This window comes from Rhododendron vialii, chromosome 1a, assembly GCF_030253575.1.
Source record: "Rhododendron vialii isolate Sample 1 chromosome 1a, ASM3025357v1".
In the NCBI taxonomy this organism is placed as follows: Eukaryota; Viridiplantae; Streptophyta; class Magnoliopsida; order Ericales; family Ericaceae; genus Rhododendron; species Rhododendron vialii.
This window is the reverse complement of record NC_080557.1, coordinates 1,299,286-1,370,752: the sequence shown is the minus strand read 5'-3', so window position 1 is coordinate 1,370,752 and position 71,467 is coordinate 1,299,286. Positions and strand designations below refer to the sequence as shown.

The following is a 71,467-nucleotide window of genomic DNA, read 5'->3' as shown; positions in this document are numbered from 1 at the left end:
GCGTTGTCCCGGTTACCATTCGTGACCAGCGACTTCAGGCTCAGGTTGAGAAAATGGCTCAGAGATTAGAGGAGCTAGAGGTGAGGCAAGTTCGTCCAGTTCATAAGGTATCAATTGAGGAAGTATGCGTGTGGTGTGAATGTAAAGGGCACACCGCGACGGTTTGTCCTGGGTTTATTGCCGCCAAGGGGGCGAGTCAGTTTAATCAGGAAGAAGTCAATGCAGTTAGGACTTGGGATCCTTATTCTACCACGTATAATGCGGGATGGAGGGATCACCCCAATTTAGGGTGGTCGGACTCCAGACCCGTAGGTGGAGGCCAAGTTCAACCCCTTGCGCTACCTCCGTTGCAGCAGTTTCAACAGGCCCAATCGTCCAGGCCTCCTCAGGGCCAGGTCATCCCATTTCACTTCCAGCCACAGCCTGGTAGGGGGGCAGGTCCATCAACTCGTGGTCCTCCCCCAGGTTATTCGCAAATAACCGCGCGTGATCATAAGTTAGAGGATACTGTCAATTCCCTGATGCAGTCACAAATGACATTTCAGACGGAAACGAGACAGCAAATTGGGGCCCTTACAACCCAAATGTCACAACTCACTGCAGTTGTCAGTCAACTACAGCAGGAGAAGGGTAAGTTTCCAGCCCAGGGTAGTGTAGCGGGTGCCAATTATTTGGAAAATTCTTCAGGTCCTAATGTTCAAAACCAGAATCAGGAGGAGGCTAAGTCAGTCACCATTCTCAGGAGCGGGAAGGAGATCGATAAGTCCATCCCGCTAAAGCAAAAACCAGCTCCACCCCCGGAGCCGGTTGATGCACCAAGAGCAACTCCTGATATTGTTGATGTCCCTAGGAAGGAGGTAAAGGATGATGAGGAGTCACCTGAGGTGGTAGTGCCTGCAACTGCGGCCCCCATGACTCCAACGCCACCCGTTGCTCCATACCCAAATCGCTTGGTGGCGAAACCTAAGGTCAATGTGAACTTTCAAATGCTTGAATTATTCAAGAAAGTTCAATTTCCTATCTCTTTGATGGAAGCCATTGACGCAATTCCCCAGTTTGCTAAGGTCTTGAAGGATCTGTGCACGTCAAAGCGGAGAACCAAGAGTCAGGATAAAGTGCTTCTGACGGAGCAAGTGAGCTCCATTCTCCAGGCTGAGATCCCTACTAAGTGCAAGGACCCTGGTTGTCCCACCATCCCTATAGCTATCGCGGGCCAAAAATTCGATAAGGCTTTGTTGGATTTAGGAGCAAGTGTCAACTTGCTCCCTTATTCGGTATACTTAAAGCTTGGCCTAGGCGATTTGAGAGCCACACCGGTCACGCTACAATTGGCCGACCGGAGTGTGAGAGTTCCAAAGGGGGTGGTGGAAGATGTTTTAATTCAAGTGGGCGAGTTTCTTTTTCCTGTCGACTTTATTGTCCTAGATACTTGCCCAATACCGGAGGTCTTTGAGAAGACTCCTATCATCCTTGGCCGTCCTTTTCTAGCCACTTCCAGTGCTGTCATGAATTGTAAAACTGGACAAGTCCAATTGTCGTTTGGGGACTTGAAAATGGAGGTGAAAGTGTTTAATGCAGAGAGCCGAGTCAAGATTGATGAGGTGAGTTTGATCGACACGCTGGTGCAGGAGCATGTCGATAATATTTTATATAAGGATCTTCTAGAGATAGCCAAGGAGGCATCATTCTTAAATTCTCCAGAATTAGGGAGTTTGATGGAGGTGTTGGTCGATCCTGGGTGAAGTAGGTGAACTGGTTGAGGCGTTGGTCAATCCTGTTTATTCGGATGACCCTATTGTGTAGCCGTTGTGGCTACGTTCCGACGGGTAGCTTTTGCGTACCACTCTCTTCATTGAGAAGTGGACCCGGCCCCTAGTAATAGGGGTACCCATCATTGACTTGGGTCTTATAGCTTTCGCACGCCGCTATTAAAATAAGGATCGTGTGCCCAGCTCCGGTTAGTAAGGGCAATTTTGTGTTGGTAACATTGGATTCTACTAATTAAGTTATGTTGTTTTTGGGCAATCTATTTATATTTGTTTTTTATTTCTTAGTTCTTTATTTCTTGTCTTTTGTTTAGTTATTTTTCTTCTCTCATTTCAAAAAAAAAAATTTTTGAAAAGCGAAAAAAAATTGCATCATGGTCTTGTATAGCCACCCGTTTCTTGCCCACCGGCGAGGGATGGGGAGAAAAGTATGACACGTTGATCGCGTGAAGATTTGGTGGAGTATTTCTCTTTTTATTTTTGTTTTGGGAGCTCGGATACCACGAACCGGGCGGAACTAATGTTTTTTTTGCAGAGTACGGTGATTGGCCCGGAGGCTGGGTGACAAGAAATTCCTCGAACATCGGCCGAGGTCATGGTGGTTGGCTGCCACCCGTAGGTCTATTTCTTCTCCCTTGTGCTTTCTTTTGATGTGTCTCCATGCTCTGGGGACATAGCATGTTTCTAGTTGGGGGGAGGGTGTACCTTGTACATGTTTTGTTGCGTTGCTAGGGTAATTTTAGGGTAAATTTTTATTTTATTATTATTTTTTTTTTTCCAGGGGATACATTTGTTATGCTTGATTGTATTGTTAGGCGAGCATGTTAGAATTAGCCGAATTATTGTGCCTGTTTTAATTCAAGTTCATGCATACATTTGGCGCCTTTGTGAACATGTTAGTGCTGTCGTTACGTTGAGTAAGTGTCCCCACGTAGTTAATAGTGCATCCTGATAAACATTCCCATATTCTTTGTTTTCTTTTTCTCGCATTTGCGGAAAATAGTAGGCTTTTGTTTCACAATTGAGTATCTAGATGTTTTGCATGCATTTGTGAGAGTTGGTAACGTGCATAGGGGATGAGACAAGGCATTTTTGCATGATTAGACCACATATGTGTCCCTTTGTCCAATCTTAAACCAGTCCGAGTCAGTTCTTGAGTCTAACCTAGGAAACCGGTGTGTGGGTTGGACTATAGTTTGGGGGGTCTAGCATTGTGCATCATGGGTGTCTTATTGCATTGGATTTGGAGCATCGTTGTCGTCGGAAGTGAAAGTGAAGAAATCTTGATGGGTGTCATGTTTTGTAACCAAACCCAACCTTCAGGCCATAAAGCTAAGTCGAAATTCATAAAAAAAAAGAAAAGAAAAAGAAAAGAAAAGAAAATGTGGAGTTGAGGCAAGTTGGGAGAAATCAGCACCTACTGGCACATCAGAATAAGTGATTGTTTGATCATGTTATAGGGCAGTCCTCGACTCTGTATCAATCGCCTCAGTTTCCAGATTTAGAGGTCAGCGACAACTTTGCCGAGAGCAGTTTGGATTGATTTTGGATTTCCATGATGCATGAAGCTAGGGTGGTGGTGTCATTTTATGTGTTTATTTCATGTTTTTCAATGTCGGTGGATTATATTTGTTTTTCTAGTATTTGGGTCCGTAAAAATTTAGTTACGGATGTTTAAATCTCTTGTTGGACTTTGTTTGGTTGGCACCAATGGAAGCATGTTGGTAGCTAAGGGTAAGGTGGCGGCTAGTCTGGGTAGATGACCTTGCGCTACTATAGGCCGCCGCCTAATTTGTAGTTTCCCTTTCGTTCGGAACCATGGTCATTATAAGCCTAATTAAGTCCTTAGTGGACCTTGTGCACATTGTTAAACTCTCGTTCATGCATGTTTTATGTTAATGTTGCTAATTTTTTGGAATCGTGACTGTATATATATTGTGCTTTTATTCTTTGTCAGCGTTGTCTTTGATTGGCGCGTGGTGGCCTTTGTTTCGGTCCCACGTAGTTCGCCAAGCGCTTTTTGCATGGAATGTTTGAGTGTTCTGGTGAGCGAGTGTAGCATCGTTGCCTTCGTGGGGGCATTTATCTCTGCATGTGTTTCGGCACTAATTTTGTTCATCTTTTTGCCAAGGCATGCATGCTTTTGAGTTGCAGGTGAGTGAGGAGGCGAAAATTTTTCGACCCGCCTATTTCTTGTACAGCATACATAACCTTTGTATTCCCATTCGTGTATTGTTAGTCTTTGTTTTGTTATTTTTCTTTTCGTTCGTTACTAGGGACTAGCAACGTTCAAGTTGGGGGATGTGATAGGCGCGCGGAATTCATGAATTTAAGCGCCTAAGTAAGAGAAATTAGCGCGTTAGACGTGCTATTAATTCTCATTTTCCATTTAATACGTGCACATGGTTGGATTTTGTGTTTGAGCTTGATTTGCAGGAAATTGAGATGTTTTGGCGCTAATGAGAAGTATTCGGAAAGACCATGATGGAGTTAGAGCGCTAGGAAGGCTTTGGAGACTAAGTGTTGAAGTAGAACTCGAGAGGAAGTGATCAGAATCTCTGTGAGCTCTACAGGGGAATGAGTTTAGCGCTCAGAAGTGGATAGCGTGTTGCACAAAGTGATCAGAGAGTTGGCTAGCGCTACACCCTTTTTGGTGTAGCGCTACCTAAAGGTTAAGAGAGAACAACAGCCAAAGCTAGGTCAACGGAGTCAACGCCTCAAACAAGTTCGCGAGCGCTATACCATTTGTTGTATAGCGCTACCGAGGGGCTTAAAAAGGGCCTAAAACGTTGACGTTTTGGGTTAAGCCGGTTCCAATTCCGATTAATTTTAGGATTTTTATTGTTTTTAACGGGGATTAATATAAATACCTCGTTTTAAGTTAGTTTTAGGGTAGATTTTTCATTCCAGACTTTTACGTAGCAGCCTTTTCACTAACGTTGTTTTGTTTTCTCTCAGTTCTTAAGTTTTCTGCACTATTTCTTTCAATCGCTTGGATTCTGGTAACGTTTGTCGAATTTCTTCGTTAATTAAAGTTGTTCGTTATTATCTATTCTACGTAGATCTTTCTTTTATTTTTTTTTCCGTCTCTTCTGCAATAGATGATCATGTTTCGATCTAGGGTTTTATTTTCTGTTATTTCAAGCATGCGTGAGTAGTTCCCCAGGGTGCAGCCACGGGACGAAGGCGTCCTGTGACTAGTTTAATCAATGTTTTACCTCGGGTACGAATTAATTCGTTTTTCCAACAGTTTTGGGATATGAAAGAAAATCCCTTTCTAATAAACAAAACCCAGGCATCATCAGATTTTAAATGCGCATGAGAGCTGGTGACAAGTGGTGGGCATTTATTAGGAACCCCTTTTTTTCTTATTCTGAGATCAGTGAATTGAATAATTGTGTCCCGAGTAAATATTGGTTAGGCTAGTTGCAGACGCTGGGTTCCCACGGCTGTACTCTCCTTTAAATTTATAGTTAATTAAATCAATTCAGTGATTTAGGTAGTAAATCAATCAATCAAACAAAGGGTGGCTACCTAAGAGCCAGATTAAACTAAAGTTCATCACAATTGAGTCAACACCGTCCGTCCGTCTCTGTGGTTCGACTCCGGTACTTCCGGAATTACTGTGCTACATTGGTCGAGAGTCCTACGCTTGGGACGCGTTTTTAGTCTTTATTTATTAATACACCCGACAGGTCAAGCACCGCTCGCGAGCGGCTCGAAGCTCGGCTCGACAACGGCTCGGCTCGGTTCGAGACACAAACGAACGAGCTCGAGCTAAAATGTTGGGCTTGTTTCATAAACGAGCCGAGCTCGAGCTCGTCGAAACTCGGCTCGAATTGGCTCGCGAGCCCAACTATAATATATATATATATATATATATATATATATATATATATATATATATTTGTTTCATAAACGAGCCGAGCGAGCCGAGCTCGAGCTCCGTAAATACATTTCTAGCCGAGCTCGAGCCAACTAAATTTTTGGCGAGCCGAGCTCGAACACTCTAAAACTCGGCTCGGCTCGGCTCGTTTGCAGCCTTAGGCAAAACAAAGCAGAATATATACAAAGAGGAGAAGCATAATGCAACCGGGGAACAAATGAAGACGAAGAGACTTGAACCCAAGAAGACCTCTTGCAACCTAACCTCTTCCAAGTTGAAAAGCCCAGCCTACACTACTCCTTAAAACCCAAGTGTTAAGAAGAGAAAAACTAGGACCTTATAACTAGTAAAAATGGAGCATGTTTAGGCGATGCGAGACACATTCTTACACACCCTCTTGGACGAGGACACATGGCAACCGGACAACGGTCCACCAAACAAAGGCCCAACCTGGCTTTGATACCAAGTTCAATTTCTTGTAGGGTTCCAACCTAAAACCAATTGGCAATAGGTAGATTAACCTCAAGAATATATTAATGAAGCTTAGGTGGCTTAGATGAGCGATGTGAGATTAAATCTAACAAGGGTCAAAGTCCTACATTTATATAGTCTTCGCATTCTTGATTTATTTTTTATGTTCCTAATTTCATGGGCTAATGATCGAGTTACGAAATTCTCTTCCACTACGTCTCCATATGATCTCTTTTTGCATTCATTTCAGGGCATTTGGGCAACTAATTCCAGGTACTTTGTTTGAAGACCAGTCACCATAAACAAAACCTTTAAAATCAAGTGGGATCGATAATGTGACTCCAGCATGATCACATCTTCTATATAACAAGAAAATGTGAAAACAAAAGTTTTGATCAAAAAAATTTGGACGAGTTTGATCAAAAGGGTTGCATACGAGATATTTCAATTGAGGGACTCAAAGAAGTGACAAGAGGGGCAGACATAGGCAACGCGAACAATATGTGAATATATTTTTTCAAGATAAACGTGCTTCCAAGCGTATGGATCAATATCAATCAATAAGTAAGATTTTTGGCTCAGTTAATCTTCTTGACATCTTCTAAATCAGTTTGGTCAACGAAATATATAGTCCTTCCACTGGCAAACAAATGTATCCAACAATACAGTCCAACCCCTTTTGGATCAGAAAGGGGATTGAAGAGTATCTAATTTGTGCAAATATATATATATCCTAAATTTCATGAGAAGCCATATAGAGTTGCAGAGGAGGGAAAAAATAGAGTTGCAGACCATTGAACATAAAACGAAAGCCTTGAATTTATTCGACTAAAAAGTCATACAAACATCACATATAGGTGGTACAACATTCGCTCAAGGAAATATACAAATACCAATTTCATATCCTTTTCATTTCGGACGTCGGAGGCTGCAACCCTTTCTGAAACTTTATTTACTCGTTTCTAAATAAGTAATTCCTTACGAAAAGACGTGCAATTTTTGAACAAAATAATAAAGTACTTTTGTGCATGGTTTTTTCAATTTATTCGCATTGAATTAAAGATCGACTTGGGTGCGAAGAAATTGAATTTTTATTTTTTATTTGCATAGAAGCCCTTTATTTTTTGTTTGAAAATTGCTCTTCTTTTCGTAAGGAATACTTATTTAGAGATAGAGAGAGTAATTTAGTAGGTGGACACCCTGCAAATAGAACAAAAAACCAATCTGTTATCATATAGTACATGTGCACACGCTGTCCTTGGCGTTCAATAAATAAAAATACAAGTGCAAACTACTTCCTCCGTCCGGATTTAATAGTTTTTTTTTTAGTTTGTGCCATGCATTTTTTAATTGATTATATCTTCCAATTTATAATGTTTTACGTGATTTTGAAAACATTATATTATAGAACTAATCAAGATCTATCAAACAAGATCCATATTTGATATGAAATTCATTATGGATTCAAAGATATAACCCGTTTTTTATCCGGTTAGAATAGAACTAGAGACAATTAAATTCAGACGGAGGGAGTACTATATAATACTTAAAAAAAATACTCCATTGTGTAAACACAAAATCGATATCTTCAAACGCTATTTTGTATGTTCATTTTTATCGACCCACAAGTTTTTACTGGCATCTTTTCCTTCCATCACGTACTCATTTTCAACTTACATTCTCTGTTCCATTTTAAGATTTGATAGTACGCGCATCAATTTTGTTCACCCACCTTTAAAAATGAGTGAACATTACTCACCATGTTCCTTGTTATTTTTTTCAGTTCAAAAAACAAAATGTTCCTTCTTTTCTATTTTGATAATCAAAACAGTTCATCTCTTACAACATGATATATTTTACTAACCCTAACGCAATCAGATATTGGTAACGGCTTGCTTAAATATCAATTTTATTTCAAAATCCTACAAAATTCTAAATTGAAAATTTGGTGATCTTATCAAGCACTTACTGCTATCCAATGGAGATGATTTTTTTCAAAGAGACCTACTATAAAATATCAATTCTTCTAAGAGATGAGCCATTCTAATCATCGAAATATATAGGACCAACAACATGGTGGGTAATATTCACCCATTCTTCAAGGTGGGTGGGGTGAACAAATAAAAGTTGTATTTTTATTTGTTCACTCACTTTTCAAGAAAAAGTTATTTTGCGTTCGTGTGAAGTACGGAATATTGATGATAGATAGTAGTAGGTTATACATACACAAATACTGAAATGCACATATAATGCTAATGTATGTCGATGATCATCACATCACCTGCACCAAATATGCACCAAATATACATAGATTCGAGCGTTTACGTACCTCTTATATTCAATTGTGATATTTGGATTGGGGTAAGTTGTAATTTGGGAGAAAGCTTCATCAGTAAGTAGGAAGGTACTGCCGGTGACGCTGCAGGTGGAGATGGCTGGTGCAAGGCAACGTGCCACAATCGTAACAACGACGCTTTGATTAGCCTTGCAGGGGCATGGCAGACCCGCGATCGCAGAACCAGTGCAAACGATAGAGTAATTTGTGCCGCATGTTTGGGGCCCTTCCCATACCGCGTCGCCTGCTATGGCGCCACTGGTAGCGGTGATGTCGCTGAGCGTGTACTGAGGGCATGATATAGAGGTGGCTGCACATGGAGGGTTTCATGGTCAGTTGAACATCTGAACAAATTTTTTTTTTTGCTTAAAATACATATAAAATTTATGAGTTATCATTTCTTTGAACACTCAACGTAAATATCAATGAACACCCAATTCTAAAAGTCTTAAACACCAACCCTAAAAGAATTTAACACCTAACCCAAAACTAATTGAACACTCAATCACAATCCAGTTATAGCCCATCAATTCAGGTAATTTATATTTGAACACCGAACACATTATTTCAAATATATAAAGCTTATAATCATAATAAAAATATTGTGAAAAGAAGAATCTATCGGTGTAAGTATTATACTATGCATTTTCTCTCCATCTTTATTATCGATAATCTAAATGTGTTAATTTTGCATTCATGACAATAACTTCTTCTTTTTTTGTCTAGTTAGCTTATAACATTACGGACAAAGCTTTAAAAAAATTCATGAATTACATTGCAAATTCCGTTAACTTGAATAATATTCCTTCGAATTTAAGACTACGATAGAAAATCTCATCATATCATCCTAAAGAACAACATATTTTCGAGAAGGTCAACCCCAACGTACTTGCTACAATTTCTTTCAATAGATTAATACGCTAGTTAAACGTTGACACAAAATATGAAAACTCATTTAAGACAACTGTAAAATTTTATCCCCTCCATTCTCAACACTTCCATTCTCGAAACACTGTCTACTACAAAATACAACTTTTAAAAAAAAAAAAATTCAAAAAAAATAGTACATTTTTTAAGTTTTCATTTTGCCTTGTAGTTAATTTTTTTCTTGAATAGAGGTAATATTTTTTGATCGTACTATACAACTATATGAGATTTTGCACATATATTATTGGTTAATATATCAGCTAGTAGAGTTAAGGTAAATTTTAAACACCCTATCATAAATTCCTGAAGCCGCCAGTGGCATGACAAAACATCTGAGGAAAAAAAAAAAAAAGTTCTAAGTACAAGTTAGTGGTTAGGTTTTGGGATGTGGCATATGCGCGTGGATGTATTGTGTCTTTAATTTTATAACTTCATGGGAATCATGTGTTCAAGACAAGTAATCTTTACGGCTAATATTCTGGATTGGATATAAGTCTACATATACACGACATGAAACTGAAAATGTGGATGCGTGGGTTACCCTTTCTTTTCGCCCACACATTTTGTAAAAAATAAATTGCGCATAAATACAAGACCATCGTTCATTTAAACTATTCATAATTTTTCAATTTTTGGAGCTCAACTTCACTATTCATAAATTTCAAATCTAAACATATACATGCATAATTAGACATTATTGAATCTAGCTAGCACTTACCAATAATAGTGGTAGGCCTGAATGAAGCAGTTCCTGACGAATATGCATATGTTATAGGGATAAGACTGATTGAGATGGCCACCATTATTAAAACTAGCATTTTGGAACCCATTTCCGTTTTTTTCTCTTTCCTTCCTACCAAACACCTCAAGAAAGGAATACAAATTTTTTTTCAATGCCCAAAGTATAGAGAAGGGATACCTCTTTTATAGCTAAAGAACTAACTTTACAAAATTCACATGGAAGGCAATAATAATTTTGTTATTCAAAATCCAATGACAATGCATGTAAGCACGTGGGATTTGTAAATTCTCTCTCTCTCTCTCTCTCTCTCTCTCTCTCTCTCTCTCTCTCTCTCTCTCTCTCTCTCTCTCTCTCTCTCTCTCAAAATTAGCCAAATGCTGGGGTTGACAAGAATCTATCTATATTACTATATAATACCAAAAAATGACTTTTTTTTTCACTGAAAGCAGTGACAGAGCCAAACTTTTGACTTGAGGGATAGGGATGACAACGAATCGGTTTGGTTTAGATGTTGGTAAAATCGAAACCAAAATCAAAACCGTAACCTAAATCGACAATTTTATTATTATTATTTAAATCATATATAATCAAAACCGTCGTTTATCGGATTGGTTTGGCTTTCCGCCGAAATAGGTGGTTGACATTTTTAATGATCCAACTTTAATCAACCAAACGACAGTGGCAAAAACAAATTAAGAACAATGCAAATATTTAGTAAAATTCCCACAAACACAAAGTGAATCCATCTCCCAAAGACAAATTCAAAATCAACCCTTAACCTTAACTAAAAGCTACACACACACATGTATTAGGGTATTTTCATAATCATATTGCGGTTCGGTTTTGGTTTCAGTTACGTTTTGATTTTGGTGCGGTTATCGTTTTGATTTTGGTGCGGTTATCGTATAAAACCAAACCGGACGGGTCTTTCTTAATTATTAGAAACCCAAACCACATGATCGCGTTCTGTTATTAAATATTTACAAAACCATACTGATCGGTTTGATTTTGTTCGGTTAAGTCTCGATTCGAGTGAGATTGCCGTCTGGGACTGACTCTGGAGAAGTATATATCCATGAAATATTTACAAACTCGTGTTCATGCTCGTTATAAATTTGTTAACAATTAGGAATTGTTTTGATTCGAGTTAAAAGTTGAGCTTAAACTTTTCTATCAAGCTTGAAAAACCCATGCATTACTTGGTTTGGCTCATTTAACATCTTACAATTACCCTTTAGATTATATTCTTCGTATTCTTTTTAATTTTAATAACTTAATTAGGATGGTAGGGTCAGCTTATACGAACCTCGATTAATTCTTGAAAACTTATTCTACTGTTCACTAGCTTGCATGCAGGTACCTGATCAAAGCCGGGTCACAATCCTATGTACGCATAGTCTTCGCATTCTTGATTTTATTTATTTTTCTAATTTCATGGGCTAATTAATGATCGAGTTACCAAATTCTCTTCCACTACTTCTCCATGATCTCTTTTTTTTTTTTTTTTTTGAAAATCTCCATGATCTCTTTGCGTGTTAATTCCAGGAGATTTGGGCAACTAATTCCAGGTATTTTGTTTGAACACCGGTCACCATAAACAAAACCTTTAAAATCAACTGGGATCGGAAATGTGACTCCCGCATGTTACATCTTCAATAGAAAATTGAATGATAGGTGCTATTAATTAAAATACCGCCATTGTGCAATTACTAATTTTCTTCCACTAATTCTCCATGATCTGTTTGTGTGTTCATGTGGGCAACAAAACTTTTGACCCGAGGGATAGGAATGCATAATAAAGACTCGCTTCAGTTTGGTTATGGGTAAACCGAAATCAAAATCAAAATCATAACCTAAATCAGCGGGGTTTTTTTTTTTTTTTTTTTTTATAATTTAAACCATAATCAAAATCATTGTTTATCAGATTGGTTTGTCAACATTTTTAATAATCCAACTTTAATCAACCAGACGACAGTGGCAAAAACAAATTAACAACAATGCAAATAATAAGTAAAATTAGCACAAACACAAAGTGAATCCATCTCCCAAACACAAAAGACAAAATCACTATAGAGTTCACAACAAAATCACCAAAATCGTACAGATCGGTTTGGTTTGAGGTATTTTCATAATAAACATCCCAAGTTATACACACACATGTATTAAGGTATTTTCATAATAATATTGCGGTTCAGTTTTGGTTTCAATTACGTTTTGATTTTGGTGCAACCAAACCGGACGGCTCTTTCTCTTAATTAATAAAAACCCAACCACATAACCGGGCGCAGTTATAAAATATTTACAAAACCGTACATATCGGTTTGGTTTTGTTCGGTGAAGTCTCGATTCGAATGAAATTGTCATCCGTGGCTGATTCTAGAGAAGTACATATCCATGACACATTTACAAACTTGTGTTCATACTCGTTATAAATTTGTTAACAAATTACGAACTTTTTTTGTTCGAGTTAAAATTTGTTAGAATTTTTGGATTGTTCCAACCTAAAATTAATTGGCAATTGATGGAGTAATCTCTAGGTTTTACTAACCAATTAAGCTTGGATGATTTAAATGAGCGATGTGGAACAAGTCAAACACTTCTTCTCACGTCCAGTCCAGAAGCACGTGGAAGTGACAAACTAGGAGACCAACTCGAGCAATAGAGATAGTAGAGACTTTCTCACGAGAAAATTAATTCTACTGTTCACTAGCAAGGTACGTACCCGAAATCAAAGCCGGGTCACAGTCCTATTTATATAGTCTTCACATTCTTGATTTTATTGATGTTTCTAATTTCATGGGCTAATTAATGATTGAGTAACGAAATTTCTCTTCCACTACTTCTCCATGATCTCTTTGTGTGTTCATTTCAGGAGATTGGGGCAACTAATTCCAGCTGGTACGTACTTTGTTTAAAGACCAGTCACCATAAACAAAACCTTTAAAATCAATTGGGTTCGAGCATGCCACATCTTCAATAGAAAATTGAATGATAGGTGCCATTAATTAAAATACTGCCATTGTGCAATTACTAATTTAATTTCTTCCACGAATTCTCCATGATCTGTTTGTGTGTTCATTTAAGGAGATTTGGGAAACTAATTCCAGGTGCTTTGTTTGAACTTTGAAGACCAGTCACCATAAACAAAACCTTTAAAATCAAGTGGGATCGAGAATGTCACTACCGAATGTTAATTAAAATATAATTAGCCATTGTGGAAAAAGTTATCATTGAATACGTACGATCGAGGTCAAGCATCTAATCTAAAATGTTTTTTTTTTTGCTTGTCTTCGAGTACTTGTTTACGCAATTCAATAAATGGCATGGAATGTATTATCTATGCATGGTTTAATTGGATGCTTACCAAACCAAACCAAACCAAGCTTTATGTTTCAATCACTTAGAGTCGGCTATATGAATTTTTTTTTTCCATTGAGCTCTATCAAGGGTTATTTGTTCACAAAAACCTACTATACTCATATCTTTGCGCATCACAACATCTAACGTCAATTTAGGTCTACCCCTCCTCGTAGCATTGCTACCCAAAACTATCATATCCACTCTCTTAATTACTGCATCTCCTAGTCTACGGTAGACATACCCAAACCATCTTAGCCTATTTTTCCTCAACCTTTTCCCTATATGTGCTACACCTACCATCTCATGAATCGCTTCATTTCTAATCCTGTCTCGTCTAGTCTTATCACACATCTACGTCAACATTCTCATTTCTGCTACACTCATCTTGTTCGCCTGTTGTTTTTTAATAGGCCAACATTCTATCCCGTAAAGCATCGCTGGTCTGATGGCTATTCCATAGAATTTTTCCTTCAATTATGTGGGTACCATCGTGTCACACAGTACACCAGTAACACTCCTCCACTTGAGCCACTCCATTTGGATCCTATGGGTCACATCATCAGCAATCTCTCCATCACTACTAATAATTGAGCCTAAGTACCTAAAATGATTACTCTTAGGTATCTCCTGATCTTGAATTATGATTTAATTGGATGCTTAGTTGCTATTAATAATTCAAATTAATAAAGCCCTTTGACAATGTAAGCACATGGGGCAAACATTTGTTAAATGGCAGGTGAATTGGATTTGTTGGGATTTGTATCGCTAACTACATGTTCTATATATCTCAATCAATTAACCAAATGCTGACATTTGACAAGAATATATAACAAGAAAGAGGCTAGGCATCACATTTTCTTCTTTTTTGGTTGGTTTCTCGCCAACTCTCCTTCCCTTGGTAGCAAGTGGCAAATGAATATTTTTAGCCTAGGTGCCAACATAGTTGGGATGTAGGTCGTTGGTTGTGATACTTCTTTCTCCCGTTTCATTTTAATCTTTATAACTTTGGTTCGTTGAATAATAAAATTTTATTTAATGTTGATTAAAAAAAGTATATATATGACAAGAAAATGTGAATAAAAATTTTGATCAAAGAAATGTGAGAAGAAATGTAAAAATTTGAACGAATTTGATCAAAAGGGTAGTGTATGAGAGTTTTCAAGAGTACATTTCAATGCTTATCGAGGGGGGCACAGAGGCAAGGCGAACAAGAGTATGTGACCTTCTCAAATTTCGATGTCCTACGAAGTATTCTACACAAATTTTGGTGAATATTTAGAAAAATATAATACATACTTTGACTCTTACAAGTTCTAACGATCGAAGTATATCATTGTTTCCCTAGTCGGTAAAATAATTTTATCTTAGCTATTCAAACCATCAATAATTGGTTTGAAAATTTAATTTTTTAGTCTGAATTTTGCTTTTGCCAGTGCTATACCTCTCCCACAATTTTTCATAGACAATTGGTATACACGTTTTTTGGTAGGGATGCATTAAAAAGTGATATATTGCAATCAGCTAATTGCTTAATCCACTATTCAGTGTAGCTTTCTTGAACGAACACTGGTATCCTCTATGTTCTCATATATATCTTACAGAAGAGTTGAATTCTCTGGAGCCAATTATACTCCTTTATAATGATGTATTTCTCACCACAAGTTCAAACCCAACTGATACTCACAGACCAGTTAAAACAAATTTAACCGAACGCTTGGTATTTACCAAATCTCATAGAAGAACAAAATTCTAACTGAAAACATATATAGTGGATTGGGTTCTCTCCCTTAAGGGAGATTTGTATGTGAAGTGTTATTTTCTGGTGAAAAGGGTGAAATACAATTGTGGCTAAAAAAACAGAGTTTTTAGCAAAATTCACCAACGAACAACTTTTCTCCATAGGATTTGGAAATAACACCACCGGGAAGTACCCGAAAGATCAGTACTGGCCTGTGTTGCGATAATCTACAACGTAAATCTCAACTAATGGTTTACAATTGAATGCCGTGGATCCCGCCCGGGCAGGATTTACAGAGAACACACATCGAGCCGAAAATCCCACAGTCAGAACAGTAATGGTGATGCAAGATGGTGTTTTTCCATGGGGTCTTTTGCATAGAAGTCATTATTACAAGTACGTACTAGAATCTCATTGAAGAATCAAATTTAAACAAGCAAGAATGCTTCTCTGCCACTAACACCTGGTCATGGGCCAGCTATGTTTGAATGTGGTTTTGATTCAAGAAGAAGAGAGAGTTCACTTCTTTTGAACTATTCCGAGGTGTTGATAATTGATATTCCTGGAATCTTTGTTCATTCCAAAAAGAAAAAACCCAAGACATAGCCCATTTTAAGGGTTAACATTTCTTTGTGTATTTTTACCAACAAGATGCAACAAATACCGAGGAACGCCCATCAAACAATGCCAACATCTTAACTAAATCCTGACTCCGCCACCGTATCAAAGTCTAAACCACTAATCCAAACCTGTGATCTACTAATTTAATTACTTCGTCAAAGACAAGTATTATTGACGTCCCTGCATTTTTAATTATTAAATTATCCCCCATGGAAACGCCAAACGGCAAGGCCACCATTGCCTAGACCTTGGCCAACTTTTTCATTTCAAAATTTCACATCTTAAGTTCATGAAGCAACAATTAAAAAACAGTGTCATTTTGAAACACTTTTGATGCATCCAATCACATTCTTTTATGAAGGTTTGAGGTTCGCCCAACGAACCATGAAACAATAGGAGTTGTTCAGATAGAGCGCGAACAATAGGGAAATGAGCACATAAAAACGGTGTTGTTTAGTTCATAATATAGTTTTGTCACTAAAGAAGTTTTATAAACAGAGGTCTAAACTGTTTGACTCTCCAACTTGAATTCATTATAGGATTGAATGTGCGAGTTATATACACATTGAAATTGACATATGAAAGCTATACAAGGAAATATGCTTGATACTTGAGCTGTAAAACAGCCTTGAGATCTTCTCAAATATTCCCATAATTGTTGTCCAATAAATCCTCCAATGATTCTGTTGTATCCCTTTGATCTTGGGATCTGATTGCTTCAATAGTCACAACGTCAATCCGACCCATTTGAATAATCAATCTAGATTTTAAATTTATTTACGGAGTATTTCCGGTGAAAAGATTATGAATATTTTTTATTTTTAATTTCAGCAAGTACTCCTATAAGAACAAGAAGTGATAGTGGGCCCCGATTTTGGTCTTAATTTGGGAAAACCAAAGGCGTTGTGGGCCTATATTCCAAGACCAACTGTTGGGTATTGAAATAATCCAAAGTGAATGGCTGAAAAATGGTGGTTTTAGACATTGACTGCAGTCTAGCCCAGATCAGGAGCCATTGGACATATGAAACTTTTCAATACTAAAGCTCCGTTCCAGAAACCTTCTTAAAAAATAAAAAAATAAGCAGTTTATTTCACATTTTCAAACTCAAAAATAATATAAATAAAAAATAAATTTTCAAATTTTTTTTCATTGTATTAAAGATCTCACCGAGATCTTTCAAATAAGATCCATATTGCATATTTTTAGAATTCAATAAACCCATAATTTTTGAGCTTGAAATTGCCTTCTTAAAAAATAAGGACTTTTTTTCACTTCTGGAACGGGCTCTAAAACTATGGGTATTTGTATGCCAAATACGCACCTCGTTCCGTTGAACGCACTTCAGGTGCCACATAAATGATCGGAACTACTCTATTTGTTTGAAACACTTTCTTAGGATTGGTGTAAAAAACAGATCAATCGAATATTGGTAAAAATTTGATCAATTCTATACTTAATTTGCTGACAGGAAATTGAGCAAAGAATTGTTGCTCAATGTATTTCTTTTCCTATAGTATTATGCTGATTCATTTCGTATCTTTCAGGATGAAGGAATTAATTTTTCCTATCAAAGTAAACTTGTTTTTTGAGCAAAAAATTGATCAAGTTTTTTATCGATATCTGGCAGAAATGCGAAACCCTTAAAAATATTTTAAAATAATTGAGTGGCCTTGATCATTTTTGCGGAATCTCAAAGTGCGTTCCACAAGACGTGGTGTACATTTAGTGTGCACCACATGGTGTACCCATGGCCGGGCTTGAAACATTTTTCGCATTACTAGCTAGCAGCTCCTCGGTTAATTTCGAAATTGAAATGAGAGTAAAAACAAGATCAAGTGACCAGCAATTCCTCCTTGGTTTGTGTAAGTGGTGGTCGACGTCTCCAAGGATTAGGTATTTCCTTCTCCCTTTGAGATTAAAATATTAAATTCTTTCCGGATGAGGTGGAAACCTCATGGCTTTCATCATCCACTGTAGGCCCAACCGAGCATTCATTGCAGTCATCTGAACCGTTCATCTTGAAGGGCCCGAAAAGTTATATATGTCCACGGAAAAAATTAGCTTCATCGAACATCAAGGACTATATCAAAATTAAAATTTTGGTTTATAAAATCGACGGTTATGGACAGTTTAACTTAAAATACTAGTGACAGAATCAGGCTGTCCATTTTATAAACCAAAATTCAAATTTTGACATAGCTATTGATGTCCGATCAAACTGACTTTTTGCGGTCCCTACGAGATGAATGGTTCGGATTATTACAGGAAATGTTTGGTAGGGCCCCTAATAAACAGTAGCGGATCCGGACATAACACATTCACTTTCCCTTTTATCATCAGGCAAACTTTTGACGGAAAGGTCACCCTCCTGCTCCTCCCAACAGCATTAATTAGAATTGGTAGTAATGCGCGCATTTCGTGTCATTGCACTTCGCCCTGCTTTTTGAATCAAAGAAGTGAACTCTCTTCTTCTTGAATCAAAACCACATTCAGACATATATAAAGCTGGCTGCTGGCCAATGGTTCAAAAGAAGTGAACTCTCTTCTTTAATCTTACAACAAGACAACAAGACCTGTTTTATAAGTTTCTTTCTTATTTATGCCAGTTGAATCGGAAAAAGAAGACAGCAAGACAAACAACATTCGTGCTAGTACAACAACGCTCATGGAATTATACAAATATTAATTTCAACATATCCTTCTCATTTTGGATGTTGGAGGCTGCAACCCTTTCCGAAACTTTCTTAATTTAGTAGTATACTCTGCATAAATATACAACAAAAGCTATTAGTTAGTCATATACTAGTACATGTACAAACGCTATTCTTGGTGTTCAATATGTAGAAATACATGTGCAAACTAGGTACTTATCGAAAAGAAAAAAAAGTGCAAATTATGTAATAAAAAAACTCTCCATTTGCGTAAACACAAAAATGAGATGTCGTCGCATGTTATTCTATATTTTCGTTTTTATGGACCCATAAGTTTTTACTGGTATCTTCTCCTTCTATTAAGTACTCATTTTCAACTAACATTCTGTACATGTTTCCATTTTAGGAGTTGATAGCACCGGCCTGCATCAATTCTGTTCACCCACTTTTAAAAATAGGCAAACATTACACGCCACGTTCCATGTTCTATTTTGATAATCAGAACAGTTCATCTCTTTTACAATATGATATTTTAACTGACCCTCCTAAAAAATCAGCACAATAATAAATCGGTAACTGCTTGTTTAAATCACACAATTTTCAGTTTAAATTCCTACAAAATTCTAAATTGAAAATTGGGTGATTTCATCAAGCATTTATTGATATCCGAATGAAATGGTTTTTTAATTTGCAGAGAGATAAAATATCATCTTCCAAAGATGAACCGTTGAAATCACCGAAATAGGACTGAGAACATGGTGGGTGTTCATCCACTTTTCAAGATGGGTGAACAAATAAAAGTTATTTTATTTGTTCACTCTTTCAAGAAAAGTTATTTTACGTTTCTGCATGGTATCGATGGATAGATAGATAGGTTATGCATACACAAATAATGAATGTTCAGTGATCCTCGATCATGTGCACCAAATACGTACTAATATAGTTTCGAGCGTTTACCTCTTGTATTCAATTGCGATATTTGGATAAGTAGGGTCTGCAATTTCGAGGAAAGCTTCTTGAGAAAGTTGGAAGGTATTGAAGTTGCCGTTGACGCTGCAGGTAACTGATGTGAGGCAATGTTCCACAATCGTGACAACAACACTTTTACCTGTGCACGGGCAAGGCAGACCCTGGATCGTAGAACCAGTGCAATTTATAAAGTATTTTGTGCCGCATGTTTGGGGCCCTTCCCATACAGCGTCGCCTGCTATGGCGACACAGGTATTATTGAGGTCGCTGATCGTCTCGTCAGGGCATGACCTATCTGAGAAAAAAAAGAAGGTTTTACGAGTTAGACCTTGTTTTACTTTTTTAAATAAGTATTTAAAAAATAATACTAACATATTTTCAAGTTTAAACGTAATGAGCTTGCTTACAAAAATAATTTTTTGTTTGATAACAAGATCTGTATTGCATATTTTTTTTATTTCAGTAAATCTATTATTTTTTAAGTAAAAAAGTACTTATTTTTAAGGGGCGAAAGCGGAACACCACCTTAGTATTTCTTTAAATTGATTTTGGTGCTCCACTTTTGTACGCAGGCGCTCCAGTTTGTACAGAAAGTTACTAATAACTTCACATTAAAAGTGGAGCGCCTGCGTACAAAAGTGGAGCACCAAAGGTTTCGGGATGTGGCACACACACACACACACACACACACACATATATATATATATATATGCGTAGATGCATTATTAGGAAGTGGAGAGGGAATCCTGCTATGAAAGTTGAAACCCTTTTCCCTGTCTCAATCCCATATTCCCATGTATCCATGAGCCAAAATTATTATTCCCTCCGTCCCAATTTGCTTGCCTCTTTTGGGGAAGTAAATTTTTATGAGTAAAATGATGAGAAACATTGAAAGGATCGAACACTCGACGGAACGAAGAACTAGTAGACCAATTACTAAACAGAGTAAAAATAGGTGCAAGTTTTGAGAACATCGTTCATTCCAACTATTCATCGTTTTATCATTTTTGGAGCTCAACTTTACTATTCCAAATCTATACAATTACATGCATAATAAGACATTATGAAATCTAGCACTTACCAGCATAAGGGGCAGGCCTGACTGAAGCAGTCCCCGAGTACATATATTGTGCATATGTCATCGGAACAAGATAGATTGATATGACCACCAGTATTGAAATTAATATTTTGGCACCCATTTCAACTTTTTTCTCTTTTCTTCCTACCAAACACCTGTAGAAAGGACTACAAATTGTTTTTCAATGCACAAAGTTTAGAGGAGGGATGCTCCTTTTATAGCTAAAGAACTAACTTAAAAAAATTCATGTGGAACGCAATATGATTTTGTTATTCAAAGATCGATTGCAATGCATGTAAGCACTTGGGACAAAGAGTACTTGTTAAATGTGATGTGTAAGTGCTACTCTCTCTCTCTCTCTCTCTCTCTCTCTAAATCAATTAGCCAAACGTTGGGGTTGACAAGAATCTATCTATAACTAAAAAAATGACTTTTCATGTGGAAGACATTTTTTTGTTCAATGTAAATTTTCAATCCATGCAATATTTGTTTTGTTCACTGAGAGCGGTGATAGAGCCAAACTTTTGAGCCGAGGGTCCATAGGGATGGCAATGAGTCAGTTCGGTTTGGTTATAGGTAAAACCGAAACCAATTAAAATCAAACTGTAACCTAAATCGGCATTTTTTTATTTATTTAAACCATAACCAAAATTGTCGCTTATTGCATTGGATTGGCTTTCCACTGAGAACAGGTGGTAAACATTTTTAACGATCCAACTTTAATGAACCAGATGACAATGGCAAGCACAAATAACTTTTAATCATTCATGGTGGTTATTTAACTTCAATACTTAAGAGATCAAATCTTTTTATGTTAAATGTATTGTAGGAAAATTTTACCGTTACATGATATTTTGTATGAGTTATCAACTAAGAAGGGGCTTACAATTTTAACTTTTCTATTCGGACACTTTATTGCAAAATAGATCCTGCAAAAAGATAGAGTTTCGTTTTTCTGGCAAAATATTTTGTCAACTGAACACATACAGAAAAATAACTATTTTCTATTTATAACTTGTTGCGAAGATATACTTCTCACGTAAGATTCTTGATAACTGAATGGAGCCTTAGATCGATAAGGTGTGGAATCCCACTTTGGGTTGTCTGTAGGGTCAAGGTCTCTAAGTTTTTCTTGGTCTTATAGGCTCTGATGATAATATGGTATTGTGTATGTAAGTAATATATATATGGGTCGAGAACTCCCACAAGATTTATTTTTTTTCTCAATTTTTCCTTATTAGCGAATGGGGACCATGCAATTAATATAATTCCTTATGTTCCTTAAGATAAAAGTAAGTTATCTACGTAATTGAAGCAAGTAAGTTTGAGGTCAACTCGTGTTCATGCTCATTATAAATTTGTTAACAAATTAGGGAATTTTTTTGTTCGAGTTAAAAGTTGAGCATAAACTTTTCTATCAAGCTTGGAAAACCCATGCATTATTTGGTTTGGCTCATTTAACATCCTACAATTACCCTTTAGATTATATTGTTTGAATTCTTTTTTTAATAACTCAGGGTGGTCGGGTCAACTTACGGAACTCGATTAATTCTTGAAAACTAATTCCACCGTTCCCTAGCAAGAACCTGATCAAAGCCGGATCAAAGTCACATATTACATACATACATACATACATACCTACACACACACACACACACACATATATGCATTCTTGATTTATTTTTTATGCTTCTAGTTTCATGGGCTAATGATGAAGTCACCAAATTCTCTTCCACTAATTCTCCATGATCTCTTTTTGTATTCATTTCCGGGGATTTGGGCAACTAATTTGAGTTACCAATTTCTCTTCCACTAATTCGCCATGATCTCTTTTTGTATTCATTTCAGGAGATTCGAGTTACCAAATTCTCTTCCACTATGTCGATCTCCATGATCACTTTTTTTATTCATTTCAGGAGATTTGGGCAACTAATTCCAGGTACTTTGTTTGAAGACCAGTCTCCATAAATAAAATCTTTAAAATCAAGTGGGATCGATAATGTGACTCCCTCATGTCACATCTTCTATAAAAAATTGAATGACAGGTACTGTTAAGTAAAATACTACCATTATGGAAAATGATATCATTAAATACGATCTCTTTTTGCTTGTCTTGGAGTTGTTTACGCAATTCAATAAATGGAATGTATTATCTATGCAAGGTTTGGATACTTAGTTGCTACTATTATTCAAAGCCCTTTGATAATGTAAGCACATGGGGCAAAGAGTAGTTAAATGACAGGTGAATTGGATTTGGTGGGATTTGCATGGCTCACTACACGCTATATTATCCAACTCAGAATCGATTGGCAATGAGTGAGAAATGTTCTAAATGTTATTAAGTGATCATCCATTTTACTCTCGAGCAATGTGAGACTCTATTTCAACATCATCCCTCACGTACAGTCTCGTTTGAAATCTGTCACGTGTGATCACTTTTTGGGTCCCTATTATTGTACAGCTTTTTTGCTAGTTTGTCATCGCGGGGTGTGTAATGGAATGTAAATTTTTAACATCTGGGGTGGAATGAGTCCTGCTCTGACACCATTTGAAACTTTATATCCGACTAAGAATCAATTGACAATGAGTGGGTATGTCCCAAATTTTATTAAATTATTAGAATTTCACTCCCAAACAATATGAGACTATATTTTCTTAACATAAAAAATATATAACAAGAAAATGTGAAAACAAAAGTTTTGATCAAAGAAATGTAAAATTTGGACGAATTTGCATATGAAGTTTTCAATTGAGGGACTCAAAGAAGTGACAATAGGGGTAGGCAGAGGCTAGGCGAAAAAGAACCGCGACCCTTCTCAAGTTTCGATGTACCACAAAGTATTCTATATAAAATTTTGGTGAATATTTAAAAAATAGTATGTACTTTGACTCTTACAAGTTCGAAAGAAGTATATCATTAATTCCCTAGTTAGTAAATAATTTTATCTTAGCTATTCAAACCATCAATAAATGGTTTGAAAATTTTCTTGCTTATGAATTTTGTGTTTGCCACTATACATCTCTTAGGAATGCTCAAAATTTTTATTATAGCTCAGCTAATTGCTTAATCACCTATTTAGTGTAATTGCCCTTGAACAAACACTGGTATCCCCTGTCCATATATGATCTCAAATCTTACCAAAGATTTGGTTTCACCGGAACCAACACTTCTTTATAACAACGCTTTTCTAACCACAAGTTCAAACCCAACAGGTACACACAGACCAATTAAACACAAACTTAACCAAACACTTGGTATTTACCAAATCTCATAGAAGAACAAATTTCTAACTTAATTAAAACACACAAACTTGTACTCATAATATATCAAACTTATTATATACTCCATTTTACGCCGTAGATAAAAGTTAACACCGTTATATTAAAGTTTACAAACTTGTACTCATAATAAGTTAAACTTATTATACATTTTACACAAACTTATTTTATAGTTGTCGACGTGTGGTTCTTATTTTAGCTATCAAACTTATAAATTTTGCACCCTAGATAGTGTAGATTTTTTTGAAACTTGTACGTACTCCTCAAACTTGTCTAAACCTGACATCAATCCCACTTGTGGTACGATAGCACAATGGGTAAACCTTCAATTAATTGTGGGAAGACAAAGTAATTAAGGTCCGTTCACTCATATATATTTTTCACCCTATGTCTAACTTCTTTGGTTTTGTTTTTCATTTTGGTTTTTCCTTGAAGCTTTGGTATCTTATTGATTTATGCCTTGTTTGGATTGGTTTTTGAAAAATAGTAAGAGTAATAAGTGGAGAGAGATAAAGAGAGAAATGTTGAAAGTAAAGGGAATCTAGGGGGAATTTTTTGAATTTTTTTTTTTTTAGTTGTAAGGCAAACAAAGCATTAATTATTCTCGACGGCCAAGTTCTGAGTTGGGTAAGAGAAATGGAAATAGAAGGAAAGAGAAAACTCTTGATAAGATAAATGGATCACAGTAGCCGAGCAAAAAAAAAAAAAAATGGATCACAGTAGAAAATGCTGTGCATTGCACTTTGAAGGGTTTTTTTTTTTTGTTTTTGTTTTTGTCAGGTATTTTGATAACGGTAACTTGATAATTCATATACATGCTTCATGGCAGGACTTGTTTTAACAAGCTTAAGCTAAGCCAGGTATTTCATGTGAAGGAGACAAAGATGCCCTTACTGTTCGTGCAAAATAATGAGGAAGCAACAGATGTAATCGTAACCATGAGTTCAATAGTTTTCATTACGCTATGGTTAACAATGGGTGGTGCCTTATTTCCGTCACTACAGTAGAAGGTGAAGAGAATAATTCAAGTTCAAGCTAGAGGACGATAGGAGAGCAAATTCACGAAAGGATTAAATCTCCATCAGGTTTGATCTGGTGCCTTATTTCCGTCACATTCCTTTACAATATTTCCGTCACATTCCTTTACAGCATTCTAGATTTCCTCCTCAGAGAGAATCATATATGGCACTTGAAATTCACTTGGAGGCTCCCTACAATTGCAACTGGAAACACTCCTCGCAATATTGGTCTGGAGTGCCACTAGCTCTTCTGTATAAGCACTCTTTTTTTTTTTTCGGCAAATGAAACTTTTATAAACTCGAAAGGGATACATCGAGGGAGCGAAAGAAAAGGAAAAAGAAAATAAAACAAACATCCAACAAATAGTTGGATGTAAACACACCTAAATCTAAATTACAATTTCACCTTTCGTATTCATGACTACGGAAGCCGAAGATGGCGCAAAGGCCAATGTTCAGGATTCTCAGTGTAATGATTGATCCTTAGTCATCTCAGGAGCGGGTTTTGTTTTAGGTGTCTTATTGCATTGGTTGGGTTTGGGTGTGGTGCTTCTTCTTTGGGGTTGTATGCTTTGGTTGGCTTCTTGCCATCTATGGGTGGTTATTTTCCCTTCTGGTTCCGGGTGCTTCGTGCTTTGGATCCTTTTAATCTTTGTAATTTGTTTTCAAAGATTAATAAAATTCTTTTGCTGTTCAAAAAAAAAATTTTGACTTCATTCACATCGCAATTCTGGTTTTAATAAGCTTCCCAACTTCTCCCACTCCCATTATAGCATTGTTGAAAACATAGTCATTTCTCACTAACCATAAGGACCAAAGTGTAGCAAAGAATGTTATTTCCCAAATGTGTTTCTCCAAATTACCAAATCTATTATCAAACCACCGAGTAGAAAGATCCGCCAATGATGATGGGCAAACCCACTTCACATGCCACCACTCCAAAATCAATGACTAAACAACCCAAGAGAATTGACAATGTAGAAATAAATGATGGGGAGTTTCCAGATGCAAAGAACACAAGGGGCAAAGAACCGATTGAGACTCATGAATCATATTTCTACTCAGTAGCACCGAACGAGCAGCAACCCTATCATGTACTGCCATCCACGAAAAAATCTCCACCTTGAGAGGACTAAGATTTTTCCATAGTGCTTCCAAAACCAGATTCCTAGAGTTTCCAGTTTGTTCCCACTGCTTGTAAATTGACTTCACGGTTGGACCGATCCAAAATCACTGCACTAAGTCTCTGTACAAGTTCATCTCGATGACGTTTTTCCTAATCAAACAAATCTCTTCTGAATAGCAGATTCCATCCTGAACTATTGCTACCCTCCTTCAAGGCACTAACAACTACATCCCTCTAAGTAGAAGCAAGAAAAAGGCGTGGGTAATTCTCTCGAAGAGTAATATCCCCTAACCAAATATCGTTCCAGAAAGAAACCTCGTCCCTATAATTAATTTGAACTCTAAAACCCTCCTTTATAATAGACCCAATACTTGTGGAGGATTCAAAAATTGAACATATATCCCTCCAAATATTCGAAACCTGTCCAGAATTTGGCAACCGCGGAAGCCAGCAATTTCGCTCCAAGTTATATTTTCCTCTAATAACCTTCGATCACCCAAAGCGAATCCTTATCCTTACCGAACCTCCACCCCCACTTAGCAAGAAGAGCTTAGTTTTGAATCAATAGGTTCTTCACTCCCAGTCAACCATTATCTTTCTTTTTAGAAATCACCTCCCATTTCACAAGGTGTAATTTTTTCTTCTCAGCTATGTCTCCCCAAAAGAACTCTCTACAACTTCTCAATAGCCTTTGCTACAGCCACTGGCATTTTATAGATAGACATGAAATAAATGGGCAAATTGCTAAGTGAATGATTAAGTAATGTAAGTCTACCTCCTGTCGAATTGGACCTCCTTCGCCAAACACTTAGCCTCTTTCCCATTTTCTCCACCACTGGATCCCATGTCTTGATTCTATTGGGATTAGCACCCAAAGGCAAGCCCAAGTATTTAATTGGCAGATGATCAACTTTGCACCCCATAACTTGAGCAAGAGAAATGACATCCTGATGTGGGACATTGATACCACACAGCGAACTTTTAGAAAAATTGATCTTCAGTCTTGACATAAACTGGAAACATCTAAGAATTCTCTTAATGTTAGCCATCTCCTCTATGTTATTGTTACAGAACAATATCGTATCATCCGCGAATTGAAGGTGAGATACAAAAGCCCTGTTAGTTCCAATCCTTACTCCTTTAACAATGTTTTTCTCCCTCGGACCCAATCCACCATACTAATAGGACGGTAATCTTTAAAAGACACAGGGCAGTCAACCTTAGGAATAAGGGCAACAAAAGTTGAATTAATACCTTTCGTGAGCTTTCCATTGGCATGAAATTCTGAGAATTTTTTTAGCACCAAGCGCTTCATAAACTCCCAACCTTTCTTCACAAAAGAAAAATTAAAGCCGTCTGGACCCGGAGCCTTGAGATTGCTGCACTCTTTCAGAGCTTCAACTATTTCCCTTTCATGAAAGGGTATGCCAAGTTGAAGGGAAGCTGCTGAAGTTAATCTTCTATGGAAGACTCCCCCCAACACTGGTCTAATCACTCTCTCCTCTTTGAAGTTATTACTAAAATGCTCAACTGCCGCTTCTTTGATATCCTTGGGGTCTTCCAATACTCTTGCATTCACCTTAACTGAACCCACCATATTTCTCCGATATCTATTGTTAGCCAAAGCTTGGAAGAATTTCGTGTTTTTATCACCCAATTTCAACTAATTTGCCCTTGATTTCTGTCTCCACAGTGATTCTGTCAGCCGTGAAGTCTCCAAAATTCTGTTTTGGTCTTGCACCTCGATGCTTTCTCCTCTGCATTGAGTTGTCTCTCCTTTGCTAATAAATCAAACTGGTGGAGTTCCACTTCAATATCTTGTAGTGCTGTATTAATATCTCCAAACTCCTCTTTATTCCACACTTTAAGCTTATATTTAATCGCCCTTAGCTTTTGTATAAGCACTCTTGAAGTGTCTTCAATTAACTTCTCATTTAATCTGAGAAGGATCTTCCATTCTCAGCCTCAATATCCTGATCAGGCAGTCGGCTTTCCGTAATCTTTATTCGTACGTTTTGTACATCCCCAAAGACTGCCAAATTCCATTCCTTAACCCCTTTTAATCCTTTTTAAGGCCGGTTCAACCTTCTCTAATCCCATAACTCTTGCCATAGACAAAATAGTTCCACATCGATCATTCTCACGGTAGAGAAACTGCAGCAGCTGCAGCCCTAAAGACCACTTGCTTTACTATTTTTTCTTCCTTCCCAAGCCTGCCTCCCACATTTTCATTGCACTCATATTTTCCCAGAGTTCCTCCCATGACTTCATTTCTACCACTGGCCTAGCCCCTCATTTGCTGCTTGTTTGGCTCCTTGTTAAAGTCCACATGCAGATAATTGGATGGGCTCTGAGATTTCAGAAATGACCACATTACTCCTTTTAAATGGCACCATGTCCCCCATGTTGCTTTGGACCCAATTAAAGACATGGTCCATCAACAGAGGCCTACCTTTTTTTTGAACGGCGAAGAAAATTTCATTAATCATAAATATCAAAATATGAAATCGATACGATAGGGAAAGAAATGCGTTAAGAGAGTCCCGAAGGGCCACCTTCGTCATCCAACAACCTCAGCGCATCGGACATACCCGTGGGCCCACCACAAACTCCGCTCCGCTGATGCACCCAAACCTCAACATAACGCCTTTCCCCACGCACCCCCCCCCCCCGGGCCCACCCCCCCCCCCCCCCCCCCCCCCCCCCCCGCTTCCCTAAATGCCTACCCATTGCCGCTCAAGATGCCGCTCAGAACCTACATCCCCATGCCTAAAATTCGCCTAAATTTGCCTCTCCCATCGCCGCCCAAATCCCACTTCCCACGTGACCACGTCACAAAACAGGCCAATATTGCTATCTACGTACCTTGCAATAACCATTCCCCTTCAGGCTTTACCCCTGCTCTTGAGGAACGTGTTCCTTGGATCTAGATAAAACCTTTGGGCTACTTCTGACAGCACATAACACGCCCAGCTCCTCAACGATGTTTGTATTTTCCAAGGGCACTCCTGATTCAACCACCCTACAGTTTGTATCGGCTTGCTAATTATAGCCCTACTGCGCCCGTTTGTGATTATCATGATCTACTTTGATGGCATTTCGGCTTGACATTTGTCCTTTGTAGGTGGCATTCTTCACCAGGGAAGGGGTAATCCAACTCTTCTTTTTTTTCATTTGTCTGTTTTAAAGTATATATAATTATCCATTCATTTAAATGTTCAGCAAACTAAAGTGTACAATTTTTGTTTATCGACTTGTAGCTATCATTTTATTGTAATGAGGTTAATTTGTTTATATACCAAAGTTAAGAAAGAGAGCTTTTTGACTTCTTTTTTTGTCTTTCTCAAAAAAAAAAAAAAACGAGTTTCGATAAAAAAAACATTGTACTTTTTTGGCTCCTCTCGTCAAGACAATCAATAAGTCACAAAAGTTTGACATAAAACTAATAAATACAAAACAACAAATTTGAAAAAAGACAACCAAAAAAGAGAGCTTTTTGACTCTCTTTTTTTGGTCTTTTTAAAAAAAAATAAAACATGAGTTCCAATAATAAAAAAAATTGTACTTTTTTTGGCTTCTCTAGTCAAGACGAATCAATAAGTCACAAAAGTTCGACACAAAATTAATAAATAATTAAAAAAGTGAAAAAAATTAAATAATAAAACTCGCTGCCTACTTTTTAATCCAAACCCACTATTCATTAGCCCAGTTGTTTCTAGCTTTACTTGCTGCTAATAAGCTATGGCGCCACTGTGTATGACTAGGACTTGTAGGAAAAATGTTACTACCTGGACACCAAAAGACAAGAAGGTGGAAGGGCAAAATAAGAAAGGAAGGAACACAAATAAAATTTTGCGGACGATAAAATTAAGGGGTATTTTGGTCTCCTAAACAAATTTTACTCTTCATCCAATATTGCAACTACTTTCACTACTTTCTACAATAGTGAGGTTTAATCGACATCATTTAATGAACATTATCAAGTGCTTTATCATGAACCTTAGAGCACACATTAACAAAACCCTATTATTGGAACACATCTTGAGATAAATGGATTAAAACACTATTCCAATCTATTTTTTTCACGATAAACGTGGTTCGAAACACATGGATCAATGAAATGGGCCTTTCATGGGCCAACAAATGGACCCAATAATACAGTCCAAGGTTCTGACTGGCTTGACCCATTTTGTCAATCCTTACCCGTCCAGACTCAGCAGGCGTCAAGCCATACCCGTCCAGCCCCTGTTTTAAGTGATCTTCCGAAAATGACCCCCGTTCATCGTCTCTTACTGTTCGTCACTCATCTTCACCGGTCCTGTGCTCTTCGCCCAGCTCTTGCGCGCCGCCGCTGCCGTTTCCCTCTCGTGTCCAACTGTACGTCGACAGCTGCTCCAGGGCCACCCACCGCAGCTCCTTCTCATCTTCGTCGCTCTCCTCCCAAAACGACGCCAATCTCGACAAGTTCTCCATCGAGTACATTGGAAGAAAACCCTAGGACTCGATATCTAAAGATCTGGAGGTTCTAGAGTTTTTGATTAACTGAAAATCTGCATTCAAATTTGTTGAGTGGAAGGCCGGGCGGAAGGGCAGGCAGAAGGTGTTCTCAGGAAAAAGAATTCACACCTCTTTTTTTCCTTTTTCTTTTTTCTTTGTTGGTTTTTTTTTGTGGCGTGAATTCTTGCAAATGTAAATAGTGCAGATGAGATATGAATTATTCAAATTCATACAAAGAATTCACACCCCAAAAAGTTCACTCAAATAATTCAAACTAAGAATTTACCCAGAATTCACACCAAATAAACACCAACAATTCACACCGAATAACACTAACAATTTTGCATTTTGAGGGGTGTGAATTCTTTTCATTTTTGAAGAATGTGAATTTTGCATTTGAGGGGTGTGAATTCGTTTATTTTGGGGTATGAATTGTTTATTTTGGGGGGTGAGTAGTGACGTGTGAATTTTGCATTTTGAGAGATGTGAATTCTGGATTTCGAAAGGTGTGAATTGTTTAGAAGGGGTGTGAATTCTTTCATTTGAGGGGTGTAAATTTTTTTCATTTTTGAGAATGTGAATTCTGAATTTGAGAGGTGTGAATTCTTTTATTTTGGGTGTGAATTGTGTATTTTGAAAAGTGAGTAGTGATGTATGAATTCTGCATTTTGAGAGGTGTGAATTCTTTTATGGTGTGAATTGTTTAAAAAGGGCATGAATTGTTCACACTCCTTTACACAATTCACATCCCCAGAATTCACATCCAAATGCAAATAATATTAAAGCAAAAAATAATTTTCTCATTCTTCTTCTTTTTCTTTTTCCTTTTTTGCAACTTTGCTTCTTCTTCGTCTCCACATTAGTTTCACGTACTAGCGTCGAACTGCCCACGTGGTGGCTACACAGCTTCGTTTTTTACGGGTCTGGTACCAATCTCTTCGTATTGTTGAGATGCATGGGATAGGTATCAATTTGAGTCTTGGATCAGATTTTCGTTTCTACAGTTTTGGAAAGCAGCTATGTATGTAAATACAAATACATGTGGATATATGTTTATACGTGTGGCAGTGGTGGCGGCGAGGAATATGGAGGTGGAGGAGGGAGACGAGGGGAGCGGAGGCGGAGGAAGGAGAGAGAGGAGACGGTGGAGATTAGCAGTGGCAATGGCGAAAGTTGTGGCGGAGGAGAGTGGAAGGCTGACCAAGAAACAAGAAAGAAGAAGAAAGAAGTTGGAGGACTGGAGCGGGGGTATATTGGCTGGGCAAATGGGCAAAATTGTAAAAGCATCTCTAGAAAGGGACCGAACAAAATACACATTACAAAAGGGGGTTCGGAAGGAACCCCAACAAAAAAAATAGGGTCGGCCGGAAATTTCTCGATCCCTTTTTGGATCAGAAAAGGGATTGAAGAGAGGATCTAATTTGTGCAAATATATATCCTACCAAATTTCATGAGGAGCCATATATATTGAGCTGTAGAGGAGAAAAAGATTAGAGTACGTTGTAGAGTATTGTACATAAAACGGAAGCCATGAATTTATTCAATTTATTTACTCAAACATCACATATACCATAAGTGCAAACACAAAGTAGATACAAACACAAAGTAGGGAATAAGGATTTAAGAAAAAAGTACACACGATTTTATTATTTTAAACAAGTTTGGTTACAATTAACCAAGAGGGGCTTCTCCTTTTATAGACACTAGCAGTTGGGGGCGTACCCTCCGTGTGTGCATGTGGCGTGGGAGGGTGGGTGGGTAGTTTTTTCCGGGGGTGGGATAAGTGGTTGAGTTTTAATGATTTTAATATTTCGTCCTAAGGTTAATCATGTTATACTAAAATCAGAAGTTAAACTTGGATTTTGATTCGGCAAAAGTGGAAATTACTTTTGTCGCACGGCTTCATAAATAGATCACACCAAAAGATTCTCTCCTTTTATATATTAAAATAGATAAGAAGAAACATCAAGACATGCATAACTTCCAACTTTAGACCAACATATTTTCATATCTTATAACAAGATAAACAACTTTCATGCTAGTGCAACATCGCTCATGGAAATATACAAATATTAATTTCAACATGTCCACTCATTTCGGATGTTGGAGGCTGCAACCCTTTCCGAAACTTTCTGAATTTAGTAGACCTTTACACACTGGAAATACAAGAAAAACAATTTGTTATTAGTCAGTCAGTACATGCATGTGCACACGCTATTCTTGGCGTTCCAATATATAAAAATTCCCGTGCAAATTAAACTATGTAATAATAATAAAAAAACACTCCATTCGTGTAAACACAAAATTGATGTCGTCACACACTATTCTGTGTGTTCATTTTGTAGGATCCATAAGTTGTTACTGGCATCTTCTCCTTCAATATATATAAGAATCAGGTGATTGTTGTTATCCAGTGAGGACGTGATTATATGGTTTTGATGTTAGGTGGATGCCACTCTTCCGTTTGCGGCTTCATCCAATTTTCATTGGATGTTTTTTCTTTTCTTTTGACCTTCTCTCTTGCTTCAAGGTTCTTCTTGTCACTTGAGTTTTGGCCTCTTCGATGTACCATTTGTCGAATTCTAATAAGACTTTGTTGCTTATAAAAAAAAAAAAAAAAAAAGATTTGATAGCACTTGGATAATTTGGTAGCATGGAACCCAAACAAAAAAATAGGACCGGTCGGTAATTTTCCGTCAATTATTCGTATCGATAAGCGCCCAAGATTGTATAATCTTAGTGCTTAAATCTTCTAATTTGTAGCTTTTATGCATTTAAGTTGTTATTTTTATTCAATATTATACGTAAGGTATTTTTGTAAGGGTTGCAGGTAAAACGTGCTAATTAATAAGGCATGTTTCAATGCCAATAGATGCTTCGGGGTGCAACCAAGTGTCCAAGTGCCCTAAGACACTTATTTCTTCGCAACCGAAACCTAAACGGCACTATGAGTAGCCTCGGAAGATGGTCAGTGGTCAAGAATGACGAGGAGCGAGCCAAAGTTTAGGAAGTAAGGCAATCGCGTCAAGGATAGCCCTTGAGGACATTCGTGGGACCAAGGCCACATGATACTCCTCTGTCAAGTCTCGTTGATCAAGGAATGAAGCATTGGAAAGCCGTCGGGGCAATGGAAGGCCTTAAGAACCAAGCTGAACCTGATCTACAATTTTGCAGTAGAGGTACTGACACCTCAAAACAAAGGTATCGGTACCTTGTAGCTGCAGAGGAAAATAGGTGGCTGGGTACCGGGTACCTCAAAACATAGGTACCGATACCTTTGCCCTTCATCCAGATTTTTCAACTAACTTGTTCAACCTTCCATTTATGGAAAGTTTCTACTTAAGGCTAATTTTTGGGATATTTTGAGGATCTTTTGGTCCATTGTAAGATTGATTTTATAGGCCATATAAATAGCTTTATAAGCTATAGTTGGCCATGTCCCAGTTCTCAGTAAGTTGCTTTAAATCTTTAAGAGTTTTGGAACTCCATTGTCATCTTCAAGCTTTCTTAGTTATTTCCTTAAAGAACATGAGTAAGCTTTCTTAGTTTGTTAATTTTTCGTGTATTAAAGTTGTTCATGTGGTTTGGATCTTTTATAAAGTCAAGTTATTTTAGTTTTTATCAGTGAATCATGTTTTATATGCTTAACTTTTTTTTTAGTCTTTTTGCTATGTGTGAGTAGTTTATAGGTTTGGTCATGCGGTGAGATTCACTCTATGATTTAATGGTTCAAATGGTTCTCTTAATCTTTAGCTTAATTTCAAGGTTTTTGAATGAATTAAACCCATGATGTCTAGTATTGATCATGGGGTTCGTAGCTTCTTTGATCGTGAAGTTTATCGCTCTATGCTACGTGCTTGATAGTCCTGCGCGTGCGAACGATTCTTTTTCATCTCTCACTTGCGTTAAATTGAGTTCAATTTGAATTCGAGCTTTGAGCTAAGTTATAAGTAGTCCGCTTTTAATTCTTTTAGTGGAATTCGGACGGTTTCGGTCCACAATTGAGTTAAATGAAGGAACCATTTGACGGCTAAGTTGTGGGTAAATCAATCCCTTAGACTCAACCATCTTTAATCTAGTTTAATTCCAAGTTTAAATACGTACCATCGTGCAAAGCAAATACCAACGTTGGCCGCTTGAATGCCACAACTCTTTATGCAACACCTAATCCGAATTCGCTTAAGAAGATTTCTCTGTGGGAACAATCCCGGTTTTACCGGATATTCTGCTTTCATTGACCTAGCCCTACGGTTGGGGTGTAAACCTTTCTAAGAGGTTAGGTTCGGCAAAGTAGGTATTCTAGGAGTATCATGTGGCATTGAAATGTCAAACTTCCTGCAATTAAAAGATCAAAACCACATATTATGAGTCACTCCTTACCTTCTAATTAACAGAGTTGGTCCTGAGCTAAAGGTTGTGTTGAGGCCTCTTTAGACCTCCAAATTTTTTTGAATTTCACGAGCCCCTCAAACTTTTTATCTCTCATAATAATCCAATAAAATGGTTTCATTTTTAATTTTCACTTTAAACTCTTGAAAAATCAGGGCCGACTCTGCCTCCCAACAATGTGACAAATGTGAATTATATTTCCAAACTGCATAATAATTTCTCTCTATGTTAATGGTTAGGTGTGTCAGGCCATGTGGGCCAATGGTAATTAATAAATTTCTTTTCTATTTACTTCTTGAAAGTATACTTCTCACGTAACATTCTTGATAAGTTAATGGAGTTTTAGATGAAGTGTGGAATCCCACTTTTGAATTGTCTGGAAGGTCCGAGTCCCAGTTTTTTTTGATCGGCGGAAAAATTCATTATTAAACTCGACAAATGGTACATCGAGAAAGAAAAAAATGAGATAACCCAAGTAATTCCAGATACTTTGTTTAATTGAAGACCAGTCACCATGAACAAAACCTTTAAAATCAAGTGGGATAACCTGACTCCTGCACGTCACATGTTCTGTAAAAAAAATAATTGATAGGTACTGTTAATTAAAATACTACCATTGTGGAAAATGATTTCATTGAATACATGCAAGGGAGTTGCTTAAACGATTCAATAAATGGAATGTATTATACAGGGTTTGGACAAATTTGATCAAAACGGTTGTATATGAGACAAATTCGTGCAAATATTTATCCTAGCAAGTTTCATGAGAAGCCATATAGAGTTGTAGAGGAGAACAAAATAGAGTTGTAGAGTAATATTGTACATAAAACGGATCCTTGAATTTATTCGATTTAATAATTACACAAACATCACATATAGCTAGTACAACATATCGGTCGTGGAAATATACAAATATTAATATTATACAATATATCCTTCTCATTTCGGATGTTGGAGGCTGCAACCCCTTCCGTAACTTTCTTAATACTAAACACTGCAAATAAAATGAAAACATTTTGTTAGTCATACAGTACATGTGCAAACTATGTACTTATCAGAAGAAGAAGAAGGAGGAGGAGGAGGGCAAACTATGTAATAAAAAAACACTCCATTTGTGTAAACACAAAATTTATGTTGTCACATGTTATGTATTCTGTATATTCATTTTTATGGAGCCATAAGCAGTCTTGTGGACACTTTGGAAAACAATGAATGATTTTATTTTCAACAATGTCTCAAAAGATGTGGAAGAGCTGAGTGACTTGGTCAAGACTAGAATGGGTTTTGGATAAAAGGAAAGTTTGACATCAAGGATTATTCCATTGAGAATTTCAAGAGGAGCTTGGATGGAATCAGGAGGATCAAAATTTAGTATATGGATCTGATATTGTGATTGTATTTTTTGGGGTACGTCCAATACTTTATTGGATGTCTTTCTTTTTGTTTCTTCCTCCGGGATTGTGGTATGAACATGATAGTATTAATTAGGACATGGGTGCCAACCTCGTTAAAATGTATGTTTCTAGTAGTGATGCATTCTTACTCTTTCCCTTGATCGATACACCCTTTCAAGTTTTGAATAAAATTTCTCTTTTGTTGACCAAAAAAAAATGTTTTTACTACCTTCTCCTTTCTATTACAAACTTGTTTTCAACTAACATTCTGTGTGACACATTTTAGGAGTTGATAGCACCTGCAACAATTTTGCTTACCCACTTTAAAAATAGGTGAACATTACTCACCATGTTCCTTGTTCTATTTTGAAAATTAGAATAGTTCATCTCTTACAACATGGTATTTTAACTGACCCTCCAAAAAATCAACGCAACAAATAAATCGGTAACTGCTTGTTTAAATGACACAATTTTAAGTTCAAATTCCTACAAAATTCTAAGTTGAAAATTGGGTGATTTCATCAAATACTTGCTGATATCCGATTGAAATGGTTTTCACAGAGAGAGAGAGAGAGATAAACTCTCACATTCCAAAGATGAACCCTTGTAATCATCGAAATAAGACTGGGAACATGGTAGGTAATGTTCACCCACTTTTCAAGGTGGGTGAACAAACAAAAGTTATTTATTTGTTCACTCACTATTCAAGGAAAGTTATTTTGCGTTTCTGCAAGGTATGGATTGATATTAGATAGGTTATACATACACAGATACTGAAATGCATATATATGATCATCACATGCACCAAATATAGTTGCGAGCGTTTACCTCTTATATTTAATTGTGATAACACTGTTAGGATTGTTGTCACTTGTACTAATTATGGAGAAAGCTTGTTGAGAAAGTTGGAAGGTGGTGCTTTCAAGTAGAGGGCTGAGAGGCTTGCATATAGTTGGAAAAATAAAAAGGCAATGTTCCACAACCATAACAACAACGCATTCACTCGTGCAAGGGTTTGGTGCACCCGCGATTGCAGAACCAGTGCAACATATAGAGTAGTTTCTGCCGCATGTTTCGGGCCCTTGCCATACAGGGTAGCCTGCTATGGTGACTTTGGTATCAGTGAGGTCGCTAATCCTGTACTGAGGGCATGACATATCTGACAAAAAAGAAGGTTTTACAAGTTAGTATTTAGGTTTTGGGATGTGGCATGTATGCGTGGATGTATTATCGTGAAGTGAAGTAGGAATCTTGTTATGAAAGTTGAAACCCTTTTTCCCTGTCTCGATCCCATGCATCCATGAGCCAGAACTACTACTAGGTACTAGCTAGCAACTTGTGTCCCCATAAGGACAACTATATCTGTAAGGATTCTAAGCAGAGTTTTAAATTAATGCCGTTACGTATTGGCCAATTTGAAACAATATGGTTGGATGTATGACCATATATGTTACCGATACCGGTACGTTTCCCGATGCCACGATTTAAAACCTTGTTTAAAGAGCATTTCCTGTTAGTAAAGCTCATTAGTTTAGTCTGGTAATTAGTTGTTTGTTAAGACAGATAGATAGGTTAATATGTTAGTGGAGTACTGGAGTACAACTGTCCTCATTTTCAGTTGTATATGTACATCTGTTCCTCTGTAAGAGCCAAGATCGATCAATACAAAAAAATTATCTTCTTCCTCTCTCTCTCTACAGAAATATTTTTGATGACGATTGAATTTAATCAGAACGGGTCCATTCCACCTCATATTTTAAAAAATTTATAATTTACACTCTGCGATCATAAACCAACAAAGAGGCTGCATGATGGTAGACCTAAAAAGAGGCTATACATGACAAACCTCAACAAACGGCTGCACATGAGAGGGGATATTAAGGAATTGAAAGAGAATAAATTCTATCCACCGCAGGTGTAAAACCCCATTTTTCCACCATCGTCCATTATGAGCCCCACCAAGCGTCTATTATTGTAATCTGAACTGTTCATATTATAAGACCCGCAGTATAGTATTTAGGCCGGTTACGATCCTACCATTTGGATTTGAGTCGTGACAATTAGATGCATAGTAGGTTGTAATATCTTTTATCAATGAATTCTTACTCTTCCAAAAAAAAAGGGCAAATTTTCGTAGTCGCCCCTGTAGTTTTACGGTTGTCTCACTTTCGTCCCTCTAGTTTCAAAGTGCTCTAATTTCGTCCCTGTAGTTTGTTTTACGTTTCAAATTGGTAAAATCGTTAACACCGTTAACGAAACTAACGGAAAAAAAATAAGTGTTCAAATTTTCAATCCGTTTGAACCGGTGTGAAGATCTTATTTTTTTGATCACTTTATCCTAAATGGTCGTAATGAATTTTTGGCTTTAAGGCCTTTCAACGAGCACCCGAAGATTCCTTATTTAGTTTCAGGGCTCTCTTAGGGTGCTTATTGAAAGACCTTAGAGCCAAAAATCCATTATGACCATTTAAGATAAAATGATCAGAAAAATAAGATATTTTCACCGGTTCAAACGGATTGAAAATTGAAACACTTATTTTTTTTTTCTATTAGTTTTGTTAACGGTGTTAACGATTTTACCAATTTAGAACGTAAAACAAACTACAGGGACGAAATTAGAGCATTTTGAAACTAGAGGGACGAAAGTGAGACAACTGTAAAACTACATGGATGACTACGAAAATTTTCCAAAAAAAAAATGGAAAGAAAAAGAGCTCTTTCTCTCTTTTATTTTAAAATGGACGATTTGACGAGAGAACAATTTGAAGAGCATATTGTCTCTTTTATATTTTAAAATGGAAAAACAATTTGGAACAAAAAAAACGTCAAAATGATCATCCATTATTTAGGGATAGAAGGAGTATATTGTACAAGACGACTTAGTTATGCAAGTTAAGATATCTATGAATGATTGATATTTAGTAAAGTAGAAACATTGAAAGGAACACTCGACGGAACAAAGAACTAGCTAGCAGACCAAATTACTAAACAGAGTAAAATAGGTGCCACTCAATTTTATAACTTCATGGGGATCGTATTTCAAGTAATCTTTACGTGTAATATTCTGGATTGGTTACCCTTACATAAACACGAAATTAAACTCAAATGTGGATGAGTTACCTTTTTTTTCTTTCTTTTCCCCACCAACTCATTGTTTTTCTCTAAATAAATTGCGCCTAAATAATAGAACATCGTTGATTCCAACTATTCATCGATTTCCCATTTTTGGAGCTCAACTTTACTATTCCAAATCTATACAATTACATGCATAATTAGACATTATAAAATCTAGCACTTACCAAAAAAAGGGGCTGGCCTGAATGAAGCAGTCCCAGTTTCGTACATATCTTGTGCATATGTCATTGGAACAAGGTAGATTGATATGACCACCATTATTGAAATTAGCATTTTGCCACCCATTTCAACTTTTTTCTCTTTTCTTCCTGCCAAACACCTGTAGAAAGGACTACAAAATGTTTTTCAATGCACAAAGTTTAGAGGAGGGATGCTCCTTTTATAGCTAAAGAACTAACTTAAAAAAATTCATGTGGAAGGCAATATAATTTTGTTATTCAAAGACCGATTGCAATGCATGCATGTAAGCACTTGGGACAAAGAGTACTTGTTAAATGTGATGTGTAAGTGCCTCTCTCTCTCTCTCTCTCTCTCTCTCTCTCTCTCTCTCTCTCTCTCTCTCTCAATTAGCCAAATGTTGGGGTTGACAAGAATCTATCTCTATAACTAAAAAAATAACTTTTCATGAGGAGGACATTTTTTTGTTCAATGTAAATTTTCAATCCATGTAATAGTTGTTTTGTTCACTGAGAGCGGTGACAGAGCCAAACTTTTGAGCCGAGGGATAGGGATGGCAATGAGTCAATTCGGTTTGGTTATAGGTAAAATTGAAACCAATTAAAATCAAACTATAACCTAAATCGGTATTTTTTATTTATTTAAACCATAACCAAAACTGTGTTTATCGGATTGGGTTGGCTTTCCACTGAAAATGGGTGGTCAACATTTTTAATGATCCAACTTTAATGAACCAGATGACAGTGGCAAACACAAATAACTTTTAATCATTCATGGTGGTCATTTAACTTCAATACTTAAGAGATCAAATCATTTTATGTTAAATGTATTGTAGGAAAATTTTACCATTATATGATATTTTGTATGAGTTACCAACTAACACGGGGCTTACAACTTTAATTTTTCTATTGGGACACTTTATTGCTAAATAGATCCTGCAAAAATATAGAGTCCTGTTTTTCTTGCAAAATATTTTGTCAACTGAACACATACACAAAAATAACTATTTTCTATTCGGTCTTGCTATTGTCAGCACACTGGGCTGACGATAAGTACACTAGAAAATAAGAAAAATACATAATCCTGTATACTTTTTACACCCTTTAATATACATTCATACACTTATAATTGTCAGTCCATTGGGCTGATTTTAGAATTTTCCTTTTCTATTTTTAACTTCTTGCGAAGATATACTATTTCTCACGTAAGATTCTGATAACTGAATCGAGCCTTAGATGAAGTGTGGTATCCCACTTTGGGTTCTCTGTAGGGTCAAGTGTTAGTTCTATATTCATTAAGTGTGGCTCACATGACTTGTCATCTTATTATTGTATTTATGTATTATATTTATTAAAACTTGGATATTAGATTTAAGTTAATTACCCATATAATGGTACCTTTATGAATAGTTGCCTAATACTTTCTTGATGGAAGGAAGTCTAAGGGGTGTGACTATTGGAAAGGGTGTGACTCGTGGTGAAGAGTCACATATTAGGTTGTGACTATTGGAAAAGAGTCTCTGTCTATCTATATAAAGGTCTGTGATTACCATCAAGTTATGAGATTAACGTGATATAGAATAAACCGAAAATCCTACCCATTTCTCTCCAAACAAATCAGTGAGAGTTGTGAGTGTTAGACAATTTGATTCAAGATCAAAACGGTGTCCGGATTTCTCAAGACTTAAACACCATGGCAGAAGGTAAGTATTTTTCCGCTGCATATTTATTTTGATTCTCCCGCATAGGTTTATCATCAAGGTCTCCAAAGTTTTTCTTGGTCTTATAGGCTCTGATAATAATATGGTATTGTGTATGTAAGTAATATATGCGTCGCGAGAACTCCCACAAGATTTATTTTTCTCAAGTTTTTCCTTATTAGCGAATGGAGACCATGCAATTAATATAATTCCTTATGTTCCTTAAGATAAAATTAAGTTATCTAAGTAATTGAAGCAAGTAGTTTGAGGTCAACTCGTGTTCATGCTCATTATAAATTTGTTAACAAATTAGGGAATTTTTTTGTTCGAGTTAAAAGTTGAGCATAAACTTTTCTATCAAGCTTGGAAAACCCATGCATTATTTGGTTTGCCTCATTTAACATCTTACGATTACCCTTTAAATTATATTCTTTGAATTCATTTTTTAATAACTTAGGGTGGTCGGGTCAACTTACGGACCTCGATGCCGAGCAAAAAAAACTTACGGACCTCGATTAATTCTTGAAAACTAATTCCACCGTTCCCTATCTTAATTAAAATACTGCCGTTGTGGAAAATGTTTTCATTGAATATATGCAAGGTCAAACATGTAATCTAAAATGTTTCTTTTTGCTTGTCTTGGAGTTGCTTACACGACTCAATAAATGGAATCTATTATCAAATACTGCCATTGTGGAAAATGTTTTCATTGAATATATGCAAGGTCAAACATATCCTTCCCCTCTATAATAAGAATCACTTTGGGGGTGCTTTCGCTTGGCAATTTATGCTCTATTTGGACCATTTTAGCCTCCTATTGTTGGCTTCTTGTTCTTGATTTGTTGGGTGAAATGGGTATTTAGCTTTTTCCTGTTAGTGGGTTACGTGGCGAAGGGGTGGACATTTGTACGTGGGTGGAGCTGTATACGTGGCGAAGGGGTGGACATTTGTACGTGGGTGGAGCTGTATATATCATATCATAGGAGAAGAGAGAGAGAGAGGCTTTGGTACTTCTCGGATCTTCGCCGTTTGATCTGTTCTACTCGGTTGCTTCGGCCGCGCTGTACCTCTTGCCGTTGATAAGAGGTAATGCTCGTGATGCTGAGTTTTTTTCTCTGTTCTTTGGTTTTTCTGATTTCTGATTTTTTAGTTTCTGATTTTATAATTTCTGTGTTTGATTTAGCTTTTCCACCAACGCTGGTCTTCTCTTGGCCATCAGCCATAGCCTCCTCCTCACCACTGACGTTGATGGTCAATTTGAGGTTGCTAAGGCCATATTCAAGTATCAGAGTCTTATCGATGAATACCAGAAATCGCAGAAGGTATACATATTTTCTGTGGGTGTTAATCCTTTCTGGTTGTAAATCTAGGGACACTACTACAATAATAGATATGCGTCACACTAAGAAAATTCACAAAGATCACGGTTTTCAGTGAAAGCGTGATAAAAAGTAGTGCTTAAATTTTTTATCTCAGTTTAAGTCCAAAACTGAGATAAAAAGTGAGTTTTAGAGCGAAATAAAAGATCTCGCTCTTGTGGCGAGATAAAAGAAATACAACCTCACCATTGAGGCGTGATAAAAGATTTTAGGGCAGAAAAAAATGAGATAAAAGATCTCGCTCTTGTGGCGAGATAAAAGAGAAAAGATCTCACTCTTGTGGCGTGATAAAAAAGAGAAAAGACCTCACCCATGTAGCGTGATAAAAGATTTTAGGGCGGAAAAGAATGAGATAAATGATCACACTCTTGCGGCGAGATAAAAGAGAAATGACCTCACCTTTGTAGCGTGATAAAAAAATTTAGCTCGAAAAAAAGTGCGATAAATGATCACACTCTTACGGTGAGATAAAAAGCCTACCTATTTAGGCTCGCAATCTGAATTTTCACGTAGGCGGACTGATACGCATTTAGGCAGACTTTGAAAAGTTATGTGAGAAAAACGATGTCGTTTAAGAACTTTGAAAAGTTCGTTTTTTCTTTTTTACAAAAGGTAAGAAGATAAGCCCTAATTGCACTCATCCCAAAAAATCTTTACGTTTCATTTTTATCTTCACGTCCAAAAAGATATAGAGAGAGAAGGCAAATTCCACAACTGGGTTCCACCAGTGCCCAATTGTTTCTTCGATGACGGGCGAACTGTTCCACTAGTGCCCGATTTTTACGTGGGCGAGCCGTGATCTTTATGATTTATTGTAGTAGTGAAATTTAGTTATTTCGGATGTCTTCCAAGTATACGTTTGACACATTAGGTAAAAAAACAATTATATTATTATGGCTTAGCCTTATTTGAAAAGGATTAAAATCCAATTGAAAAGCCACCATTGAAATATTGAAATTCAATATAAACACAAAATCTATGTGAAATGGTTAGTTTATAAAAAAAAAAAATTCTAAAGTTTGTCTATAATGTTACAATCTGCAGGTTGTGATAATTTTCATAAAAATACAAAGCTTACACTATAACAAAAAAACAATATTGTCTACTAAATTTATTAGCTAAAACTAAAATTTTCGCCCCAAGAAAATCTTTTGGTGACCAATAACTAATTTTGATTAGCAAAAGATTTGTTGTCATATTTTTAAATTTTTTTAAATAATGTTTATATATGTATTTTTATATATTTTAATATCATGTTAATTGCATTTCAAAAAATTCAGCAAATTTTAAGGGGGAAAAAAAGTTTTCTCACTTTAGGAAGTAAGTATAAATATTTTTGTTTTCCTAATGTAACAGAAATTCTTGGCTAGCTTAGTGGTAAGGGCTTAGGAAATCAACTAAGGGTGCGTGGGTTCGAAACTTGGCAATGACAAGAAAAGATGGTCTAGTAGATACAAAGAACAGATCACACGCAATGGTTTTCCATCTCAGTTTATGGTGGTGTGATCATTTTGAACTTTCAATCACGGTTATAGACCGTGATCTAAAGTGATATATAATCACACTCAGAAAGAGAAATGATCTCGCCTAAAAGAAACAATCGTGAGGCTTATAACCGTGACAAAAGAGAAACGATCACGCCTTTTGGCCGTGATTGTTTCTCTCTTTCAATCACAGTTTATAACTGTGATAAAAGAGAGTGACTTACAATCACACCCAGATCCATCACGGTAGCAAGAGTGTGATAGAAAACTTACAATCACGGCCAATAGCTGTGATCTTTATGGTTTATTGTAGTAGTGGGATTTCTTTGAATTTTGTTTCTATCGACTTGATTTTTCCCGATTTGCATGTCTTTGTTAGTGCTAATTTCTCTGGGTTGGATGTATATGTCTGTAATTTCCGTTTGGAATTTGTCTTTGAATAAAGTTTGTATTTTTTCTGCTTGTTTTCCGGTGTGACTTGCATGTTGTTGGGTTCGACCAGTGTGCTACAGAAGTGCTTGTTTAGGGTTTCTTACCTGTCGATTGGGGCTTCGTAGCCTATTTAGTGTTCATCGATGGAGGCTTTAGAGCAGCATAGATGTAGGGATGAATTATATGCGATTGTTGGTTTGAGAATCATCTTTAGATTGTTGCATTAATATAAACTAGAAATCCTCAACCTCGATCTGCTGGAGAGGGCTTGATTGTGCATATTTTTTAGGCATTTTGATGTTTCTGACATTTGGAAGAAAAAAGGAGTTGGTGGTTGTATGCATTTGTTTGGATCTTATATATAAATGCGAGTAGATTCTTTCCCTTGTGCTATTCTGAATCCTTGGGTTATTTTGATCTTCTGCAGATGGTTTTGTGAAATATAGAAAGGCGATAGTGTGTCTTCTCTAGATTAAATGTATATCCTATCAAAGAATACAAGAAATTCATTAACTGAATAGGGCTTTTTTTGGTTTATGTGATTTTTGAAGATTTAGCATAGACCCTTATGATGTTTACTGGGCATTTCTGATTGGAGAAAAGCCTTGCGGGCCTGAAATGGAATGAGTCAACGTATTAGACTTAAATGGGAAGAATTTCGCAGATCAGGTACTTTTGAATTTCATTGTCGGGTTAGTTTTAGTCTACATTAAGAAAAATAAACAAGAATAGAATTGTGATTCTCATTCTGCAACTGATTGTGGCTGAAATAACACAGGAAAAAGCTCTTAATGCAGTTTCATCGCAAAATGTCATACCTGTAAAGAACTCCCATGCTCTGATTAGAAGTTTTTGCAAAGCTATATAATGAGATTACTAAATACATTCCTGGGTAAGTGTCCTAGAAGCAAAAGTCCAAGTGCCAAGTTTACAACACAGTTACTTGATACATGGAGAAGTTGACTGTGATGTTCAATTGCATTTTTTTAATGGTTGATAATTGCAAGAACCTGGGAAGAAGAAGAGTCTAGCTTTGCACATTTGCCTATATCTCCCTAAACTTGTAAATACAGTAGGAGGTGAGACATGTTCAGAGACAGTATGCCTCAAGTATTTATATCCATAGTCTCAACTTCTATGACAAGTCAAATATTTCTTCCGATGCTTATGACTAGAGCCCCAATTTGCTCTTTACGTATGCCACAAGATGACTAGAACCACAATTTGCTCTATACACACGTATCTATCCATAAATTAGAGAGAAAAATGGGCTCGTCGAGTGCTATGCAATGAGAGCTATAGCGAGAACAGCAAACTCCATCCTATCTCAGCAAACTCTCTCTCTCTCTCTCACACACACACACACAACAAACTCCAGAAAGGCACCGTCGAGTGCTATGCAGTGGTGATGGTGCGCTGAGGTCCGAGGACATGAGAAGTGGTGGTGTGGCGGCGGCGGGGGGAGCGGCGCAGGGGTAAGATTGGAAGAAACTCACTTTCTCATGGAATCTCACCAATATTGGTGAGAAACGAAATAGGGGTTTGAAGGGATTCTGCTCTCTCACCCTCCCCCACTGTTTCTCACCTTCTTGTCTAGCAAAACATTCGAGAGAAAGCTCTCCCCCTCAAAATCGTTTCTTTTCTCTCAAAATCACCTCATCCAAATGAGCTGTTAAGGAAATGTATCTAGGTGAACTATACTGTTTTGGCACAAGCATATTATATGTTCACTTAGCACATTATGTATTTTTAGTTAATTTGACTGAGCTAAAGCTACGTTTCCTATGCAAACTGCTACTTAAATGCTACCAATTTTGGTAACTGCAGTTCCGCATTTTCTGTATTAGTTCTCTTGTGCTTTACTAATTCTAATGATTCATAAAGAAAACAGCTAAATCTACCATGCATAGACTGTCACTGTATTAATCAGCAACACCTAACCTTCCTTTCATTCTCTTCCTGTGCAGATACAGTATCTGGATGTGCAAGCAATAGCAAGGGTTACTGATTTTGTCGCAAAACTTTAACTGTATTACCTAGCTTGCTCAATCTGCAAGAAGGTAACAAATGCATACGAAAACAGAGACTTTTGATGCAACTACTGTGCCCAAAAAGTGCCAGCACTGACAAAGTAAAAAACCTTCTCTACACGGCTCCACCTTCATGCAATTTCTCATTCACAACAACTAACACAACTGAATAAAATCACCCTAATTTGCAGGATCAAATTCAACATCCAGATCACAGATCCAACTGGAACAATTGATGCAACAGTCTTTTCAGAAGTTGCATCAGAATTCTACAATATCACTGCAACAGCAGATGCAATTGATGTAAGAAAAACATACTTTATTCATGATTTCCACCTTTTGCTCTGTCTAAACCCTTTGGCAGTTGTATAAAAAAAAAAAAACTATAGCCAAAGTCGCATAAGGAGCTAAATAACTTCGGCCCTTTTGTTAAACACACAAACTTATCTAGACCATAACTTTTGCAGGTAGCTACTTATGATCAAACACTTGATCAAACTTATCCATATATCTTTTAATATGATCAAATACGCTCATAATTTCAGGAACAACCAAAATTGATCTCTACAACGGGCATGAATGACGTGCCTTGCACGTTGCCAAGCACCTAGTCTAATCTAAAATGTTTCTTTTTGCTTGTCTTGGAGTTGCTTACACGATTCAGTAAATGGAATGTATTATCTATACAAGGTTTGGATGCTTAGTTGCTATTAATTATTCAAAGCACTTTGACAATGAAAGCACGTGGGGCACGACACGAGTTGTTAAATGGCAGGTGATTTGGGATTTACTGGGATTTGTATGGCTAACTATACGCTCCATCTCAATCAATTAACCAAATGCTGAAGTTCACAAGAATATATAACAAGAAAATGTGAAAACAAAAGTTTTGATGAAAGAAATGTGAGAAGAAATGTAAAATTTTGACAAATTTGATCAAAAGGGTTGCATATGAGAGACTGAAAGAAGTGACAAACACCAAATGTATAATTTCAAAATTCCATGTGTACATTTTAACGCATATTGAGAGGCAGATAGAGGCACGGCGAACATGAGTCTGCAACCTTCTCAAGTTTCGACGTACTACTATGTAAATTAAGGTGAATCTTTAGAAAAATAGTACGTACTTTAGGAATGGCAACGGGGAGGGGCGGGGTGGGTTTTTGCGTACCCCGACCCGAAAATTATTACACGGCCCCGACTAGGAATTTTTTTGGGTACCCCCGTTCCCTCCCTGCCCCGCTCCGTAAGAAATTTAAAAAATTTGGTAATCTAAAAGCAAAATAAAAGAAAATAGTTATAAAAAAAGTGGTGGTTTAGTATAATGGCGAAAATATAAAATTAAAAATAAAAGGTTTTTTAAGTATAATGATAATAATATTAGGGTAAAAATATTAAAATTTAAGTATAATGATAATTAAATTAGGATAAAAGTATAATTTTATATATCAGAGCGGTTCCAGGGATATCTAAAAAAAATCTAAAACAACACCCCAAATCTCAATCTCATAGTTTCCGATCAAATTTTTATGATCCGAACCGTTCAATGTGTGCAAAATGTGATTTTAATGGTTTCTGCTAGAAATTAGCAAAAAATATGACTAGAAAATGCTTGTTTTGAACAGTTTTAATTGAACTGTCCATCAAATCTGAGCTAAAAACTGCTCAGATCAAGCTCTTTCCCATCATTTTTTTCTTATTTCTCATGATCGGGTACCCTTAAATTCACGTTCTGATAATATTGAGCAGCTCGGATCATCAAAATTCGATCGGAAACTATAAAATGTTTCTCTAGATGTTCCCGAAACGGCCCCGTTTATCTAACTATATATATACACACACACACACATGTCGGGGCGGGGCGGGTTTAGGGCGGGGTACTTCCACCCCAAACATGGTCGGATTTCGGAATTTTAACCCCGACCCTATACCTTAAAATGAGTTAGAAAACCTGCCCCGTTCGGGGCGGGATGGGTCCGATTCTCATCCCAAACGTACTTTGACTCTTACACTTTCTAAAGAAGAATATCATTGTTTCCCTAGTCAGAAAAAAAAAAAATATCGTAGTTATTCAAACCATCAATAATTGGTTGGAAATTTTCTTAGTTTGAATTTTGCGTTCTACGCTAAATTTTTGCTTTAACGGCATTATATTACCACCGCCGGTAATAGTCTCAAAAACTGCCGGTAAAAATAAATTACCGCCGGTAAAAGTTCCGTCGGGAATACAAAAACGGCAGTATATTACCGCCGGTATAGGTTTCAGAGTATTAATGGCGGTTTTACTACGGTCGTTAAAAGTTTCGGGAAAAATACTGACATTGTCGAGATTCGAACCCGCGACTCATTGATTAATACCCGAGCACTTACCCACTAAGCTGCATAAAATTGTGTTTTATTAGGAAAAATAATAATATTTATATTATATAAAGCATTATTATCGGCGGTTTTTTGTTACCGCTGTTAATAGTTAGTTTTATCGGCAGTTTTACTCATGCCGTTAATAAACACGTTTATAGTTACCTTTTGTGGCGGTTTGTTATTACCGTCGGTAATAGCATCCTTTACCGACAGACAACGGTTTTATTACCGCTGGTAAAAAAACCACCGGCAAAAGCAATTTTTGGCATAGTTTGCTACGATACCTCTCTTTTTCTTTTTCTTTTTTCACAATTTTTTCATAGACATTTGGTTTACACGTTTGCTGGGATTGCATTAAAGAGTGATATTGCAAAATGAATAACAGCCATTGCATCCACTTCGATTTCCAGCCTTTGAATATTTTGGTCCTTTGCGAAAGGCAGCCCATCCCTTAATGCCCAGATTTCTGCCTTGATACCGGACTTACCTCTAAGGATAACCTCATATACGTTAGGTTTTTTAACACACTTTTGAATGGTCCGGATGGACTGCTCGAACATCACGTAAGCATGCCCACGTAATACCCAAACGGCACCCAAAAATTTCTTGACGAGAAGAGACGAAGAGTTAGCAATCTTGTTTCTATATTACTTTTCCCCTTATTTATTTCTCCTACCGTTTCCTATATCTCTCTAGATTCCTCTCCTCCTTCTCTCTATCTTTTCACCTCCGCTAGGGTTCCCTGCTGGGGGCACCTCCTCCTCCCCCAGGCATCTCCTTTTATTTTTGGTAAACTGAAAATGCATTAAGAAACTAAATTAAGAGCTTACAATTCTAGGGTATACAACCCCGATCAAATCCGCATAAAGCAAATTATCCTAATACAACTAATAATAGTCGGGTAGATATAGAAATCTCCCACCGAAATCGGAGCATCCCTTGCCAACGCATCTGCACATTTCTTACCAACGCATCTGTACACCAGTTTGCCTCACGATAAATATGCTTTGCTTAATAGATATATCTTTTCAAATTCATGCATCAGGGACCTACAATCAAATAAAATACAACCAAGAGGGTGATTTGCCGTGTGTGTATCATTAATCAGTTGTAAAACACCCAAAGCATCCACTTCAATCTCCAGCCTTTGAATTGCCAAAGTGATCCCGCAAGATACTGCCAGTAGAGGCAGTCCCTGCTACGGGATTCCACGCTCCATCTATATTTAATTTTGAAAAGCCCATCATCATCATCATCTCCTCCTCCTCCTCCTTCAAACTAATACTGGACCCAAGTTGAAATTGAATGGAATCGTAGATTTGTAGGTAGTTGTGCACCTGCGTACAGCCCTTCAACAGCCACCGACGATGGCCATATTGACATTGCACCGACGTCTACGCAGGGCCCACTACAGGTCCCAAACGAAAATTTTTAGATTTTCAATAATTTAAAAAAAAAAAACCGAGTGGACCTGTAATATGAAAAGATTAAATCGAACACCTACATATCGAATTGAGCTAATTTTTCACGGGGTCACTCGGTTTTTTTTTCAAAAATTATTGAACAGCTCGAATTTTCTATATGGGACTCATATTGAGCCACGCGTGGCCGTTGGTGGGCATAGCATTTTATATATAGATTTACAGGTGTATGTAAGCAAATCGTTGAATTTGATTCATTTTTGCCAATTGCGGGAGATGTAGGTATACCTCACCGTCATCCCCAATTGAGTGTTTTCTCACGTTTCTGAGTTCGAGAATTGTCAGAGTCCGACAAATTTAAAATTCCTTGTATCATTTCCCTTTGAGCTTAGAGCATATCCGCAATGTAATAATCAAAAGTGAATAATCAAAATTTGTTACATCAAGTTTTGATTATTCATTTAGAGGGTTGCTAAAATTAGCAATGCAAAGTCCCACATTGTTACTTTTGATTATTCAAATACCCAGATTTGATTATTGATTAGGAGGTTGCTAACTTTAATTATTATAATGTGAGCATTTTTTAAGCACACATTGCTAACTTTAGTAATCTTTTGATTTTGATTATTACATTGTGAATGCTCTTACAACACTGCTATCTCAAAACGAATTCAATACAAGGAATTTTAAATTTTCCATTTTAAAATAGCACATGCACATAACCCTGTTCGGTTTGGATTTTGAATGACGTTTTTAAGAATAATGAGCGGAGAGAGATAGCTAGAAAAAATTAGGTTGTTGTGCGCAATGATTTTGGTGACCCCACCTTACAAATTTTATGAAGACCATTTGAAGCTTTGAAAGAGTTGTTTTTATTCAACCAACACAAGCATCGCAACATCACCCATGTAACCATACAATTATTGCAAGATATGCTTCTTATTTAGGATATTAATTAGAGGCCACTCCCCCTTCCAAAGCTCTCTCAATCGAGTAGACCCTTAGACCCTGCAAATGCAAGAAAAGGAAAATGCAAGTCATAATAAATGATAACCCACAACCATGTACTATTTACCATATTAAATAATCCTTTTTTTTTTAACAGCAAATTTTTTTTATTAATCTTTGAATAAGTATTACAAAGACTCCATTTGTGAAAAGGAAAAAACTGATGTACTATATAACCACAACAGTATTTCTTCAACTATATATTGTCAACCTAGGAGTTTTTATTTTTAAATATTTTTGTCCATTTGGCATTTTCATGTAATGTGCTCAATTTTGATTTAAAGTTCTGATGTGCATCGTTTGTGCATAAGAAAAGAAGATTTTATATATATCCACATATACATAAAGAGTTAGGTTCCGGTGAGAGATCCCTCATTTTATTAAAATGCGGGACTCCCCTTCCCGATTGAATTTCGATAATCCGAGCCGCTCAAAGTGATCAGAACGTGATTTTAAGGGTCCCTGTGAGAAATTAGCAAAAAAATTGACCGGGAAGGGCTTCATCCGAGCAGTTTTCATTGAACGGTTCAAAAAAAACTGCTCGGATGACGCCCTTCCCGGTCATTTGTTTTGCTGATTTCTCGCGGGAACCCTTAAAATTACGTTCTGCACACATTGAACGGTTCGGATTTTCAAAATTTGATCGGAAAATAAAAGACCCTCATTTTGTTAAAATGAGGGATCCCTCACTTGAAAATTCCTCTATACATAAAAGTATAGTTTATGTATTTACGTCGGTGATCGTATGATGTGCAAATTATAACGTAATGATGTCAGAGGTTTTTACTGGTTATATTCAATGTTGATTTTTCCGGCATTGGGGTCCGCGATCACGGTGAAAGCTTCTTGGGAAAGATCAATGGTTGAAGCGCAGCCAGGTGGGCAGTAGTCCACAACCTTAACCACAACGCTTTGACCCGTGCAAGGCTGTGGCACACCTTGGTTCGTAGGACCCGTGCAACGAACGCTGTACATTCTCCCGCATGCTGCCCTATTGTCCCATATCACGTCGCTTGCTGCGGCGATCATGACACCATCGTTTTGAAAGCCATTGCATGAAGAAGCTGAATTTCAAAGAAACAAAAGAAGAAGAGAAGGCGTTTACATTGTCTTGCTAAATTTTGATGATATATAATATGAAAAAGGGCAGAAACCTGAACACCCCTTAAGATCAAAGAAACTGGTACAATAGATAAATGTATGTGTATGTATGGATTATTAGGAGAAAATTTTCAGTGTCGGGTGGGCACAGGCCACATGGTGCCGAGCATGCATCTCGACCGTCCAAAAGTGTTTTGGACAGTCCAGATCTGTTTTGACTTGAGGGGGTGTTTTGATAATTTTACACTGAAAAAATTATCCAAACAGATCTGGACTGTCCAAAACACATTTGGACAACTGAGATGGTGCTCAGAACCACATGGCCCGTGCCCACCCAACACTAAAAAACTTCTCGGATTATTAGACTTGAATTTAGCTAGCTAGCACTCACGAACGTAAGGGGGTGTGTAAAACGTAGCAGTCCCTGTAGCCGCATACGAAACAGGGGCAAGGCACAACGATGCGATGCCAACAAGTATAAGCACTCGGATTTCGACACCCATTCCTTTGTTGTTGTTGTTTTTTGAACTATCTCCCTTCCTTCCGAAGACCTAAAACAAATATTACAGACTTAGTTCTCTGCCCCAAGTTAACAGAATGGCTGTCCCTTTTATAGCTATAAAATGTGCTTTTATGGTCATCGGTAGCCATAGCCCACCAAATGATCACTTTAGACTACGAAAAGTCGTTGCAAGTCTTCCACGGGCAACTTAATTCCAAGACAGATCACAGAGGTTACCGAATCCGGTCGCCGATGTCTATTTCGCATGGTTTTCTCCTCACGATTCAGGAGTGGACTCATGCTTTGTTTTGGTATTTTTAACATATCAATATGTGTACATATATATACAGTTGTCTTCTAATAATGACCTTAAATGCGGGCCTCATTGTTCGGAGCCCCACACTAATAATCGGAGTTATTCAACTTGTTTAAAACATATCTATTGTTTTATGAAAAACTGTTGGATCAAGCATAATTTATGTATATGAAAACAGAATTGGACACCTCTCCCTTCTCTATCTAAAAACTAGATCTAGGATTTCGGGGGGGGGGGGGGGGGGCGGGGGGGGGGGGGTGTGTGTGGGGTGTGTGTCTCCCTCCCTTCCTCCCTCCCCTCTTTCTATCCTCCTTCCACCCCCAACCTTGTCTGGTTCTCTGGCCTGGTGGTTCAAGTGCTAGGTCGCCGACAGGTGGGTTACCAACCATGGGTCAAAGAGAGCGGTCATAACACATACTCAAGTCTGAATCTTCGAGATGCATGTATAGGCTCAAAGAGAGCTGGCACAACACATACTCAAATTGAACTCGTTTTTCGTAACTCGATAAAATTGTGACAAAGACAAAACACATCAAGAAGTATTGTTGTTAATTTCTTTGTGCATGCCTAACTAATATCTTTGCAAGGGTTTGTAACTGGAACGGATGTAGCTTTCTATTGACTACTTTTCATATGGAATTTTAGTACTAAATGCCATATCGTACGTCAAGACTTTCTTGTCCTTGACCATTGCGTTTGAAGTTCTAGTAAGGAAAGCATTGCTTTGTGCTTAATATTGAAAAAAAAACGAATACCATTCAACGGAGGCATGCACCTTCCGGTCTGTTGCCTTTGGTAATTAAGAGACTACTTTTCAACTCATCAACCTTTAAGAGATTCCTTCCGCAACCGGCGGAAACTATGGGTTTTCCACCACCATAATTTTGGATCCCACGGTACATTAATTGTCATTCTGAACCGTTCATCTTATAAGACTCGCAGAGTAGTATTATCTTTCTAAAAAATTAGTTTCACCAGACATTGCTAAGTGTATCAAAATTTAAATTTTGGTTTATAAAACGGATGGTCATGGACAGTTTAACTTGTCAGGATCAGACCGTCCATTTTATAAAATAGCATTCAACAACGATTTGTGTGGACAGAATACAGATGTCTTTTGATCAAGTCTGTTTTGTTGGATGATTTTTCTTTCTTCGGGTCTATCGCTTTGCCCCCAAGTATCAACAACATGATGCTAGTGTTGCTTCCTTTGCTTTCTTGTTTCTCTCGATGTACCCTTGTCGAGTTATCAATAAAAAAATTTTGCCGATCAAAAAAGAAGAAAAAAAAAAACTGTTATCGTTGGTAAGAACTCCGGGGAGGGAGGGGGGCTGCTATCCCCAAGGGGACAGCAGCGTGCTGCTGCACTCCATTTTGGGGTCCACCCCGGTCTCACTTCGATGATCTGAATCGTTCACTTTGTAGAGCTCGTCGAGTAGAACAACTATGCAAAAAATCAGCTTAATTGGATATCATTAAGTACCTGATCGGAACCTTTTTATCTTAAAAAGAATGCATCCGAAACACTGGATCAAATCCACTCTAACCCATGGACTGAGAGTTATATGGGCTCCGATCAAGTACTTAATGATATTCAATTAAGCTGATTTTTACAAAATTGTTCTACTCGACGAGCTCTACAAAGTGAACGATTCAGATCATCGGAGCGAGACCGGGATGGGTCCCAAAATTGGGACAGCAGCCCCCCGCGTCCGGAACTCCGGTGCTTTATTTAGTTAGTCTCTCTTCAAGAAAGTCTTACGTGAACTGTTATTGTTGATACTGATGAGGTTGTTTTTTGCTCCGCAAAAGTAATTTTACTGATGAGATTGATCCGTGAAAGTCTCTACGTAGCTTGACATCATATTTCTATTTAGTTCCGTCACGTTATCATGCAAACTAATAAGCCTAAGGGCAGGGCTTAGCTTCGCTAAGCACATAAAAAAAAATAAAAAAATTATCAGCATTTATATGAATTCAGAATCGCCCACCACATATGTCCATAAAAGAACATCTATGCAAAAAAAAAAAAAAGTTAACATGATATCGATAGCCAAGTGAATCTTAAATTATTGTTCATTTTACTATAAACTCGATGACTTTAAGTTTAAGATCATGTTTCGCATTCATCATATCTTTCGCTCTGAACCCACACCAAAGATCAAAGTCATGTCAATTGTGCAAAAATCTCTGGTCAAACAAAATTATTTCTTATTTAAATGGGTGGGATCTCCTATTCAAAAAAAAAAAAAACATAAGCGGTTCTGGAGACACCCAAAAAAACATCTCATAGTTTCCGATCAAATTTTGATGATCTGAGCCGTTCAATGTGATCAGAACGTGATTTTAAGTTTACCCGCGAAAAATCAGCAAAAAAAATGACCGGGAAGGGCTTGATCCGAATAGTTTTGAACAATTTTTTATTGAACAATTCAAATAAAAACTGCTCAAATCAAGCCTTTTCCGATCATTTTTTAAAATCACATTCTGCACACATTGAACGGTTCGGATCATAAAAATTTGATCGGGAACTATGTATATATCGGGATGGTTCAAGGGACACCCAAAAAAACACCCCAAATCTCAAACTCATAGTTCCCGATCAAATTTTTATGATCCGAACCGTATATATATATATATATATATATATATATATATATATATATATATATATATATATATATACACGAAGGAGGAATTAAAAAAAAAAAGGGAAACAAAATTTATGAATTTAGCATATGTAACAAATAAATTAATCTGGTGCCAATATAATCAGATGAAGTATATATTGACTTGACTTGTCATGAAGGCCCAACTTATTGGATGTATTTTAGGGCGGCCGTTAGAATAGGATGGAGCTTCTTGATCGATAGTTTTGTCTGAAATTGTACATTGTGCAGTTTGGTCTATTATTTTCCATCTCTTTCTTCTAAGTTCAACTCAACAATCGGTTATGTTCATATTGGAGATCGCTTTTAATTTTTATTTTGAAATCAGATTGTCTTCGCTGATCGTCGCCCATATCATCTTTTTCTCCTCTCGTAAGATTCGAAAAGATGTCTTGTCATCACAATCATCCCAACATGTCTAGTAAAATCTTTAAATGTCAACTCAACTCAACTCAAAATGATCAACTAGATTGTAATTTATTACGTTGTAGCGGTAAATTTTTAATTTAGGGTTGTGATCTAAAATCAACTAGATTTCTAATCGTATGGTTATTAATGGCTAAATAATCATATGTTATTGAATAATGCAAAATCACACTTACCCAATACACCCCTAAAAATCTAGTGTGATAACACCATATCGGGAAAACCTATCATTAAGTGTGATCTAATTTCACACATAGCCAACTTTAAGAAATCCTAGCCAAAAACACCCCTAACATATTAATTGAAATTCAATCCATATGATTTTAGATCACACTAGCCAAAACACCCCTAAAAAAGCCAAGTGGCTTATTTAATTAGATCACACTTCTCATATGATTTCTACTCAAAATAATTAACTAGATTGTAATGATGAGTAGTTTAATTAATAAGTACTTTATAAGAATCCAAAAGATCAACTTTTTATGATTATCTTTGCTATCTATTATTACGAGTCTTTATTGTCACCAAAAGTTAATAACGACCGATCGATCTTATAATGTTGTAGTGTAGCATGTATACCCATGAAAATATCTTCTTTACGGAGGTTTCCGTAAAAATGGATTTACGGAGGTGAATCTCATCCGTCCAAAGTGTTTTGGATTGCTTTGGACGGTCCGAATTTTAATGAAATTTTTCCGGGCAAAAGTTGAACTTTTCCCAAAAAAGCTTTATTAAAATTCGGACCATCAAGAACACTTTTAGACGGTCACGATTGATTGTTGCTGTAAAGAGGTTGTTCACGGCCCCGCCGTGAATAAGTTTCTCTCATATACCCATACCTATTCATTCTGCACTGATCAGTATGAATTTCTTCATTTATGACAAACTCGACGAGCTAAACACAATAGTAGTAAGTTTTGACAATTGAACATTATTGGTCTTTTTCCTCAGGGTGTCAATTTTAAAGGTGCGTTTGGAGGATATCTCACAGGGTTAATTGTCCACACTGTGAAGGATCCTTGTGGGTTGTCTATTGGGTTCAGATTTGATTTTAGGGAAAAAATTTCAATGCCGGGTGGGTACCACGTGGTGTCCGCTCGACGCATTCTAACCGTCCATTACGTTTTTAGGTGGCTCAAATTTGAAAAGAGAAAAATGAGAGAGAAAGTGTTGAGATGAGAGAAGAGAAGAGAAAAAGGGTTTCAATCTGATCGAGTCATCCAAAAGTGTATTCGAGAACCCAAATATACCGAGCAGGTACCACGGGAATATACCCACCCAGCACCGAAAAATTCCTCTGATTTTAGATGCTATACCTTTGCAAATTCTGTGGAGAACCATAGCGTTTGTAGGCTCATATATAAAAGGTAGAACCTCTGAAAGGAGCTCTTTAATTTTGGCATGGTTAACTTCTCAACGAACTCTAAGAAAAAATAATTTAGACCGTCCAAGCGGGCCGAAAGGTTTTCATAAATGAATTCAACAATCCAGTTTATCCTGGAGATTAAATTCTTTCTACCGGTGGTTGAAAACCCCACTTTTTCACCACCACTTTTTTCGGTTCTATCGTGTGTTTATTATTGATTTGAACCGTTCATCTTTTAAACCCCACATAGTAGTATATCCATGCAAAAAATAAACTTGATCGGACATCGATAGAAGTATCAAAAATTGAATTTTGCTTTGTAAAATGGAGAGTTTATCTTTATTATTATTGACATAAATCAGATCGTCCATTATATAAACCAAAATTCAAATTTTGATATATCTATCGACTTCCAATCAAACTGATTTTTTGCATAGTAATATTATATTGGGAGTCTTAAAATATGAACGGTTTAAATCACAACAATAGACACTTAGTGAGCCCGTAACGCTTCCCTTATAATTTTACCAGAGATCGATAGAGTTGAATATTTTTTTTTATTAGAGATAGAAGCGAGAAATTTGGTAAACACTTTCAAAGGATTTCTTTTATTTCCACACTAACAAAAGCATGTCATACAACTAGTACGCTCGATCGCTCAACATCGCTCATGCTAGCATACGACATTATCGTAACATGCTTGTTATTCAGGATATAGAGGCCGCTGCCAATTCATATATATGTACATGCCGAAACTTTCTTAACCTAGTACACCTTCAGACCCTGCAAATACAACAAAAAAATGAATCGTCAATCAAATGAAATAACACAAAACGCCCACTATATATATGTTGGTGATCATCTCACATGCAACAAATAAAGCTATATATATATATGTGATTTGAGGAATTTACTGGTTATATTCAATCACGATTTTGCCGGCATTGAGGTCTGCAATTATGGCGAAAGACTCTTGAGAAAGATCGATAGTTGCTTGGCAACCCGGTGGTGGACAGTAATCCACGATCTTTATCGTCACGCTCTGGCCCGTACAAGGCTGCAACACACCCTGGTTCGTGGCACCGATGCAAGTAATACTGTACATGCTCCCGCAGGCAGCACCACCGTTCCACAGAGTGTCGCTTGCCGCGCCGATCATGTCACCCTCGTCTTGGTACCCATAGCAAGCAGAAGCTGAGAGAAAAAGAAAGGGAGCAACCCTTAGTTTCCTGCCTCAACGTACTCTCAATTAAACACATCATTGGCATCATTGAGCTAAAATTGCTACTCCCGCGGTCTCAAATTTGATGTAAATTTTTGATATCCGTGTGTCAATTTCAATTCTTTGTATCTTTTAATATGGATCTCAAAAATATACAATATGGATCTTATTTAATAGTTCTCGACTAATTTTATTATATAAAATTTCAAACTCATGAAAAACATTATAGTAGATTAAAAGATATAAGCAATGAAAAATGACACGAGTTCAAAAAAATTGCCATTCTTTTTGGAACGGAGGGAGTACTATTTTTACAAGAAATCCCAGTACGTAAGACACGTAAAGATATCGATAATTAATTGATCAACGAGCCCAAAAAAATTATGGGAAAGTTGATTGCCGGTAAAGTAGAAATAATTGTGGGTAACTACTAATACAAGCAAAACGTAACCCTAAACAGGCTTAAGAGTTCGCTCATTCTTAAGATTACAGGTTCGATTTTTCGTGCTAGCAACTCTTGAGGCCATCTCACCCGCACGTGTAAACATGTGAAACGGTTGTATGAGCCTATGAAGAGCTGTAAGGGATTTGTTTGAGTTGAATGCAAACTGACCCGAAACACCTTGCATTACCAAAATAAAGAATTAAAAGAAAAAAAACTTTTGGAACTAAAGTGTTGGGGGTTTGCATGGGGGTCCTGCTTCCTCTGCCCTTTTATTCCACATGCGCCAATTTTTGTTGATATGTGTATTGTTAGCTCGATCTGGTGCTTGTTTTTAATCTTTCCATTAATGTACGATATCGATCCCTCTATGAAATTTTCTTTTGCGATGAAAACAAACTCTATTTTAGAATTAAAACATTGATCTCTTTATTATAAATCAAGTTATATAATATTTCAAATAAATCCCGATATTCGAAACTCGATCCCTATCGTCCAATGAAAACCTTAATATTCGATGTCCGAACCGTGTTATATAAAGAGTCTTTCCCCTATTGAGTCTGACTCATAATGATCATACATCGTAGTAAAATAAATGAATAAATTTAAATTGTAAATCTAGCACTTACGAACATAAGGGGGTGTGTAATATTTGCCATACCCCTGATCTGCATATGCCACCGGACTAAGGCATTTTGTGATGCACACAATAAATAAAAATAGCGTTCCGGCACCCATTTCTCCCTTCTTCTTTTTTACCCCTTATCGCACTTTATTCCGTTTCTTTCAAACACCTCTAGAAAGAAAAACAAACTTTTTCCACTGCACGAAGTTAACTGAGACCTGTCCCTTTTATAGAGAAAGAACGTCTAAGAAACCATTCATGTAGATTATTATAATACAAATTGAAGTTACATATGTGTCATTAAAAATCACATTTCTATTTAGTTTAATTGTGTCACGTTCTCATTCAAACTGAGCCTATTGGTAGGGCTTAGCTTCCTTCCACGCGTAAAAATTATCACTGTGCGATCATAATCGTCCATCTCATATGTCCCATAAAAGGAAAATCTACGAAATATTAGTTTAACTTTTGGCATCGATAAGCAAGCGAATGTTAAATTACTTTCCATTTTAAAGACTAGACGACTTTGAGTTTAAAATCATGTTTGTCATACGTGTTATATATATGATATCTTTCACTCCAGACTCACGCCAAAGATCAAAATAACTAATCATGAAAGGTTCGCTGGGTGCATTATTCGTGCAAAAATATCATGATAGATTTGATCATAGTCAACTTTATATTATAAAAACAAAGTGAAAATATCTAAGCATACAAATGCTCACAACTCTGAAGTCGTTTGATCGCCTTTTCTGTTACGATGTAACCGGTGTTTCATTTTTCTAAAAGATACAAAATATATCCTCCAATAGATGTACCCCATCTATCTCCTCTTACTTACTAGATCGATCGAGCATCTCCATTTGGCTCTTTTAATCATTTTAGAGTCGGATTTTACGTAGTTAATGACAATTTTATCGATTGCTCCATTTGAACAATTCCGAGACTTCTTTAAATAATTACTAAAAAAACACCACCTCTATTTTAGTACCTTACTTATCTGCCACCGTATGGTGAGAGAGAGAGAGAGAGAGAGAGAGAGAGAGAGAGAGAGAGAGAGAGAGAGAGAGAGAGAGAGAGAGAGAGAGAGAGAGAGAGAGAGAGAGAGAGAAGGCCAGGTCACATTTTTATTCCTTTTAGAACTTTAACTAAACACCTAAAAAGTCGTATGTACCATTTTTCCATTCCCTACCAGAAAGCCTCTAGCACACATTTTTGTACGTTCTATAAGCCGAGCTCCCTATTGGTTGGGGCACAGGCACGACATGGCACAGAGTTAGGTGTGCTTGTAGGTCAGGTCGGGTTAGGCCGAGCATATTCTAAAATGGACCGGCATGGGCCGCATGGCACGACATGACCAATGCATGAGTTGAGCTAGGCACGGCACGAAGCACGTTTGGCACGAAACTAAATGGGTTAGGCCAACATGACACAGCTCATTTGACACCTTTGTGGTCAAGTACCGATTATTGCCTAGTACCCATATACTAGTAGGAGAATTGTTGTTCTACAAAAAACAAACTGATGGATTTTTCTGAACCCATGTGATTATTTTGAGCACAAAATGCTTGAGCCGCCATTGTCCACCACTACATATTCCCATTCATTTAGTAATGGGCTCTATAACAATGGCTGGTTGAGACACCATGTGATATCGCCGAAAGGAATCTAAAAACTAAAATATTATGTTCAAACTATTTTTTGAATAAAAAAAATCCAAAACAGTCTAATTTTTAAACCAATAATTTAAACACACACACAAAAAAAAAAAAAAGCTACAAAACTAGGAAATGCGATTTTTTTTTTAATAAAGACAATACTCTGGAATTATTTAGCCCAAACAGGCCCAATTAACCTTGAGAATGGGCTTAAATAGACCATAAGGCTGCAGATTGATACCGAACCGGCTTTGGGCTTTTAACCTAACTTTATGGGGAAAATGACGGCCCAGGACGTGTTTTGATAATTAATACCCGTCAAGGACATGCTAAGAACATTTAAGAACATTTGTTAATGCTGAAAATGTCCTTGGAGGGTATTAATTATCAAACACGTCCTTGGCCGTCATTTTCCCAACTTTATGTCCTTTCCCCTTTTGTCATCTAAATACTGATTTCCATGAGCCAGATATTCACTCGAATTGGGGATTTGATGTTTTCTTTTATGTGAACAATATGGAAGTGGCGGATCAAAAAAAAAAAAACAATATGGAAGTGCATGCATGAAACATCGTCATCTCCGTCAAGGAGTATCGTTCCGTCACACCACACCATAATTTATGGAAGATCCAATTGAGCTATGTCGAGACAGAAATTAAAGTCTCATTACGTGTGAACGAAATAAAGAGTATGTTTAGTCTCAAAAAGAGACTATGAAAGCTCTGGACGTTGTCAAACTAAGACCAAGTTTTCAACCACCCCCGTAATCAATAACTTGATTACTGGTTCTGATTGGAGGTGTCTGCGTTGTGGGCCATACGCCTCTGCCAATAGCCTCTTCTAGGTCTGTGGATCCACCTCATGGCCCACTTTTCACAATGGTGGGCTTTCCAATTAGTAGACCAATAACAATGATTCAACGGGCGACTCATCACGTGTGCGTCATTTTTCTTTCTGAATTATTGGTTCGTCTTCTCTAAAAGAATGCTTGGCAATCATCAACACAAGGCTGAGTTCGACCGTTCCATTTTTAAAAAAGGAAGGTTTTGGAAAAAAAAAGGTAATTTCAAAGTTAAAAATTATGTGTTTACGTAAATAATTTTTCTACCAATATGGATCTTGTTTGATAGGTCTCATTGAAATCTTTAAAACGGTGCCAAAAAAATTGAAAAAATCATTTTTTATTTTCGTTATATTAGAATTTGAAATTACCTTCTTTTAAAAAAAAGAAGGTTTTGGAAGAAAAAGGAACGGGGTCTTCATTTTGATGAACAATAAGCTTATCTTTCCCTTTAGAAAGAGGTAGTCGCTATCTAGATCGAGCAAGCTGCCCTTGATCTTCTCACTCACGCACCTACTCTTTATTACTCTCTCCGTCCCTAATTAATTGTCTACTTTCACATTTTCCAAATTTTTTAAAATGAGTTATATCTTTTAATTTACACTATTTTTCATAATTTTCAAAATTTTGTCTAATAGAATCAATCGAGATCTATCAAACAAGATCCATATTGCATATAAAAAATATTATACTTTGGAAGATATAAATGATTTTTTAAAATGTCCGGAATAGTAACGTGGACAGTTAATTAGGGACGGAGGGAGTATAAAACTAAAACATTTACTCCTTCCGTCTCAATTTAAATGTCTGACGGTTTTTCGTGCATTTCAAATCCCAAAAAAATTAAACTTCTACATTTTATTTTTTTTAATTTTTTTAAACCAATTAAAGTGCTCATTGAAGACTTTACTTTGGTGTACGAAAATTAAAATAATAATATGTAGAAGAATATTTTTTTGAGGTTTGAAAATGCACGAAAAATTGTATGTGACATTTAAATTGGGACGGAGTGAGTATATTAGTAAAAAAATTTAAAAAAAATTAACTAAGGACAAAATAATCCAAAAATCTGTTTGTTTTGCGATAGATTAAGAGGTAGAGATCCACAGACTGTAACGGTCATGACTTAACTATCTCATAGCGCAACAAAAACTGCGACAATTTCATAGACCGTCACGGTCATGACTTAACTATCTCATAGCGCAACAAAACTGCGACAATATCCGCTAGAGCGAAATGTCCAAAGAACATATTCCAGTATACTTGGCTTTATATATCGCCTGATGGTCGCTCGAGCGGATTTGGTTGATTGAGAAAAATTTAACCGCTTCCAAACTTTCAACCTTGACTAACCAGTACCACACCTGCCCTTGTACATATCAAAGCGATTCCTTTCCACAAACATATACGGACGTTCTATACAAGAATTAAAAATTGGAATACACTTAAATGTGTGTTTTGGACATAGAATAGCCAACGAAATGGGAGCTTGGCCTATGGGGCTTACATGATTAATTGATCCCAAATGAACTTTTGACGAGCGAACACAAACTCGAACTCCAAATAATTTGATTCGTTTATCAGCCCTAACTATAAACCGGAACGGCACCAATTAATTATAAAACTCAAAGCCGGCAATTGCGGAGAAAAAAAAATGGTAGAATCTACCTTGAGAGGAATCTCCTGAATTCCCATCTCGAAAGCGAACCGCATCGTCCTAAACACATCTTTGGACTCAATACAATCTACACATGGTACTCTCAAAATCTTCTTGAATAAAAGGCACAAGTAATATTTTTATCAATTGTGCTGACTTCTCGTAATATTCTAACTTATTAATCTGCTACTAACATATAGTTAATTGTGTGACAAAACAAAAAGAAAGATACTCTTGGCATCTTATTTTATTTGTCCAATTTTTTTGTTGTCTAATATCTCAAATTGTTTGTCTTTTTTGAAAAGTCCAAAAAACAAGTCCTATGAAGATACCAAATATCAACTCTAATTTGTTGGGCCAAAGCGAAACGTAAAAATGAGGTCCTATAGATATTGTTTTTGCAAAATATTAAAAGCTATTTTATTTGTCCAATTTTTTTGTTGTCTAATAACTCAAATTGTTTGTCTCTTTCCAAAAGTCCAAGAACAAGTCCTATGAAGATACCAAATACCAACTCTAATTTGTTGGGGCCAAAGCGAAACATAAAAATGAGGTCCTATATTGATATTTTTTTTGAAAAATATTAAAAGCTAAGGCTCTGTTTGTTTGAACGTAAAATGTTTTACTTATTTTTTCGGTATTTGGTTATTTAAAAAAAAACAAGGAAAATATTTTTCACTAATTTGATAAAAATGATTTATCCTTAAATTTTTTGTTGTTGTTTTCCGAAATGAGTCCGCTGCCTTTTACTGCAATTCTCACTGTTCAGTTTTCTCAATCCTGACTCAGGTTCAATTCTTTTATTTTCAATCTCTCTCTCTCTCTCTCTCTCTCTCTCTCTCATTGAATTCCACCGTTTAAAGTCCCCTCATCTCTACACTAATTTATCGATTTCTACAAATATTTTTTAATGTGCCAATGAAACATCAAAAAATAAGATTTTGAATTTTTTTTTTTTAAATATTTTACATTACGGAGCCTAAAATCAACTTAAAAATCGAAACATTCCCGACTATATATATTTCCATTGTTCTTTTCTACTATTCCCGATTAGATGAGCTGCAGATTTCTCCTCTGAAAATCGGCAAAGGCTATAATGCTCCCAAGTGGTATGAGAGCATCATACTCCCAATGAATTACAGACAACACTTACCATTCACTAAGGCAACACTTACCATTCACTAATGTGGTAAGTTCTGCCTTAGTGAATGGTAAGTGTTGCCTTAGTGAATGGTAAGTGTTGTCTGTTCTGTGGTAAGTAATCCTCCGTTTTTTAGATCAAAACCACCTCATTTTTAACAAAACCACCCCATTTTTAGTTTTTGGTTTTGATCTAAAGGCTGTGATTTATCTATTTTCAATCCAAAGGCTGTAATTCATTGGGAGTATAATGCTCCCATACCACTTGAGAGCATCACATAAGTTTTGCTGAAAATCACGACACTGGATTTAACTTAACTACGTGCGCGTGCATATTATTCTAATCTAAAATGAAATGATGATAGTACTAATTAAATGAAAAAGGTTCTAGAAGTACATTTAACCTAGTCCTAGATACTCCGTATCAATCAATCAGTTTTTTTCCTATCCTTATCTTAATAGCACGATCCCGACAAACCAACGGCCCACATTTCAGGCCTCCCCTATCCCAACCACTCACAGCAATAATTGAAATAGTACATATTGAAAGCTCTGTTTAGAATGTCATCCCTGCAAAAATTGGGATTTCAGCCTTTAGTAACTTGTACCACACACTCGCGCTAGTAGACATCAAAGCCTTCCTGTCCACAAACCTATACGAACGGTCTATAATAAAAGCATTAAAAATTGGAATGGACGTGGTAAATGTGTGTTTTGGACATAGAATTGCCAACGGAATGGGAGCTCGGCCTATGGAGTTTACATAATTAATTGATCTCAAAGCCGGCAATTGCAAAGCAAAAATTGGCAGAATCTACCTTAAGATGAATTTCAATACCCATCTCGGAAGTGAACCGGATCGTCCTAAATGCATCTTTGGACTCAATACAATCTATGCATGGTACTCACGAAATCTTCTCGAATAAAGCCACAAGTAATGTTTTTATAAATTGTGTTGACTTCTCGAAGTAATCTAAATTATTAATATGCTGCTAAGATATAATTAATTGTGTGACAAAGCAAAAAGAAAGACTCCTCGCACCTTATTTTATACGTCCACTTTTTTGGTTTTCTACTGTCTCAAATTATTCATCTCTTTTAAAAAGTCCAAGAACAAATCCTACAAAGATACCAAAGACCGACTCTAATTTGTTGGGGGAGAAAGTAAAAATGTAAAAATGAGGTCTTATGGATAATTTTTTATTTTTTTTACAAAATATTAGAAGCTAAATCAACTTTAAAAATGGAAACATTCCCAATTAAATTTGTACCTCTAGCACCTCTACATTTTGAAAATCTTATCAGTATATTGAGCGAAAAATTGATCAAGCTCCTATTGATATTGGATTGACTTAATTTTTTATAGAGATCCTTAAAACAATATTCTAAATACATTGATTGACTTCGATCATTTATGTGAGATTTCAAAATTAATCTCAAATGACACAGTGTACATTTGGTGTACAGCAAATAATGTACCCATAGTTTTTTTTTTTAATGAAAAGGTTCTAGAAGTACATTAACCTGGTCCTAGATACTCCGTATCAATGATTTTTCTATCCTATCTTAAAAGTACGATACTGACAAACCAACGGCCCACATTTCAGGCCTCCCCTATCCCAACCTCTCGGCTCCCACGCATCTATCCAATTCTTAGCCATTGCAATTTTGTTCGAAATCTAGTAACAATGATTGAAATCGTACATATTAAAGCTCTTATTTAGCACGTCATTCATGTAAAAGATTAGTTCAATCGAACTCCAATAATTACGTAAACAAAGAACATTTGTAAACGAAGTAATGAGCAACACGAATAATTTGAAACCTTCACTCCTTTTGTGCATAGCTATTTTTGATTGATCAAACAAAATACTCTTTTTACGAGAATGATCTTCTTAACAAAAGCTATGATATAAACAGTTTCGATCACCATGTTACTCCCTAAAGAGTTTATAATGGTCTAAAACTGGACTTGACTAGACAAGTAAGAAGTTGTATGAGAGGTGGGTACCTCTCCCAATATCGGACAAAACTATGTGCGCCTGCATCTTTTTCAGCTCCCATTGTTTAAGCTGGTCTAGCATAGCAACCTTAGTTTTAGATATTTGTAATCTATTAAAAGTACCAAACCCACAAACCAAGGGCCCACATTTGAGAACTTCCCACATATACTTCTCTCTCGACTCTCCCAAGCGCTACTGTGTTCGCTTCGGGTTTTTGGACTCAACAGTCAACCCTTTTCTATGCTTCGCAATTTTTAATAAGTTCTCTCTCTAACTATTATACTTATTTCTCTATCTCTTTTCTTTCATAACTTCAAAAACGTTTCTGAAAACCCAAACAGAATAGAGCTCGGACTAGCTTCTTAGATACTTTATCATTGGTTTTTTTTTTTTAGTAGATTCTGGCCAAATTTCTACTATATAACATTGTGCTTCTCGATACGAATAATTAGAAAAAAATAAAAAAATAATTTCCACACTCCTCTTTTTACATTTCACACACTCTTTTTTATTTTTATCCAAACGAATTTACATGTCATTGGATGTGTGAAAAAGTGTATTGAAAATGGCAAAATAATAAATTCAAGTTGATAAAAACAAAATAAGAGAGTATGAATTATAAAAAAGAGAGTGTGAAAATCACTTTTCAAAATTAATATACAATGATGAAAAAGACCAAAAAAAACAGTTTTTTTTGTCCTCAAATATGATTTTTTTTTTCACTTTTATCTTTTTCTAAAACTTTTTTTTAAAATTTTCTGTAAACTTTCAGATATTAAAAAATTGACTCAAATCTAGTAAAAATTAGAAAAACGTCAAAAAGACTGTAATAGTCCAAAAACATATCGTTGTAACTCAAAGGGACTGGACCGGCAGGAAATTCGGGTTTGCTCCCTCTTTCCCAATGTCCCATCAACTCCTTTGGATCCCTCGTAGGTTTGCATGGTCATTAATTTTAAAATTTCAAAAGTAGTCAAGGTATATGCAAACTCATTCGAACACTTGCTATCCAAAAAAAAATTACTGAAAGCTTTTGTTTTGTTGTTGTTGTCAATTGATAGGAGGGTATAAGGAAAAGGGTGCTGCGATTTGCAACGATAAGACTCGAACCTAAATATTTTAGTTTTTGTAAGAGAGTGACACAACAACTAGGCCAACCCTTCTCTTGTTGAAAGTTTAACTACTCCATTTTCTAAGATTAATTGACGTGCACATACCAAAATATTTTAGAGGTGGATAGTCACTGTCTCTCTCTAGAAGCATACATAACCATTAAAGGTGAGCATGGTCCAGATTGGTTCGGTTTTATAATAAACCAATAATCAAACCAATATATATGAATTGTGAATTTGAAGAACCAAACCAACCTACAAAAAATAGAGAACCAAACCATTAAAATACGGTTTGGTTTAAACTACGATTTACTTTGAACTAAACTACCATCTTCAAAAATATTTAAAGTACTTAAAATTATGAAGATAAATTCAAAAAAAAACTTATATTAATTAAAATAAATTCCATTCACATTACCAAAACACACTAACATCAACCAATTAATTAATTATTGCCGTGGATTTAATACGAACAATAAATTACGAAAGTTGTTAACTAAGGTTCTCATATTTTTTTGTGAATCATAATTAAATTATATATATATATATATATATATATATATATATATATATTATACTGTTCGGATTCTTATGGAATCATAACCGTGAACACGAATCCACAAACCGAACCATATAACGCGATTTCTAATTTTTTTAAACCATGACAAAACCATATTATTTAAAAACCGAACAAAATCTTTTGGTTTGGGTTAGTTTGGACTGGACTATTAAAAATTCGAACAAAATTTTTCGGTTTGCATTAATTTGGACTGGATTTGCGATTTGGCTGATTTTTTACTCACCCATATCATATATATATCCCCCATCACCATATCATGTCACATGAGTATATATCCTATAAAGTACTTTTGTCCCTTCTCCATCCCTCTCTATTAAAAACTTCCCCATAAATTCATTTCCAGTCCCTACACATCAAGAAAAATCTCTCTCCAAATTCAGCCCCAAATGGAATCCACCACCGACACCGCATACCGCCGCCGCCACCACCATCACCGTGATACCTTCAACCCAAACCCCAATTCCGAGCCCAACTCCTCCGACCCACCAGAACCCAACCCCAGACTACTCTCTCTCCTCCTCAAATCCATCATCATGATCCTGATCACCTCCCTCTTCTTCATCTTCCTCAGCATCGCCTCCCTCGTCGTCCTCCACTTCTTCCTCGCCGGCGGCCACGCCCTCCGCCGCCGTCACCGCCGCCGCTCCGCCACCCCGTCGGACCTCCAGAGATCTCTCCCGACCGTCCGATACGACGCCGGTGCCGACGGAGGCAAAGAAGACTGCGCCGTGTGCTTGGACTTTTTCAAGGGGGGCGAGCGGTGTCGGGTCTTGCCCGATTGCGGTCATGTTTTTCACGCGGGTTGCGTGGACACGTGGCTGGTTAAGAGGGATAATTGCCCCGTGTGCAGGGCACGTGTGAGGCTTGATTTGGGGCCCACTGGGTCGGCCATGGGAGATGATGACTGTAAGGTTTTCTGGGCTGTTGGTGTTTGATGCGAGGGCTAGGGCTTGCGGGCAGAGTTTTGGTGGATTTTTGTAAGTATTGGGTGTTTTTTGTTAAAAGCTTCTGTAAATTTAAATGTACAGTTTTGAACTTTTAGTCACGTAATCCTTTTGTTCTTGGTTTTAATCATTGCTCTGCGCTCGGGCTCTCTGTCTCGGTATCGCGAATTTTAGTTGTTTGGAATTTTGAAATACACGCGCACGTATGTGACTTAGGTTTTGAATGCTCATTTGTTGCATTTTGTTCAGAATTTCTCTCTTCCTTTTCTGTTGATATATACGTAGAAGTTACCATCAATCGAGAGAGAGAGAGAGAGAGAGAGAGAGAGAGAGAGAGAGAGAGAGAGAGAGAGGATTAGTAAAGATTAGGGGATTGTTTACCAAAAAAAAAAAAAAAGATTAGGGGATTGAGTCTGAACACTTGGGCTAAACATTAAAATCTGATGAAGCATAGATCTCTGGTATTCAATTAGAGCAAGTCCACTCTTTTGCTAAATTCCATGCTAAAGACGAAATGGGCATCAAGAATAGCATTACTCTCTCCACTCTTGTGCCGAAAATTTGACAATGTCATTCTTGGTGCCAAATTTGGATGAATTTAGCAATTCCCAAATTTGCTGCATCATCCAAGCCATTTGATTTGAATTGAAAAGTGAGATGGGTCTCATCCAACCGTCTTGACATGAGATTGTTATAAAATGACAAAAAATCCATGAAGCACTAGTGCTATTTTTTGGTTTTTTGACGCTATAGCAAGCTAAAAAATGACTTTTGGCAATGCCAATTTGTATGGGGGCTCGGGTTCAGAGCCTGGGTGGATTGTAAGTATTGGGTTTTTTTCCAATCCTTTTGTTTTTATACCTGTGTAATTAGGCTCTTTTGTTCTTTCAAGTAGTATAGTCTTGAATGTTCATTTGGTGCTTTTTGTGGAGAGAATTTATCTTTGCCTGCTTTATTGTTGTAGTAGTTATTATCAAGCATCAAGAGAGAAAGTTGATCAAGAAATATTAGTAACTGTGTAAACTTAGGACAGAACTATATTCTAGCGAAGTATAGACCTATGCTTTTCGTAAGTTCACAGAATTTGGTTCCCAAGAATATTAGTATGGGGGGCTTATTCTCAGAGATCCTTGTTGATTTGTAAGTTGCCAAACTGTTTTGATCTTTTCCCCTTGTGCGATTATACCATGTTGTGCTTAATGATTTGTGTAGTTTTCAATGTACATTTGTTGCATTTTGATTTGAATTCTCTTTGCCTGCTCCATTTGTATGGTTGATTCTTGATATGTTGTAGTTGGTATTATAACGAGAGATTTGATTAAGTATTGGGATGTGTGTTATGTGAAAACTTTGGAAAAAATAGTCTTTTGTGGAACTCCTTTACACGATGGGGTTTTCTGAAAATAACAGTATGCCTATGATTGTGTCGTCAAGAAGTACTTCCCCTGCTATCGTTAGAGCTCCCTTGAGCTTCCCCACAGGGGGA

The 71,467-nt window shown here is 36.8% G+C and overlaps 7 protein-coding genes across 10 annotated transcripts in view; 2 read left to right on the top strand and 5 right to left on the bottom strand.

Moving 5' to 3' along the window:
* Window positions 1-18,369: 18,369 nt before the first annotated feature.
* Window positions 18,370-20,726, bottom strand: LOC131335661 (EG45-like domain containing protein). Its single transcript, XM_058371134.1, has 3 exons — window positions 20,551-20,726; window positions 19,458-19,764; window positions 18,370-18,611 (listed from the first exon to the last, which is right to left on the bottom strand). Exons 1-3 carry the CDS (start codon window positions 20,666-20,668, stop codon window positions 18,599-18,601), a joined length of 438 nt encoding a protein of 145 aa, XP_058227117.1. The 5' UTR covers window positions 20,669-20,726; the 3' UTR covers window positions 18,370-18,598.
* Window positions 20,727-26,642: 5,916 nt separating this feature from the next.
* LOC131317276 (uncharacterized) lies at window positions 26,643-27,568 on the bottom strand. Its single transcript, XM_058346838.1, has 2 exons — window positions 27,191-27,568; window positions 26,643-27,149 (listed from the first exon to the last, which is right to left on the bottom strand). The coding sequence occupies exons 1-2, from the start codon at window positions 27,566-27,568 to the stop codon at window positions 26,643-26,645; spliced, it is 885 nt and encodes a 294-aa protein (XP_058202821.1).
* An 8,109-nt stretch (window positions 27,569-35,677) lies between these two features.
* Window positions 35,678-39,740, bottom strand: LOC131335644 (EG45-like domain containing protein). The gene is made up of 3 exons (XM_058371103.1): window positions 39,551-39,740; window positions 37,080-37,410; window positions 35,678-35,851 (listed from the first exon to the last, which is right to left on the bottom strand). Exons 1-3 carry the CDS (start codon window positions 39,669-39,671, stop codon window positions 35,845-35,847), a joined length of 459 nt encoding a protein of 152 aa, XP_058227086.1. The 5' UTR covers window positions 39,672-39,740; the 3' UTR covers window positions 35,678-35,844.
* On the bottom strand, window positions 35,678-53,081 carry LOC131335655 (EG45-like domain containing protein). Of its 2 annotated transcripts, XR_009202573.1 has the most exons (4): window positions 52,870-53,079; window positions 52,165-52,441; window positions 51,251-51,377; window positions 35,678-35,736 (listed from the first exon to the last, which is right to left on the bottom strand). XR_009202573.1 is itself a non-coding variant. In XM_058371120.1 (3 exons), exons 1-3 carry the CDS (start codon window positions 52,979-52,981, stop codon window positions 51,371-51,373), a joined length of 396 nt encoding a protein of 131 aa, XP_058227103.1. In that variant the 5' UTR covers window positions 52,982-53,081; the 3' UTR covers window positions 51,224-51,370. The 2 variants fall into 2 exon arrangements, 1 of the variants encoding a protein (XP_058227103.1); XM_058371120.1 differs by lacking the exon at window positions 35,678-35,736 and having other exon boundaries at window positions 51,224-51,377; window positions 52,870-53,081.
* LOC131317271 (uncharacterized) lies at window positions 41,256-45,398 on the top strand. The gene is made up of 5 exons (XM_058346833.1): window positions 41,256-41,265; window positions 41,352-41,368; window positions 42,246-42,348; window positions 42,446-42,584; window positions 45,109-45,398. The coding sequence occupies exons 1-5, from the start codon at window positions 41,256-41,258 to the stop codon at window positions 45,182-45,184; spliced, it is 345 nt and encodes a 114-aa protein (XP_058202816.1). The 3' UTR covers window positions 45,185-45,398.
* Window positions 53,082-58,349: 5,268 nt separating the features above from the next.
* Window positions 58,350-60,247, bottom strand: LOC131334077 (EG45-like domain containing protein). The gene is made up of 3 exons (XM_058368949.1): window positions 60,051-60,247; window positions 58,672-58,951; window positions 58,350-58,540 (listed from the first exon to the last, which is right to left on the bottom strand). Exons 1-3 carry the CDS (start codon window positions 60,157-60,159, stop codon window positions 58,534-58,536), a joined length of 396 nt encoding a protein of 131 aa, XP_058224932.1. The 5' UTR covers window positions 60,160-60,247; the 3' UTR covers window positions 58,350-58,533.
* Window positions 60,248-69,307: 9,060 nt separating this feature from the next.
* Window positions 69,308-71,467, top strand: part of LOC131335616 (RING-H2 finger protein ATL56-like) — a 3,860-nt gene continuing 1,700 nt past the window's right edge. For 2 of the 3 annotated variants that reach the window (XM_058371067.1, XM_058371077.1), the window contains exon 1: window positions 69,332-70,014. In XM_058371067.1, coding sequence (XP_058227050.1) covers window positions 69,424-69,972 — 549 coding nt within the window. In that variant the 5' untranslated portion in view covers window positions 69,332-69,423 and the 3' untranslated portion in view covers window positions 69,973-70,014. Of the gene's footprint in view, window positions 70,015-71,467 lie in introns of all 3 variants that reach the window. The other variant, XM_058371074.1, reaches the window with a different exon arrangement.

Coding starts and splice junctions, on each gene's coding strand:
- LOC131335661 (XM_058371134.1), bottom strand. CDS start 20,668: ATGGGTGCCAAAATATTAATTTCAATACTGGTGGTCATATCAATCTAT. Junction 19,765..20,550: donor CAGGCCTGCCCCTTATGCTG/GTAAGTGCTAGA, acceptor TTTTTTTCTCAG/ATAGGTCATGCCCTGACGAG.
- LOC131317276 (XM_058346838.1), bottom strand. CDS start 27,568: ATGGTGGGTTCAGTTAAGGTGAATGCAAGAGTATTGGAAGACCCCAAG. Junction 27,150..27,190: donor TTGTTGCCCTTATTCCTAAG/GTTGACTGCCCT, acceptor CCGTCCTATTAG/TATGGTGGATTGGGTCCGAG.
- LOC131335644 (XM_058371103.1), bottom strand. CDS start 39,671: ATGGGTGGCAAAATGCTAATTTCAATAATGGTGGTCATATCAATCTAC. Junction 37,411..39,550: donor CAGGCCAGCCCCTTTTTTTG/GTAAGTGCTAGA, acceptor CTTTTTTGTCAG/ATATGTCATGCCCTCAGTAC.
- LOC131317271 (XM_058346833.1), top strand. Junction 42,349..42,445: donor CCTCTTGCCGTTGATAAGAG/GTAATGCTCGTG, acceptor TGTTTGATTTAG/CTTTTCCACCAACGCTGGTC. Junction 42,585..45,108: donor AATACCAGAAATCGCAGAAG/GTATACATATTT, acceptor TGATTTTTGAAG/ATTTAGCATAGACCCTTATG.
- LOC131335655 (XM_058371120.1), bottom strand. CDS start 52,981: ATGGGTGTCGAAATCCGAGTGCTTATACTTGTTGGCATCGCATCGTTG. Junction 52,442..52,869: donor TTACACACCCCCTTACGTTC/GTGAGTGCTAGC, acceptor TTTGAAATTCAG/CTTCTTCATGCAATGGCTTT.
- LOC131334077 (XM_058368949.1), bottom strand. CDS start 60,159: ATGGGTGCCGGAACGCTATTTTTATTTATTGTGTGCATCACAAAATGC. Junction 58,952..60,050: donor TTACACACCCCCTTATGTTC/GTAAGTGCTAGA, acceptor TTTTTCTCTCAG/CTTCTGCTTGCTATGGGTAC.